At 37.6% G+C, this 72,089-nt stretch overlaps 3 protein-coding genes and 2 pseudogenes across 3 annotated transcripts; 2 read left to right on the plus strand and 3 right to left on the minus strand.

The window, feature by feature from the left end:
- Nucleotides 1-26,516: 26,516 nt before the first annotated feature.
- Nucleotides 26,517-27,733, minus strand: LOC143594604 (metal tolerance protein A1-like; annotated as a pseudogene).
- An 11,465-nt stretch (nucleotides 27,734-39,198) lies between these two features.
- On the minus strand, nucleotides 39,199-44,832 carry LOC143594605 (ubiquitin carboxyl-terminal hydrolase 9-like). The gene is made up of 14 exons (XM_077073869.1): nucleotides 44,748-44,832; nucleotides 44,454-44,611; nucleotides 42,817-43,068; nucleotides 42,506-42,647; nucleotides 42,359-42,418; nucleotides 42,178-42,273; nucleotides 41,721-42,116; nucleotides 41,513-41,653; nucleotides 41,254-41,424; nucleotides 40,893-41,150; nucleotides 40,655-40,800; nucleotides 40,064-40,579; nucleotides 39,718-39,994; nucleotides 39,199-39,628 (listed from the first exon to the last, which is right to left on the minus strand). Exons 2-14 carry the CDS (start codon nucleotides 44,603-44,605, stop codon nucleotides 39,467-39,469), a joined length of 2,769 nt encoding a protein of 922 aa, XP_076929984.1. The 5' UTR covers nucleotides 44,606-44,611; nucleotides 44,748-44,832; the 3' UTR covers nucleotides 39,199-39,466.
- A 1,211-nt stretch (nucleotides 44,833-46,043) lies between these two features.
- Nucleotides 46,044-49,569, minus strand: LOC143594601 (T-complex protein 1 subunit beta-like; annotated as a pseudogene).
- Nucleotides 49,570-59,192: 9,623 nt separating this feature from the next.
- Nucleotides 59,193-59,537, plus strand: LOC143594602 (uncharacterized). The gene has a single exon (XM_077073867.1). It carries the CDS (start codon nucleotides 59,193-59,195, stop codon nucleotides 59,535-59,537), a length of 345 nt encoding a protein of 114 aa, XP_076929982.1.
- A 2,271-nt stretch (nucleotides 59,538-61,808) lies between these two features.
- On the plus strand, nucleotides 61,809-62,879 carry LOC143594603 (uncharacterized). Its single transcript, XM_077073868.1, has one exon. It carries the CDS (start codon nucleotides 61,809-61,811, stop codon nucleotides 62,877-62,879), a length of 1,071 nt encoding a protein of 356 aa, XP_076929983.1.
- The last annotated feature ends 9,210 nt before the right edge of the window (nucleotides 62,880-72,089 follow it).

A 72,089-nucleotide genomic window follows, 5' to 3' on the forward strand; every position in this document is an offset into this window, starting at 1 on the left:
ATAAAGGAGCCATCAATACCGTAAGGTGGCTTGAAGAGATGGAAACGATAGTGATTACGAGCAAATGTACGAATGAAGAAAAGATTCAATACTCCGCCTTAATGTTTAAAGGCGAAGTGCTAGAATGGTGGAACACGTTGATCATGAGTAGAGGAAGGGAGGTGATGTATAGTCTGACTTGGAACGAGTTCAAGGAATTGTTAATGTCAAAGTTCTGTCTGATGCATGAGACATATCAGATTCAAACCAAGTTCTTAGCTCACAAGGTTGTCGGAACAAACCTTCGTGAGTATAACATGAAATTTCACGAGTATTGTCGCCTGGTACCCCAGCTGGTGACTCCCGAATCCAGCAAAGTCACTCGTTATATTTGGGGACTACCACGTGAGATCCGTGATTTGGTAAGGTCACACTTGCCACAAACCGCTGACTCCGCAATGGAGTTGGCTGGATATCTGATGGGCAGAATGATCCGCAATAAAGAGGAAGACTAGAGGGTCGTACCAACTCAAGACCCGAAGAAGGAAGAAAATACCCGATTCAAGGGTAAATGAGTCGATCAACGACGATCTGGCTTTAACCCCGGCATTCCACAATGCAAAATTTGCAAGAAATACCATAGGGGTAGATGCCATATGACTCCACGACTTTGTGAATCGTGTCACAAGCCCGGCCACCACACCGTTGATTGTTGGAAGAAGAAAATGACTTGCTACAACTGCAAGGGAATGGGATATCTCAGCTTTGAATGCCCCAAAATAAGCCCGCAACTGGTGGTGCGGGTGGTAGCGGTCAGAAGAATGAGCCCAAAAAGGGGAATGCAAGAGTCTTCGTCCTTGACACCAAGAAAGTGGCTGACACACCGGAAACCATTACCGGTACGTTCCTTGTTAACAATGCCTATGCTAGAGTCTTGTTTGATTCAGGAGCCAATTTAAGTTTTATAGATTATAAGTTTTGTAGTCTATTAAACGAACCTTTAACCAAACTTAATAAAACTCTAAGCGTCGAAACCGCTAATTGCGACATTGTTAAAATCTCCGAAGCTTTAGAAAACGGAAAAATCTTGTTAGCCGGTTATGTTTTGCCTATTCAATTATTACCCATGACTCTTGCTGGTTTTGATGTTGTATTGGGTATGGATTGGTTATCCGACAATCATGCACGTATCCTTTGCAATACCAAGACTATTGAACTTCAAGCCCCCGATAAATGTACCATACGAATTGAAGGGGATAAAGACGCTGGCCAAGTTAGCCTAATCTCTATGTAAGAGCTAACAAATGTTTGAATCAAGGATGCTTAGCATTCATGGCCTACGTCACCTAAGAATCAAAACCTAAAGAACTTCAAGACGTTCCCATTTTTTCCGAATATGCCGATGTCTTTCCTAACGAACTCCCCGGCATTCCTTCCGATCGTGAAGTAGAATTTAGAATCGATCTCATTCCCGGCACTGCTCCGATCGCCAAAGCTCCATATCGCCTCCCGCCAACCGAGATGAAAGAACTAAAGAAGCAATTGGACGAACTTCTCGAGAAAGGTTTCATAAGACCTAGTTCATCACCATGGGGAGCACCGATACTATTTGTCAAAGAAGAAGGATGGATCTATGCGAATGTGCATCGACTATCGAGCTCTCAACAAAGTTACAATCAAGAATCGTTACCCACTCCCGCGTATCGATGATCTGTTCGATCAACTTCAAGGTGCTAGCTATTTTTCAAAAATCGATCTTCGTTCCGGCTATCACCAACTTAAGGTTCAATCCGAAGACATTCCGAAAACTGCATTCCGAACGAGGTATGGCCATTATGAGTTTACCGTTATGCCATTCGGACTCACTAAAGCGCCAGCCGCATTTATGGATATGATGAACCGAATTTGTAAACCTTACTTAGATAAATTTGTGATCGTTTTCATCAACGACATACTCATTTACTCTAAGTCAAAGGATGATCATGAAAATCATCTTCGAACGTTGCTTGAAATTCTAAGAACCGAGAAGTTGTACACCAAGTTCTCGAAATGCGAATTCTTGTTGCATGAAGTGCAATTTCTTGGTTATGTCATTAATGTAAATGGAATTCAAGTGGATCCCACTAAGATTGAAGCTATCTCTAAGTGGGAAATCCCAAAGTCGCCAACCGAGATTCGAAGTTTCTTGGGATTGGCCGGCTACTATCGAAGATTCATTGAAACCTTCTCTCGAATCAATGTTCCCTTAACTTCTTTGACTCATAAAAACATTAAATATGAATGGGGAACAAAGCAACAAGAGGCGTTCGATATACTTAAACAAAAGCTTACCCAAGCTCCTATACTGGCCTTGCCAGAAGGAATTGAAGACTTCGTGGTCTTTTGCGACGCATCTCATTCCGGCTTGGGATGTGTATTGATGCAACGCAAGAAAGTTATCGCTTACGCCTCTCGTCAACTCAAGGTGCACGAGAAGAACTATACAACTCACGATCTAGAGTTAGGCGCCATAATCTTCGCACTTAAGATATGGAGGCACTATCTCTATGGAGTAAGATTTGTCGTGTACACCGATCACAAGAGTTTAAAACACATCTTTGATCAAAAAGAACTTATTATGCGCCAACGACGCTGGATAGAAACTCTAAACGACTATGACTGCGAAATTGTCTATCACGAAGGTAAGGCCAACGTTGTGGCCGATGCCTTAAGTCGTAAAGTGCATGAAAAGCCAAAAAGAGTCCGAGCATTAAGGCTAGAACTTCAAATCGATCTTATTGATCAAATCAAATCCGCGCAAACCCAAGCGATCAACGAAAATCAAATCTCCGATGAGAAACGTAAAGGCACTATCAACTCATTGGTCAAAGGTGACGATTGTATCCTTAGACTCGGAAATAAAATTTGGGTACAAATCGTTGGAGGATTGCGTGAGAAAATCTTAAATGAAGCCCATAAGTCTAAATATACGATGCATCCCGGAAGAGACAAAATGTACCAAAATCTTAAAACAAATTATTGGTGGAACGGAATGAAAAAGGATGTCGCTTCGCATGTTGCGAAATGTCTAACTTGTTTGAAAGTTAAGGCTGAACACCAAAAGCCTTCAGGATTGCTTCAGCAGCCCGAACTTCCCGTATGGAAGTGGGAGTTGATTACTATGGATTTTATTACCAAACTCCCGAAAACGACTTGACAACACAATGCAATATGGGTGATTGTAGACCGTCTAACTAAGTCCGCACATTTCATACCAATTAACAAGTCATATCCAATGGATAGATTAGCGCGTATATATGTAAACAACATCGTTGCTTTGCATGGAGTACCGCTATCTATAATCTCCGATAGAGACAGTCGTTTTACGTCTCACTTTTGGAAAAGCTTCCAACAAGCACTCGGCACAAAGCTAAACCTTAGCACTACCTATCATCCACAAACCGATGGGCAAAGTGAAAGGACAATCCAAACGTTGGAAGACATGCTCCATGCTTGTGTAATAGACTTAGGTGGAAGTTGGGATGACCACGTATCCCTAATGGAATTTTCGTACAGCAATAGTTATCACACGAGCATTCAAACCGCACCATTCGAGGCGTTGTATGGTCGAAAGTGTAGAACTCCCGTATGCTGGTCTAAAACCGGAGATAATCAATTATCTGGACCCGAAATAGTCCAAGAACCCACCGACAAAGTTATTCAAATCCGTGAAAGAAATAAGACGGCACGTGATCGCCAAAATAGTTACGCCGATGTTCGTCGTAAGCCGTTAGAGTTTAATGTTGGTGACAAAGTACTTTTGAAAGTCTCGCCATGGAAAGGAGTAGTTCGCTTCGGGAAGAAAGGCAAACTAAGTCCTCGATTCGTTGGAACCTTCAAGGTACTCGAACGAATTGGAACCGTCGCATACCGTTTGCGGCTACCCGAGGAAATGCAAGGTATACACGATGTATTCCATGTTTCGAATCTACAAAAGTGTTTACCTGACGAATCTCTTTCGATGCCACTAAAAGATGTAAAATTAATGAGAACATAAAATTCATTGAAAGACCAATCCAAATTGAAGATTCGAAAACAAAGAAATGTAAAAGACGAACTTTGAAAATCGTGAAAGTGAAATGGTATTCCCGACGAGGACCTGAGTATACTTGGGAACTCGAATCTTAAATGAGAAAGAAATACCCTCATTTATTCTCGTAAGCAATCTCGAGGAGGAGATTTATTTCAAGGTGGGGAGGATGTAACATTACGTAAAATTCGGGCCAAAAATGTCAAGTTTCCATAGTCAAGGGACCATTTCTACCAATTATCAAACTCTAGGGACTAAAATGAAAAATCTGTTTTCTTGTCCCCTCGCGCTACGCGACAGGTCAAGAGAGACACCCATCGCGTACCGCGATGGGGTGTCTGACAGATTGTGACACGTGTTACACGTGGCACACGGTGGCAATGGTTGCCGCCACGTGTCACCACGTGGCAACACGTCCGCCACGTATCGCCACTTGGACTCGGCGCCTGCCACGTGTCAACACGTGGCAGGTTTATTATCTGACACAACAGGCCTATATCGTGGTACGCGATAGGCCTGCCAAGTGACCCAACGCGTACCGCGATGGGGTTCAAAAGTGGCTATAAATAGGAAGGATGCGAGTTCATTCCAAATCACACCAAATCTCACATAGTTACTCTCTCACTACACCTCGTAAAACGTGCCCTCGATCCATCTCGATAAACGTATCCCGAAACCTCGTTTTCCGTGCCTAGTATCTCGATATTCGTGCCACAACCCGACAATATCCCAAAGAAGGTGTTGTCCCGACGTCCTGACGATTACCTCGAAGTGCGTGCCAAAGAGTGTTGGTATCTCGAAAAGCGTGCCAAGTGAGAAGCAAGAGTTTACAAAGAAAGAGTGTTGATTGAGCGGTGTTGAATTGTTTCCCAAGTGAGAAGGATATTTTAAGGCAATCAAGGTAGGCATAATGCCCGACCAAAATAATAATAAAATATTGAAAGGGCTTAGTACCTGTTAGGGCACGGAAATTTGACACTGTGGATACGTTATCCTGACATATGTTCTAGGATTAGTTATCCTAAGACAGATCCTGTCAGGATCAAGGACCCTCAGTAGTTGGTATAACTAACGATTGTTTCTCATGTGTAGGTTAATATTTGATAGGTACAACGACTATAGGATGTGGTCTACCTAATATTTCGCTACAAGGCCCCTGCAGCACGTGGTCAAATGGCTGTAACACGTTTAGTGGGGATAATGGCGGATTTATAGGACTTCTTGTTTTGTCACAAATAACTTAGTACTGAGAATATGTTATTCTTGAAGACGTGGCTGGATCCATTATTCTTCTGAAGAGTTCCAGAGCTATGTCAGGATCATGGATCCTCAGTATTTGGTTCTATTAACGGTTATTTCTTATATGAAGGCTGATATTTATCAAGTGTAACGGCTCCAAGACCTGGTCTTCCCCTTATTTCGCAACCTAAGTGATGGAGCACGTGGTCAAAGAGGCAGTTACGATTATATTGAAGGAATGACGGATTTTTAGGGAGTATTAGTTAATAATCTTTATTATTCATAACTCCATAGAATTATTATCTTTTATGTATAAATAGAGGTTATGATCAGCTAGGAAACACACAACAACACACCCAATACACTCTGCTCACTATGAGTTCAGCAGCATACACACACACAAGCATAGCTTTCGTTGTAACACTGATCATAATCTCCAACCTTGTAACCACCTTTTATTATCAATATACTTGACGGTGATAGTTTTCACCTTCCGGGGGTTTTTTGTGCCGGAGACCACGATAACCATATACTAATCGACCAAAGGTTAACTTGTTGATCCTTGATTGGAGTGATTCGACCAAAAGATTAGCTTATTAATCCTTGACCGACATCATTTCTTCAAAGATTACCTTGATAAATTTTGACCGAAGTAAGACTATCTTGGTTAAGGGCTTTTTCCCTCTTAATCAAACCTTTGTGTTCACCGATATCACACTCATACACTTGTCATTATCCAGTTAGCACCTTACCTCACTTAACAGATTTGGATACTTGATCCTTAGTCGATTTTTATCCAAAACAATTTGGCGCCCACCGTGGGGCAATTGGTGCTATAATCCATATTTTTCTTATCATTCTTAACTTTTTCATACCCATATCACTATCAATGTCCTCTCAACCAACCTCTACTTCATCAACCATGCCGGCTACGGTTCCTCTCTCATCAAGGACTTTGCCACCGATGCCTCCGCCAATCACTGGAACGCAACGGCCTGCTGCTGCTGGGAGCAAGACGCAACTACCAGTCTTCCAGAGCTCAAGGACCGCTGCTGCTGCCCCGGTGGTTAATACTAACAGTGATGTTTCATCTATGTTTTCGCATGTTAAAGCATACATGGAGCAGCAGAACAAGACTAATCAGAGGATCCTCCGTGAGATAGAGGATCTCAAGAAGAACAAAAGGCCAGCAGAGGATCTCACCCCCCTGATGCCAAGGATTCTGGATTTCACCAGTCCAGAATCCATGGCTCAGTTCTCTCAAGGATCATCTATCCTTAAACAGAGGTCCATGGGTCAACAGACTCAAGGATCCTCGCTATTTCAGCCAGGATCATCTATCCTTCAACAGGGATCCATGGGTCAGCAGAATCAAGGATCCTCATATTATCGGCAAGGATCGGTCATCCTTCCACAAGGATCCTATGGTACCCAACCTCATGGATCCTTCATCCCGAATCAAGGATCCTTCTTTCCGAATCAAGGATCCTCGGGCGTCCGACATCAACGATCCTCCGAAGTCCATGAAGGGGACATAATCCCCATGCAGACTATAGCCTCTGGAGAACCAACTCTTATCGCAGACTCCTCATATCCCATATACTCATCCGAGATGCCAACCTTCACTCAGCAAAGAGGTAACTTGTACGATCCTTTATCCTTAGATGCTAACCGTGGTTCCATGCAGGATGCAGGTATCAACCAAGCTATGGCCAAGGAGCTGCAGAAGCTCAAGGATATGATATCCAGTGTTCCCGGGGTCATAAGACCAATTCCTGAGATACCTGAGGGAAGCCACAGAGTATCCAGATTCTCTCCGCCTATCTATGATACTGAAATCCCAAAGCGGTTCCAGACTCCGAATATGAAGACTTACGACGGGACCACTGATCCTGAAGAACATGTTGCACAATATAGGGAGCGTATAGAAATCAACCCTATCCCGGAGAGACTCAAGGAAGCTTGCTTGTGCAAAGGCTTCGGATCCACACTCACAGGATCCGCCTTAAAGTGGCTGCTAAGTCTTCCTTCCTTTTCAGTTACTTCTTTTTCACATTTAGTTAACTTGTTCAACAGCCAAGTTTCCTGTTGTAGGAAATTTGAGAAGTTAACTAGTGATTTATACCGAGTTATCCAACATAGTGATGAATCCCTTAGGTATTTTGTTATGAGGTTCGGCAGGGAAGCTCTAGAAATCCCTAATCTTGACATGCCTACTGCTGTTAAAGCATTCAAGATGGGACTTCAGAGGGGCTCCCCCTTTTATGATGATCTTGTGATGACTTCTTGCAGGTCTCTAGATGAAGTAAGAAACAGGGCACTCCGGTTCATACGATTGGAAGACGAAAAGAGGATCCACGATCGTCTGGGGGCTCAAGCAAAACAGGAATCCCCTGACAAGAATAAAGGATCCTCATACAGGAAAAACAACTCAAAGTCGTACCCAAGTTCAACAATCAAAATGTACGAGCATTCGAAGAATGAGATGATGATGAAGACTATCCTTGCATCTCCGATTATTGTTTCTCTGTGGATACTCATGGCTTGATCTGTGCCATGAAGGATCTGGGAGAAAAAGCAAGGTGGCCCAGAAAAAATGAGAAGGTTGTCGGCTTCCAGGACAAGTCTAAGTGGTGCGCTTTCTACGAAGATTTTGGCCACGCAACAGACGAATGCATCGGCTTAAGGAGGGAAATTGGTTACCTCCTGAGCAAGGGTCACTTTAAATAACACTTGGGAAGGAAGAAATCCAAGATCCAAGATCCTAAAGACCATCCACAGAAAGCAACACCGCCACCAACAGATGCTCATGTGATCAACTTTGTCTCCAGAGACTACGAATTATTTCAAGATTCTTGTGCCATAAGAGAAGATCCCGTAGTAGAATTCGAACTGGACAACGAGAGAAGACCGCTCATCCCCACTACTCAAATGACTGATCAGAGAATCTTCTTCAATTCAAGGATCCAGGATCCTCACCAGGACAAGCTGGATGTGCGAATGGTCAATTTCATTTCAGGAGGTTCAGACATATGTGGAACTTCTTTCTCTGCAGCAAAAAGACTCTCCAAAGAGATCAAGTTGGACAACGGAGACCGACCAATAGTATCCACCACTTTAACGACAGATAAAAGGATCTTCTTCGATGAGGAAGACAAACTAAACATCCAGGATCCTCACCATGATGGTTTAATTATTACTTTATTTATTGCTAACCACTATGTACGCAGGATCCTAGTGGACGGTGGAAGCTCGGTCAACATCATCTAGCATGATGTCCTTAAAAAGATGAACATTCCAGATTCTGAGAGCGTCCCTTGAACATCAGTGCTAGTCGGTTTCAGCGGAGAAACCAAGAAGACATTGGGGGACATCAACCTTTCAATTTATATTGAAGGGTTAAATTCATATCAAAAATTCTGTGTTATTGAAAACCTTTCTTGTTGAAATGTTATTTTAAGCAGGCCTTGGTTACATGGGATGAAGGCAGTGGCCTCTACTTACCATCAATGCATCAAACTACCAACTCCTTGGGGAGTAGTAAGGATAGATGGTGACCAAGTCGAAGCCAAGAACTACTACTCTTCATCCATGAAGCCGACAGCTAAACAAACGATAGCATAGCAATTACAGCAACATCCAAGGGACGTGCTGGAAGCTCGTGAAAAGGACTTAAAGGAAGTATCCTTGGACCACGAGGATCCAAATGTGAAAGTGTTCCTAGGATCCTGTATCCCTGACGAGATCAAGGAGGATATAATATCCTTCCTAACGCAACGAAAATCCACGTTTGCCTTCAGACATTCAGACATGACAGGTATTTCAAAGGAGGTAATTACTCATAAATTGGGCCTTGATCATTCTATTAAACCCGTCCATCAGAAGCGAAGGAAATTCGCTCCTGAGAGGAAGGCGATCATACAAGAAGAAGTTGAAAAACTTCTTAAGGCTAGTATGATCAGAGAGGTTAAGTATCCTCGATGGTTAGCTAATTTGGTTGTAGTTTCAAAAAAGAATGGAAAGTGGAGGGTATGCGTTGATTTTACAGATTTAAAAAAAGCATGTCCCAAGGATCCTTTCCCGTTACCACATATAGACTCCATGGTGGATGCAACGGCAGGACATGAAATGCTTACCTTTATGGATGCTTCCTCTGGATTTCAACAAATTCAGATGGAACCATATGATCAAGAGGATACCGCATTCATGACTCCTACCGACATATATTGTTATATTGCTATGCCATTTGGACTAAGAAATGCAGGGGCAACATATCAAAGACTGGTCAACATGATGTTCAAGGATCAGTTAGGCAAAACCATGGAAGTCTATATAGATGACATGGTGGTGAAATCAAAGAAGGCCAAGGATCACCTCAGGGATCTCGAAGAAGCTTTCAATATCCTTGACCAGTACAATATGAAACTGAATCCATCAAAATGCCACTTTGGTGTTAAGGCTGGAAAGTTTCTGGGATATATGGTGACTAAAAGAGGAATTGAAGCAAGCCCAGAGCAGACTGAAGCCATCATCAACCTAAAGTCGCCTGCAAATGCCAAGGATGTCCAAAGGCTCAAGGGAAGAATAGCCGCTCTCAACAGATTCATCTCAAGATCCTCCGAGAAATGCAAAGACTTTTACGACATTCTTAGAAAGAATAAGAAGTTTGAATGGACAGAAAAGCATGAGGCTACTCTCAAAGCCTTGAAGGATTACTTATCCTCAGCTCCAGCTCTGATGAAGCCTGTGGATGGAGAATCCTTATATCTGTATCTAGCAGTTTCAGATAATGCAATAAGTGTCATCCTCGTCAAGGATCATGAAGGTGAACAACACCCGGTATATTATGTAAGTAAAAGTCTATTAGATACAGAAGCCAGGTATTCTCACCTTGAAAAATTAATCCTTACTTTGATTATGGCTTCCCTAAATTAAGACATTATTTTGAAACTCATCCTATTATTTTAAGAACTAATTATCCTGTGAAGAATGTTCTTAGAAAACCAGAGTTATCAAGTAGAATGGCCAAGTGGGCTGTAAAATTAAGTGCATATGATATCCAATATGAGCCAAGAACAGCAATCAAGTCTCAAGCACTGGCGGACTTTGTGGCTGATGTCACTAGTGATCTACAAAAAGAAGTTGACTTGGAGGTCCAACAACTAGAAAAGACCAGGGATCCTTGGATACTCTTCACCGATGGTGCTTCCAATGTAAGAGGAACAGGATTGGGGATCCTACTGAAATCGCCACAGGGGGGCATATTACCCCAGTCCATAGCTTGTGAATTCCAAGCAACAAACAATGAAGCAGAGTACGAGGCTTTAATCGCAGGTTTGCAATTAGCCAAAAGCATGAGGATCAGGTATCTTCAGGTTTATGTAGATTCTTTACTTATAACTAACCACTTTAACGGTTCTTATGCCGTGAAAGGTGAGAAAATGATCAAATATTTAGAAGTTGTGAAGGAATTAGCAAAATCCTTCGAGTTGTTTAGTATTATTCATGTACCAAGAGAGGAAAATGCCGGGGCGGATGCCTTAGCAAATTTAGCCCCGTCCTTGAAAATTCCAGATGATACAAAGATCCCAATTATCCACATACTCTCGCCAGCAATAGGAGAGCAAGAAGTTGGGGAGATAACAAGTGACAAACAGATTGTACTTTTGGATCCATTATCCTCGGCCAGCCAAGGATCCTGGATCCTCCCAATCAAAAAATACATCCAAGATGGAGAAATTCCAGCCACAGAGAATCCCAAATCTTTCAAACTCAAGGTATCACAATATATTTTATTAGATGATATGCTATACAGAAAATATCTTGAAGGTCCATACTTAAGGTGCATAGAGGATCCTGAAGTCCAAGAGGTACTCAAGGACTTTCATAAAGGTGATTGCGGCAACCACACAGGGGGGAGAGCATTATTCTCCAGGATACTTAGGACTGGGTACTTCTGGCCGACGATGAAGAAGGATGCAATGGAGTACTCAAAAGAGTGTGATGCCTGTCAAAGGCATCAAAACATCCTTCACCAGCCAGCATAACCAATGTATCCTATATCCTCTTCATGGCCTTTCATGAAGTGGGGAATGGACATTGTTGGTAAGCTTCCAAAGGCTCCAGGTGGAAAGGTCTTTATGCTAGCCATGACAGACTACTTCTCCAAATGGATTGAAGCAGAAGCATTCGTGCAAGTCCGAGAAAGGGAAGTTATATCCTTTATTAAACGAAATATTATAACTAGATTTGGTATCCCTTCTGAAATTGTTTGTGACAATGGTTCCCAGTTTATCGGGAAAAGAACCACTAACTTTTGTGACAGTTGGGGCATCAAGATGATTACCTCTACTCCAGTGCATCCTCAAGCTAATGGTCAAGCAGAGTCTAGCAACAAGATCATCATCAACAATCTAATGAAGAAGCTAGGATCCACGAATGGGAAAATGGACGGAAGAACTTCCTTATGTTCTTTGGCTGACAGGACTACGCCTAAAAATGCAACAGGCCAAACACCCTTCTCATTGGTGTTTGAATCAGAAGCAGTAATTCCCACATAAATGGTGGTTCCTACGGCAAGAACGAGCATCTGTGATCCTGAAGCCAATAAAGAAATCATTCTTGAAGATTAGGATACTATAGAGGAACTCAGAGACCTAGCCAAGATCAGGATGGCAGCATATCAACAAAGGGTAGCTGGGGCATACAACAAAAATATCAGAATCGGAAGATTTCAAGAAGGAGATCTAGTATTAAGGAAAGCCTTCCAAAACACAACAAATCCAGCTGATGGGAAGCTAGCGCCCAAATGGGAAGGACCTTATCAGATTGAGTTGGAAGCAGGAAGGGGGCATATCATTTGCTCACAATGGAAGGCAATAGACTATCAAGAGCATGGAATGCAATCCACCTAAAGAAGTACTTTTTCTAATCAGGATCCAGTATCTTGAAAGGATATATTGTCCTTAAAGAATCAAGGATCCTAAAATCGGTAATATCTATCTGATTACTTATCTATTTTTTATTCTTGTTATTCTAAGGATATTTTATTCTTAACATATATCTTTTCCAAGTTTTTAAGTAACAATGCAGATTTCAATAAGAGATTCAATGTCTAAGAGGTTGGCCACCTCTCCTTTACATATAAGGTACTTTACTATTTCCCTTGGCCTTGCCCACGATTGGGTATGACCCCCGATGGTCATATCCCCTAAGGTTTAAAGTTTTTCACCTTTCTCACGATCTCCAGTTGCGCACGCTATCCGATGTATAGTTCGGGGCGGCGGGACCAGTACACGCTTAGTGGCTGACAATTTCGTTGTCTCCGGCTATATGGAGGATCCTACGAATAATGGTAGACGTACCATTTCCTAAGGTTTAAGAGGTTTTCACCTCTTCTCAATGGCCAAGTCGCCAGTTAACATCCGTATCTTTGGGCCAGTCCCCAGTTTGGGCTTGTCCCCAGTATTTGGGCTTGTCCCCAGTTTAACACCAATTGCACGGGCTTGTCCCCAGTTTACACGAACTTGTCCCCAGTTACACGAGCTTGTCCCCAGTTACACGAGCTTGTCCCCAGATTACATGGGCTTGTCCCCAGTTTATTATTTGGGCTTGTCCCCAGCTTAATGGGTTTGGTCCCAGTTGATATTATGAATTATTTGCAACAGATTTTCTAAGTTCCTTCTGAAGATCAAGAAACTGAGGATCCCGGATCCTAAAGCTATTCCTTTAAGGATCATTAAGAGCTCAATACTTATGGTAACTTAGGTCTAACTAGACCTTACGGTATGATTTCTGTTTATCGGTTTACACTTATTTGATTTCAGTTTATATCTTCATAGATGTAAGGATTCATTATTTTCAATCTATTTTTATAAGGATTTAAGATCCTGGTTTATTTTTGTAAGGATATTTTATTCTAAAATTTTTACTCAAGATTATTTCTTAAAACTTTCATTGAGACTAAAGCTATATCAAACAAACTTTCAAAATAACAAGTAACAAGCGAATAGTCAAAAGTTTTTATACATAAGTCACCTGGACTTATCCAAAATCCTTAACCCGGATTTCACCATACGAAAAGATGGACCATCTATCCTGGTTAAACATGTGTTACTAGCTGTTCATGATGTGCAGGGAGAATAAGAGAAGTTGGATATATAGCCGGAAGGGAAATTCCCAAGGAATTCTATAGATATTTGATAATTATATCCAGCTTGTCAAATCTCATCTGTTTTTGCAGGAAGTCTAAATTCAAAGACAAAATGACAGCTGTGATCTTATCACAACCGCCATTTTGGGGGCAATTGTTAGGGCACGGAAATTTGACACTGTGGATACGTTATCCTGACATATGTTCTAGGATCAATTATCCTTAGACAGATCCTGTCAGGATCAAGGACCCTCAGTAGTTGGTATTACTAACGATTTTTTCTCATGTGTAGGTTAATATTTGATAGGTATAACGGCAATAGGACGTGGTCTACCTAATATTTCGCTACAAGGCACCTGCAGCACGTGGTCAAATGGCTGTAACACGTTTAGTGGGGAAAATGGCGGATTTATAGGACTTCTTGTTGTGTCACAAATAACTTAGTACTGAGGATATGTTATTCTTGAAGACGTGGCTGGATCCATTATTCTTCTGAAGAGTTCCAGAGCTATGTCAGGATCATGGATCCTCAGTATTTGGTGCTATTAACGGTTATTTCTTATATGAAGGCTGATATTTATCAAGTGTAACGGCTCCAAGACCTGGTCTTCCCCTTATTTCGCAGCCTGAGTGATGGAGCACGTGGTCAAAGAGGCAGTTACGATTATATTGAAGGAATGACGGATTTTTAGGGATTATTAGTTAATAATCTTTATTATTCATAACTCCATAGAATTATTATCTTTTATGTATAAATAGAGGTTATGATCAGCTAGGAAACACAAAACAACACACCCAATACACTCTGCTCACTACGAGTTCAGCAGCATACACACACACGCATAGCTTTTGTTGTAACACTGATCATAATCTCCAACCTTGTAACCACCTTTTATTATCAATATACTTGACGGTGATAATTTTCACCGTCCGGGGGTTTTTTGTGCCGGAGACCACGATAACCATATACTAATCGACCAAAGGTTAACTTGTTGATCCTTTATTGGAGTGATTCGACCAAATATTAGCTTATTAATCCTTGACCGACATCATTTCTTCAAAGATTACCTTGATAAGTTTTGACCGAAGTAAGACTATCTTGGTTAAGGGTTTTTTCCCTCGTAATCAAACATTTGTGTTCACCGATATCACGCTCATACACTTGTCATTATCGAGTTAGCACCTTACCTCACTTAACAGATTTGGATACTTGATCCTTAGTCGATTTTTATCCAAAACAATACCCTAAGTCGAAATTATTCTCGATAAACAAAGAAATATATAACAAAGAAAAGAAAGAAAAGAAAGATAAAATATATATATATATATATATATATATATAATATTATTCTTTGTTATGAAATATATTATTTAAGTATAATGAGTATACTTAAATAATAAATAAAAGAATACGTTTCATAAAGAAGAAGAAACGTCGGGTTTTATGAATAACCTAAAGGTTTATGAATTACTATTAAAACTAAAGGTTTTAAAGTAAAAAGAGATTACGAACTAAAGGTTCATCGAGATAAATAAGACTAAAGGTCTTAAGCCGGATCGTGTATCCGACTAACAAAAGTTATACTCGTACTATAGGTGCGAGATAGCGAGAGAAGAACACATGGACGGTGTTGGAAACCGATCTCTATCAAAAGGTGAATACGCCCCACTTTTACAAACTTGTTTTCAAATAAACAAACGTGTTATGTGTAAAACTTTACATGAGGCTACGTGTCTCTAAAAACATTGTAAATAAGAGTATAAGCCTAGCCCTCAGGCTGTGGTATACGTTTGTCTGGATCCTTACATATGTGGTATGCGGTGGGCACATCGCACCACGCCTGGTCACGACCTCCAACCACGATGGGCCGAACCAAAGTATGTTCGAGTGATAATGACCTTGTGTATATTTATGGTACCTAAGTTATGTTGAGACGTTGCGGTGTCTTGCTGAGGTGACCTAGTGTAGAGACTCGAATTTATGATGATTGTTTAACTTGATTATTCCTAAGCCAAGATGGGCCGGGGCTTACGTGGTCTCGAGGGGTAATTAAGTAAAGAAAGTATTTTTAGCGTCAGCATATTCACCAGCATTCGTTGCTGACGTATTTTAATAACATTTTGCAGGTAACCAAGACTAGAGCTTGAAGGACGAAGAAGCTCAAGAATTCGAGGGCTCGGATAATTTTGTGTAAATATAAAACATGGTGGTTTTGTAAAACTTATAAAACAAGTAAAAACTAAACGAGACTTCCGTCTCGTCTTTTGTATTGTAAATAATTATAAATATGATCCTTATGTTTTTATAAAGACTTCCGCTTTAATCCGCTATTCTGATTTATTTACAAATGTGGTACCAACTATGGTTCATACTCCTAGGCCTAGATTGGGGGTGTGACAAACCAACAGTTCAGGCCCTGAGATATTCCGCCGTAGGTTGGGGTGTGACAATACTTGAGGCGGTGGCCTCCTAAGATCTTTGGTTTTGGCATGCGTTTTTTGGTGTTGTCGGGTCAAATAACGATATAAATGTTATCGAAGAGTCACCGATATTCGATGACATTATTGGGGGGTTGAGCCAGTTCAATCGTTATATGTGAATGGTGTGCAATTCAAGCATGGCTACTTCCTGGTTGATATCATATACAACGAATGGTCAACTCTTGTTCAAGCTTATGCATATCCAGTTGAAAGAGTGTTTGGAGTTCTGAAGAAAAATTTTCATTTGATTTCGAGGCCATTACAGATTTGGTCGAGGGAGAAAATAATAGATGCTTCTACACTTGTGTAATTCCTCATAACATGGTTCTTGAGAACAAAGGTATGGCTAGTTGTCAATACTACCAAGGTAATGTCCCACGACCCGAATCGATAATCACTGATAATGAAAAACTTTAAAACATCATATATATTAAGAACCGCGAGGTCCACGGAAACCTTCGTTATGAGTTGGTTGAGCATTTGTGGGCTAACATCTTGATGATCTTGTACTAGACTAGTGTTTCTTGTTACTTTTAATATTTTTATTTTAATGTAATATTAGTTAGTTTCCAAATTTAGAAAAAAATATTAAATAAATAAATTAGAAAATTCACTGAAGCCACTATTCGCCTGAACCACAGCAGGCTCAGGTGGCTTCAACCGTGATTTCAATGAGTGTCCATTCGGCACTGCATGACAAAATATTATTGTATAAATATGATGATGAATTCAACAACACATAGACTTAAGCATTCATACCCCTTCTTTTTTTTTAACATTGGTATATTAAAAACAAGGCTCGAAAGATGTGTTTGTGGGTTAACCTCTTTAACCCGTTTAATTTTACACTTATTTCTTTAAAAAAATGTTTTTTGTGTTATAACTTAAACCGATTGAATATTTAATGTCAAATTTTGAAATATAAATGATCAATGGACAATCAAATTTTGTATTTTAAACGTCATTACTTTATATAAATTTGTAGTTTTGGAGTAATTTATAGTTTTAGAGTATTATCTACAAAACGTAGATGGCATAAATGAGTCGTATTTGTGTCAACTAGGGGCAGATCTAAATAGTAAACGTGTGGTTCCTCGGAACCACCCTAGTGTTGAAATAATAGTGTATTTATATATAGAAAATATTAGAGGAACCACCTTATAAAATAGAAAGGAACCACCACGATTACATTACAAGCGTTGGTCTAGCAGGTAAGTTGATGGTTTTGTAAGCTGAAGGTCGCGAGTTTGATTCCGTGTACCAGCAAATTTTTAAACTTTTTTTTCTAATTTAGCCTTATATCAATTTAGGGTTTTATAAAACACATAGTACACAACGCCTGCCTCTCTCCCCTCTTCAAACTCAGACACACGCTACAAGACCACCACCGTTCGCCGACCACCGCTGCCGCATGTTGCTTTTTCGGCCGACCACACACCACCGTTGGTCCGTTGCTACTTCCTCCTGGCTTGCCACTCTTCCTCGAATCCTCCCATTTTGAAAGTAAGTTTACATTCATTTGTTAAATGCTAATTGTTCTTGATATTGTTATTTATTAAGTTATTTGTTAAATTTTAGTTTTAAGTTATTAGTTTTAAATTTGTTAGTTTTTAATTTGTTAGTTAGTAGTTGTTGATTTGTAGGTATTATGAATATCAAGAGATATTTCCAAAGAGAACCATCGAACCTTGGATCATCATCTTCAAGTAGTAAACCGCCAAAATAAATTTGGATGATCTTCCATGGGATCCTTCCGAAAGGAAACCTTGGATAAGCAGTTTGCCAACTTGAGTGGGTTAGGTGATCTTGCCAAAAGGATTGTGAAAACAAGATTACACATTGATTATCCGTTAGTCTATCATTTAATAAAGTTATCATTAGTTTTACCGGTTGTAATGGCAAGTGTTGTAAGATGTTTTTCTTCAATAAGAATGTGAAAACGGATTTGCGTAATAGTATGGATGATGGATACATGAACGATTTTTGCATTTGTTACATTGAAAGAGAATTCCTCCAACAGGTTTCAGTTGAAGATGTAATAAAACGACTTCAAAAGATGAAGACTCATGGGGAACAATTATAAGTATTTTATTAATTCGTAAAGACTATTGTATTTATATTATTTGTTTTTTGTAATTTCTATTGAATGTGTCTCTTTTATCATTTTATCGTATTTTTATTGAGTAATGAACTTTGCCCAAACCATCAAGCCAACCCGAACATCGAACTGACCTGGAATTTTTATACCCTGAAATTGAAGCATCTAAAAGTAGTGCATCACCTGAAAAAATTCATGGATACTGATGTCAACCTATGAAGATTCGTATGAAATTAGAGTTTATGTTGATATAAATTTCGGTATCATGTTTAGTTTTATACGCCAACCTCAAACACTGACCCGTTTAAGTATTAACACTACACACACCTACCATTCAAGCTTTTGAGTCTTTTACTAATGGTCAAGTTATTCTACAAAGGGTAATAAAAATGAGAAGTGTGAGAAACCATAAATAATTGACATGTGTCAAGTGGGGACCAAAGGAAAAATGGTATAAAGGTAATTGTACACATTTTCTCTCACCGCATGCAAGGCACATGTTAATACCCCCATCATTTTAGAACGTTTATTACATTTCCGTATGATATTTAAAAAAAATCATCATAATAACAAGCGTGTTTTTATCTTTAATATAAGTATGATTTTTGATATATAAAATTTAAAACAAAAATCACAAGTCATTGTGTCTTTTCACACACCATTGTGTCATTTCGCTTATAATTGTGTCTTTTTTTGTCATTGTGTCTTTTCGCACACCATTGTGTCTTTTCGCTTATCATTGTGTCTTTTTTTCGTCATCGTATCTTTTTTCGTCATTGTGTCTTTTTGCACATCCATTGTGTCTTTTCGCTTATAATTGTGTCATTGTGTTTTTTCGCACACCATTGTGTCTTTTTTCATCATTTTGTCTTTTTTCGTCATTGTGTCTTTCACACACCATTGTGTCTTTTCGCTTATCATTGTGTCTTTTTTCGCCATTGTGTATTTTCGCACACCATTTTGTCTTTTCTCACACCAGTGTGTCTTTTCGCTTATCATTGTGTCTTTTTTCGTCATTGTGTCTTTTCGCACACCATTGTGTCTTGTTTCGTCATTGTGTCTTTTTTCGTCATTGTGTCATTTCAGACACCATTGTGTCTTTTCTCACACCATTGTGTCTTTTCGCTTATAATTGTGTCTTTTTTCGTCATTGTGTCTTTTCACACACCATTGTGTCTTTTCCCACACCATTGTGTCTTTTTTCTTCATTGTCTTTTTTCATCATTGTGTCTTTTCGCACATCATTGTGTCTTTTTTCGTCATTGTGTCTTTTCGCACACCATTGTGTCTTTTTTCGCACACCATTGTCTTTTCGCATACCATTGTGTCTTTTCGCCTATCATTGTTTTTTTTTCGTCATTGTGTCTTTCAACTCATCATTATGTTTTTTTAAATACTAATAACACCATTGTGTAATAATAATATATAAAACTAATGATAAAATAACAACAAATTATCTAATACATAAAACACAATGATTAATACATGTTATACAATAACTTGAAACGTAAAACACAATGGTGAATACGTATAACACAATTACCTAAAACGTAAGACACAATGGTGAATACGTATAACACAATGGCCTAAAACATAAGACACAATGGTGAATATATATAACACAATGACTTGAAACGTAAAACACAATGGAAACAACATATTACACAATGACAGAATGAACAACAAAAATCACAATTAAAAAACCCATTATTTTTTTATATAACAATATGATACTCATATTAAAGATAAAAAAACGATTATTATTATGGTGAAATTTTTTAAAAAAAAAATAATGTCGTATGAAAAATGTTATAGACATTTTAAAATGATGGAGGAATTGGCATGTGCCTTGCATGTGGAGAGAGAAAGTCAACAAAGGTGGTTATTACCTTCATGCCCTTTTCATCAATTTTTATTTATTAAATTAATCTTAGTCATTCAAATCTAAGATCAATAGACTAGATTCTTTCTCCCCCTTCTTATTTTTGTTATCCTTTGTATTTTAACTTTACCCCTTTTACTAATTGTTGGATTTGACCCAAGGAAGAAAGCACGATGGTGATTACAATTTAATAATAAGAGACCATAAGTAGTATTTGAATTAGCATGTAGCCCAACAAGTGTTTTGGACTTGTTTTTTTTCAATTATATATATATATTTGAATTAGCATGTTTTTTTTCAATTTTATATATATATATATATATATATATATATATATATATATATATATATGTGTGTGTGGATTCTTAATTAAGTAAAGTTTGCATATGTTAGAGCATTCATATTCTATCCATCAGTTTTTATCTTATAATTTAACTAAAATTCATACTTTTCAAAATGTAGAACTCATTTTTTAAAATCTCCCATAACTCATCCTGGGTGTTAACATTTCAGCATTCGCTACTTTATCCCGTGTTTAAGCCTCCGCAACAAAACGTGGGTAAAAAACTAGTTACTACTATTAAAAAAATAAGTAAATGAGCATCATCTAATGATCAACAAAAATTATCAGCTTTAATGAGTTGTTTAAAGCCTTTTGTTATTTTTTTCGTTGATCTAAAGACCATCTTTAACGTTTTAACACAAGGGTGTTAACATTTCAACATTCGCTACTTTCTCCCAAGTGTAAGCCTCCGCGACAAAGCGCGGGTAAAAAACTAGTTACTTTTAAAAAAATAAGTAAAATAAGCATCATCTAACGATCAACAAAAATTATCATAAAATGGGCTAGAGAAATAGTACGTAGATCCAGATAATTAAGATACAGATAGCAAACCATCAATATATATATATATAAATAAATAAATAAATAACTTAATTATCTATGCAACTTATATTGAAACTCCTCCAATCTTCCATATTTCCCAACCAAGCGAATCAAACATTGAGCAATTCTGAACCCAAAGAAAACCAATGACTTTAAGAGCATCATCAGTATAATACACTCGTCCTTGTTTTAAACCGCCAATTCAGCGTCCAACATCATATTACTAAGAGCATCACAAGTGCAATTCACTCGTTCTTGTTTAAAACCCAACTCAGCATCCAACATCATATTTCAAACGAACATACAAAAACTTTTATTTTCTCCTTAAGTGGTTATTACTCTTCTTTGTTATAAACTGCCATATCATCACTTAGTTTTCTATTTATTTAATTATTGTTATTTTTTAATTGTGTGTTGTTGAATAATACAAATGTGAGTTGTGGGCTTCTTCCAGGTTTTTGTCGCAAACAATTATTGTCAAATGCTATCGATCCAACGGGACGAAAAGTTTATTTTTATGTTTTTAATTTCAAACAGTCCCAACAAAGAACCATTGAAGATGCTATAACTTCTTAAAAACATAATGATCATAAAAAATATTGTAAAAAATTGAGTCTCTCCCGGTGGCGGAGCCACACTATCACCACTGGGTTCGGCCGAACCCGGTCCTTTTTCGGTTTTATATATAACCTATAGTGTTGAATTAACAAGCGAACCCATTCTTTTCGGCGATCGAACCCATTATCGTTTAAAAAAAAGTATATTTGAACCCATTGATTATTAAAAGTTTAGTTAATAAACAAATAAAAACATTAGTCATCGACTCAGCAACCGATCAACTTTTTGCTTCGTCGTTCGCCTCAAGGTTTCAACCATCACCAACAAACAATACATGTGAAGTCGCGATCGAAGATACTTTTCAAACGATGAAAACACATCGGAAAAATTATAATATGCAATGTCTTTATATTTAAAGACTTTGTATTTATTGGATTTTAACGATATATTTTTGTTATGATTGTTATGATAGTGATATTGCATTTTATTTATCTAACCGAATGATCAACCCAACCCGACCCAACCCATTCTGGCGCAAAAACTTTGACACCGGAAAAAAAAATCAAACATCGAAAATTCCGAACCCATTGGGAAAAGTTTCTGGCTCCGCCACTAGTCTCTCCTCATAGGTAAAAATAAATTTATTTACATCTATGTTGTCATGTGTGTTGATGTGATGTTTAACTTTTAGGTGTTGGACGGTTAAAACATCAAGTGATCAAGATGCGGCCCAAACAATGAAATAAATGGCCCAAATTTGTACATAAAGTAAAGAACTTGTACTGCATACATGGACCAGGCAAGTGGACACTCCTTCCGAATATATGTAGATGAAAATGATGTTTTCTCAAATTCAGCATGAGCTTAACTATAAAAACATGATATATTCATGTGACATCAAGGACATAAAGCGATAGATTGTCGAATAATATGCCACTTTTCATGATAAGTTCATGAACCCCTATTTTCAAATTTTCTATGTATATCCTTTGTATAGTTTAGATTAGTTACTTTACCTATTTTTCTTTCAAAAAGGTAACAAAAGCCTATTTTATTCAACCATGACCAACAACACTTAATGTATAGTATACAACTTTGTACTTATACACGAATGTTTCACGAAATGTATGTTCCTCTGGAAAGTGGTCACATAAAATGCTCATTACATTCTTCCAAACAAAGCATCTAAACAAATATAAAAGGTGGGCAGGTAATAATATATTATGATGGTTTTATATTAAACAATATAATCGAGAAAATTAAGGTGTGTATGGGATCAATGATTTTCAAACAATATACTATAAGACTAGCACAATCCGAAACATTTGTGTGTTAGATAATAAAATGGTATTCATCATGTATGTGATTAGTTTCTAGAGATCTCTTGGATTTACTACGTGTGAGAAGCTAGATGATACTAATATGATTATTTAAATCTGTTTATCCGCAACAGGCCCGGCTCCGAAAACGGCTAAAAACTTTTGGGCCGAAGGCAAAAAAAATTTGGGGCCTTAATAAAAAGAGGTATATTGTTGGGTTTAAACAATTTATTTTTTAAATAATCTTTAATTTTTTCGACCTTATGATTTGGTTGTGTCAAAAACCTTTTTCTTATAAAAATAGATTAAAATGTCTCAAGTGAGGTTAGAACTCACAACCTCTTGGTTAAAAGTCACACGTATTTGCCACTAAACCAATCTAGTGGTTGTGTAATTAAGTTTAAACATTATATATACATATTGTTTTTCATAAAAATATATAAATATTTATTTTATAAAAAAATCCGGGCCTATCGGGATGTCAGGCCGAGGTCCGTCGACCACTCGGCCCTCCCTTATAGCCGGGCCTGATCCGCAAGAAAATAATATATATTACTCATATGATCTTTAAAAACATAATAAATAGTATGATGAAAATAAGACTTGAAATTAGGGGTGAGCAAGAAACGGTTCAGAACCGTTAGAAGCAAGAAACCGAACTGAATCGGTGCCTTAGAACCATTAACGTGTGTTAGCTTACGGTTCTCAGTTCTCAGTATTTGCATAAAACGGTTTCCGGTTAATTTTCGGGTAAAACCGAAGGTTCTGGACGCGGAACCGAATAACCGAAATATTTAAAACTTTTAAGATAAAATTACCAATCCCCATCTTTATAGGGTAACTTGTTAGCGAACATCTACCTAGCAACCAAGATCAATTTTGATTCAAGATTTCAATGTAATATAATATATAGTGATTAATATGATCTTCATTTAATCTATCACTATTGATGATTTATTTAACTTCAACAATTAGTTTCTAATCAAAAATATAATGGATGTTAATGTTGTAATATAAATTAATTTTATCGTGAAAAAGACATACAATTATATAAACTTGTTTTGCAATTTGCAAAGTTTTCGCCACCCATTTGATAAATAAACAACCGAACTAGTTCTAGCACGATTCCGATTAGCAAGAACTGACTTTAACGTTTCTAGAACCAAACCAGTTTACTGTAATAGGTTTCGGTTCGATTTTTCAACCATTTTCGGTTCTGGTTCGTTTCCGTTCTCATGGTTCCGAACTGTTGCACATCCCTACTTGAAATTATTAAAATTATAGAATTATTAGTATGTGTCATGTATGGGCAAATATCATAAAAAACCAACATATTTTTTGTGTTTTCTCACAAAAGTCTTTTAACAATATTCCGCATAGTAAAGTCATTAAACATCTGAACAAAACTGTGAAATTCTATTTTAGAACTAACTTAGAACCAGGCCATCGTTTTAAGAAACAACCTGGATAAGAAATTATAAGGCACGTAAGGAAAAAAATGACGCGTAAGAAACACGATCATAATTACTTGGTTTTAAGTTGTTAAAAGAAAACTTATTTTCACAATTGTGCTCAAACTTAACATGTGGGACTTTAATGTGCATAAAATTGTTAAGAGATTTTTGAAAGAAACAACAAAAAGTATGTTGGTTTTGTTTTATGGTATTTGCCCTTTACATATTTGATATTTCAAGTCGGCTTTAAGGTAAGCTTAAGATCGGGTTTTGGGTAATGGACAATTCTACGAGTAAATGTTAACCATGCAATATCATAAAAGGGTATACCGGCACCTATGGATAGGGGTGTGAATTCTTGTCAAGATAAAAACGTAACACAAAATTCACGACGATTGATTTGGTCATTAAATGTCACAAGAGAGAAAATATTCTCGGGCCATTAAAGCAATATTCTGTTTTCTCCCTAAGGAAAAAATATATTAATTGCATTTATAGCCAATATCTTAACTAAAATGTCATCCACTAAACTTTGTGAGCGTAAAGACACAAACCAAGTGGAGTCAGACGTGTTTTTTTTCTCTCTTCCATTTCTTATGCCCTAAGCGAATCACACGTCGGTCATGTACAAGAGAGATGTCCCACACATAAATGCTCTACCTTAATTGTCATCGTCACGTTTTAAAAACGTCCTAGTCATGAATAAGAAAAAGAACTCCACAGATAAACGGGTTTGGTGGGAGTAATCAAAACAAATTTATTACCATGTGAGACTATACAATGGTTGATGCAATGGGACAGACATTACAAATAGAATCAAGGCCACTCATTCTCAAATATGTTTATAGTAAGAGAGCAAATCTTATCAAAAGCGAGACCCTGAGTCCCGAGGGTGCTAGGAACACGTTAGGCCCTTGATTGTTATGGCGAGACAAACATCATCAAGGACGATGAGTCCATAGAAGCAAAAATTGTAACATCCTACAGTCACCCCTGATTGCCATGATGCATTCCACCCACGTCAAGTACGAAAAATTAAGGAATATCCCACCTCAAGCACGCCGTTGTGAGTAATTCTAGTATTGTTTACCTTCTAGAAATTCTCCACTTGGGCAAATTAAAACAATTCTATTAGGTTATGTGTATTGGAGGGGTTACAAAATGGGACGTTTTGTACCATGTGACGCCCAGTCAGCAAATAAGTGGTTTTCTTTTAGTGGTGTGGTAGCCAAATATATATAAAACTAGGTTATGTACCCGTGTCTTATACGAGATGAACAACTTAGATTTTGTAAGTAATAACTTTTGATAAATAAAGTTAAGTAATACACTAAGTAAGTCCGAAATTTAATTATAACTACTATCACAAACTTAAAAATAAATCATAAATCTCTAAATACTTCTTTCGATACAACATTAGATAATACACTAAAAATATGGAAGCAACTAAAGTAAAATAGTATTATGAGAACATAAATAGTACAATCGAAACAATACGAACCAATCATCAATAGAAGAAAATGTTCGATTAGTTGAAGAATGTACAATGAAGGAGAATCAAATAAGGTTTTGATCGACAAAATAGGGATAGAAAGAAAGATATTACAGTTACAGGTGAGAAGAAAGTGGGTAGGTTCAATTAAAAATCCACGTGTTTTTAACAATGACCCGTTGAATAATTAAAATGTTCAGTTTATAAAAATGTTTGATAAATAAATCTAACGTTTTTTTTAAATATAAAATATGTTTTGTAAAAGCAATTAGAAAAATCATTAAACAAAAAATTTATAAAATAACTTTTAAAGGTATGTATAATTAATAGGAGAAAGTGGCGGGAAAACAAGAATAATAACGCATAAGAGAATGACACGTGGCATGAGAAAACTTTTATTTATTATATATATATATATATATATATCACACAAAAACATATAATAATAAAAAACAATCACACACCGGCGACAACTGCATGCCCCCCCCCCTCCCCCCAAACCGCCCATTTGTCGCATGGGGGCGGTGTTCTCGCCCCAAAACCACATTTCTCGCCCAGTACATATACCCTTAACATCTTGCGGTAAGTTAGACGATATTGAACGATAGGTGTCGATGGTACAAATGTTCAAAAATATGCATTCATAGAAAGCTAATGAACTGCTAATAAACTATTGCCCAAAGACAATACCTAAAAGTAATGTATCTACAATATGCAAATCAATTGATAAGAAAAAGGCATAAAATAAACAAGAATTTGGATAATAAGTTCATAACTACCAACTACCATATCAATTATTATCAACAATTACCTCTGCAAGAACCAAGTTTTCATCACTTCATGCAGAGTAAAAACTCATGGGATTTGCTTCCTTCGTCTTTCGGACACGTTCAAAGATTGCCATTCATGAACTGCATACATCAAGCACAAACCTCATAAACCTATTCGCGCTCTATTTGAATCGTAACATGACTAATATTATACTCCCTTTTAATATAATCCACCACTTTATCCAACACCAAATCAGCATCCGCTTCAGGTTGAATTCTCACATGACAAGCTAACAACACCTTCCCAACCGTTATCGCCCAAATATGCAACTCGTGAATAGCAACCACTTCATCTATCTCACAAAGACCTCTTTCGAGACTCGTTGCATCAATCTCCCGTGGCGTACTCTCCATCAAAACCTCCAAAATGTCACGCAACATATTGATCTTGTATACAACACGATAACAGAAAACAACAATGTGCAAATGGGATCGATTATCTTCAAATCAGGATTGTACCATATGATTGCAGCCCCAATCATTACACCGATACTTTGGATCGAATCGCCTAACACGTGAAGATACGCGCCTTGAACATTAATATTCCCTCTCTTCTTCTCTTTAACTTGATCTCCGAAATAAGTCTTCAGCAAAGGCTTATGTTCATCATGCTCATGATGATCATGATCATGATCATGGCCGTGATCGTGATGATGACGGTGTGTTGTCACGCTAACTCCATGGACGTTTACGTCTTCAACATCCTCATCATGACCATGACCATGACCATGATCATGCCCATGGTGTCCGTGACCATGATGTCCGTGACCATGACCGTGATCATGGCCAAGAATAAACATCATGAGAATATTAACAACCAAACCAAAAGCGGAGATCCCAAACATAAGACCACCAGCAACCTCAACCGTACCGTGAACAATCCGCTCAATCGCCTCATACACCAAAATCCCAGTAAGCAACCAAATAATCTGAATCGAGACCAACGTCCCAAGTATCTCAATCCTAAAAAACCCGTAAGACTGGCGAGGCGTGGCCTCCCAACCCGAAGCCCAAACCGAAAACAACGAAATCGCAAACGCAGCAACGTCAGACAACAAATGAGCCGCGTCAGTTAATATCGCAAGACTGTTGGCTTTAATCCCACCAAAAACCTCAACTCCCATAAAAATAAAACATAATATTACCCCGCCCCAAAGCTTCCACATCGAATCGGACCGCTCTTTCGCCTCCCGTGAACTCGTTTTAGCATCCGAGAACCCGCAAGGTGACCGCCGCAAACTTTCGTTCCGGCGGACCGGTTCTCTTCGGTTATGTCAACAGGGTGTGCATCCATCTGTGATTAATTAATTACATAAAGTATTGAAAGTAAACATAAGGCAATGGATCTGATAACTCTAGGGCTCAATTAACAATAATAATAATAACTGTGCAAACATATATTAACAGAGGAGAATAATAATATTGTTTTAAAAAAATGAAGGAATAATAGATTCCGAAACTTGTGAATCTGAAGAGCATATTCGAATCAGTAGCATAGAGATATGGAGAATCGGAAGGTATTCCTGAGAAATAAAGAGGCTATGGGGTTATGATGATATTGAACAAGAACAGGGTATGATGATAATGGTGATTACTAGAAGAAGATGACACCGTCTTATATAGAGAATAATATATTGGCGAATGAAGGTAGTATGGTTTTAGAGTTTTATAAGTGGATAACTAGTTATTTATTTATGGCAAATTTAAGTTTAATCATTAATAATTTCAACTTTGAAAATAGCTATCGCGTGTCTCAATTTTTAAAATGATATTTTAGGGCTTTTGATCGGAATAACGATACAAGTTGATTGATTTAAAACTTACATCCAGACGATGGTCCAAACGACTAAATGATGCTTCAATTCTGATATTTAAACTTTTAATTAACAGAAATCAAGTTGTTTGAAGCGTTGTTTCGAGTTAAATTTTACATCAACCAATTCATATTCTCAGTCCGATCAAAAGCCCTAAAACATCCATTTGAAATTTGAAAAAAAATAACGTCGTAATTTTTTTAACGGAGGTCCAATGAAAACTTATTGTGAAAGTTGGGACCAATGACAGCTATTTTCAAATTTGGGATTATTATCGGCTAACTGCATTAAATTGGGATTATTAAAATCCAATTTTCCTTCAATTAATAATAGTAACATGAACTTAAAATTGTGTTGTAAAAATAGCTAGTAGTTATTCAGGCGGCAGGGTGGAGACTATCGACTAATCATGATTAATCGAGATTAATCAGAATTAAACAATCGGACTTTAATGTATAATTTTCAGTTCTATATATACGTGCACACATTTTTATATGTAATTTTCGTCTTCATACATACACAAAACACATTTTAGTCAGAAATTGGCTAGAATCTCGCTGGAAATCACTGTTAGGGATGAGCATGGTACCGTACCGGTACCGAAAATCCCAATCCCGAAAATCACTAATTCTTGGTACCGGTACCGAAATATTCGGTTCGATACCGGTACCGGGACGGGATTATACCGGTACCGAGGGTAAAAGATCGGGAAATACCAGTACCGTACCGATCCCGAAACTTAAAACTTTGGTACCGATTCGGTATCGACGGTACCGATTTCAATACCGGTACCAATTTTGCTCATCTCGAAAAAAATCAAGCAAAAGTGGGTTTCTTACTTATGTGCGGCCATTTTCTTTTTGTTAGTGCATTTTCTTTTTGTTAGTGCATAATATTGGGCCTTTACAAAATATATATGAAAGAGAGAGAGAGAGGGTAATGAACGAAGATTAAGATTTTTGTGACTATAGATATTGGATGGTCCAATGATAATCAACAAAGAAAGACATGGATCTTTGTGATCTTTAGTTTGGTCTGAGGGTGTCCGGGTTTTACCATCAGTGGGCCTTCGGGTGAGTGGGTTTTCTCTATAACTGAAAATAACTTGAAGGCTCTTAAGGGTTCCATACAGCTGGGTTGAGCCAGCTAGCGGTGGCTTTTTACCATTAGGTCATCCCGTACGGAATACCTAGACATTTTATGTTTGTTAGCCGTTTAAAAAAAATGTGTTAGTGTGGCCCTATATTTAAACTTTTTTTTTTGTTCATAATAGAGTATGTAGGTGTTTTGTGTGTTTAAGCATTAGAGTTTAAACTTTAAAAAAAATGTTAGCTACCTACCTATAAATCTTAACGTGTGCTATTTATAAAGTCTATAATATAGTGGGTTGCCTTCAATCGCTCTCTAGGAAGATATTGGATGGTCCTATGATAATCAACGAGATTTTCTTGCGACTCTAGTTCATTAAAAAGCCGGTGATTTTTCTGGAATTGGTTTTGAAAAGGTTTCGATGATTAAGCTAAAATTTGAGAGACTTGATTCAATAACAAATCGGTCCATCTTACGCGGACGATGTCGTCTTTAGAGGGAATAGTCGTCATCTAATTTTCTCAACTTAGCTAGAATATTGGATGCTTCTTATTCTCATTTGGACTTAAAAGTTAAATTTTGACAACAGCAAGGTATATGGGGTGGGTTTAGATTTGAACCACATCGAAAGCATGGATCAAATATGTATTTCATTGTCAACCGGGTTTCTTTCCATTTATTTATTTGAGCCTTTTAGGTGGGGCCAATGAAACTTGGCTTTATGTCAAGTCTTTGGGTTGAAATTATCAATTGTATTAATTTTAGTACCACAATAAAGAAAAACATCTTGGTTAAACAAAACAATACGTGTATTTGGAAAAGCATATCAAAAGTTCATGATGATTTTGAAGCACCCGACTTATTGAAGTGGATCACCACAAAGATAATCTTCTTTGGTTAGAAATCCGCTTTAAGCATGCTTCTAAATATGAGCCTTCAACGAATCAAAATGTAAGCATCTCTTCATTAGTTTGCATTTGTTGTGCGTTGTCCAGAGAGATTTTGGATTCACTGCTAGTCCTTTGGCTTCTTGCGAGCTCGATATGGAACCAAACGGGATTATGATGCAATTTGAACTTCTCAACTGCTAAATTTTGGTGGAGTATTTATTGAATTTCCCGGAGTTTACGCAAAAGAAGTTGGTCCAAGCAAATAAGCAATCATGTTGGCAAGCTAGAGATTTTATAATTTGGAGACCGAGAAATGATAAGATGTTCAACAACACATGGTACTTATAATAAAATAGTAGAGGAGATTAAGGAACACGTTTTATGGATAACAAATAGGTCTAAAAACCAACCTTTTGATAAACTTTAATATTTAACTTCACTTTTTCTTTTAAAATCTCGTTTTTTTTTAAATAACTTGGTACTCCATGTCTCATATTTTATAAAAATTACAAACTCACATGAAAACATAAATTTTTTTCATATCTTGTTTTAAACTTTATATGATTAAATTTTTTTTGTATTATTTAGAAAAACAATCGGTTAAATATACGGTCCAAATAGTACGAAGACAAGATCGGCTCAAATCAAACCGTTTAATCATTCTTGTGGGTCATAGGCGTCGATGAGTGCATTTAGTATTAGAATTTGTGGTACCATTAAATGTATGCAATCCAAATATCCAATCAGTTAGGCTATGCGTAGTGGAGAGGCTACAAATTAGGGCGAACTGCGACATGTGGCGTTCAGTCAGCAAGCGGTGAGAATTTGTTTTTAAGGAGTAATGGTGTTATGGTTTAATATATTTATACATATATATATATATATATATATATATATATATATATATATATATACAGCACACACAAACAATATAATAATAATAATAATAAAAGGAAAGAAAGAACGGCGAGAAGGAGATGTCGCCCCGCCCCTTTTCGCACAAAAATCGGCCGGGAGGGGTGTTCCACCACCTTGTCGCCCCTTTTCGCCCCAACCTTCGCCCCACTATGCTTGGCCTTGTAATATAACTAGTTTACATTTTACAATACTTTATATTTAGATTATATTAGATACACTATAAAAGGAAGTAAATTATCTTTTAAGTGGGAATCAAGAGTGATGATGTTGGTGGGTTAAATTTGTTGGTTTATGTTATTTGTTTGTTAGTCACATGTCCATGTTTTTTTATTTTTTTAATAGCGTTTAGAACCACCTATAATACCCGAATAAATTTTTCTCAGACAGGAGGATGTTTCAGGCATGACTCACCCGAGAACACCATCAAGAAAAAAAAACTCATCACTAGAAGAAAACCTCTTAAGTCAAGTTTCGAATCTAAGACTTCAACATCTCAAGCCTTAACAATCATTCACGTGATATTGAGTCAGAAAGCGAATTGTCACATGTAGTTCGTACAATTAGTTTTCTTCGGTTTTCATGTTTTTTTACCTCTTTATTAAAGGAAAATATAAAGCATTATGTTGGTATAGAATCTAAAGCAAAATCAAAAATCAACACAATCACTAATATCAAACTCGCTCACCCACGCATAAAATAATTATATTACTGTATATTTAAAAGATAATATATAGTTTTAATTTAAAAACATACTTTTTGTCACCCTTGTGAGGTGTGACTTGTGACTTCGGCTCTGTCACACTGTCATTTTACGATAATGATAAGTGTATGCATGTGATAATGTATTTTGACCTTGTTAAGTTATTTAAGACCTAAAATTGTTAATTGGATTACTTTGAACTTGTTAAGTTATTAAAGACCTAAAATTTTTAAGTAATTGGATTTGATAAAATCAAACTTGAACATTTGGATATCTCAAGTCGTCTCTTATTACAATAGTAGATTGAGGCCCGTGTATTACATGGGTAATTGATGAAAATTTTAAACTTTAACCATTAAGTGAAGTAACAAAATGATCATATATTGTTAACACAATTACAATTTATATGAAAATTACATTAATTAAATAACTAAGATAACACAAATATGTTACAAATAAGTGGTCCCTCCATCCCATTAGAAGTGTCATGGTTTGAAAACACAAAGTTTAAGGTAGATTGAATGATTACTCTTCTTGCTTACCAAATGAATAATGCCTTGGAAATTGGGTCCATCAATATTGGTTATTAATGTTAATTGTGTGTGTTTAATGGTAAATTTGAAAATTGACTAATAAATTTTGAAAGTGAACATTTGTAATGGGACAAACAAAAAAAGAAACATTGACACTTTTAATATAACAAATGGAGTAAAACCTTCCTTATACACTACATTTGTGATTGTATTGGTTAGTATACATTGTTTATCAAAAATCAAAATTTTTAGTCCATGTCTGCTTGTAACTCTTATAAGTCTGCTTATAACTCTTGATATAGTCATGTATAGTTGTTTGTGTGACAAATAAGGTTATTCAAGTACATAACACGACCCTAGATAAATTATAATATATATCCATGAAACTAACAAAAAAAATGTTGATACACATAAAATAGCATACCTTTTGATCAATTAATATATATGATGTTATTTGAGATCATTTGTCAATGTTTATAAAAAAACATTATTATCCCAAAAAACAGATTACCTGAACTTTGACTATATAATCATCATTAGAATCTTTAGAATCTGAAATTGATTGATCATAATAGATTATTAGTTGTTATTAATATTCTGCATATGACAAATTTTAATTAATTTTATATATTAAAATTAAAAGTTGTATAATCAAGAAACATATAACCCAAAATTTAAATATAACAAAATGATTTGTTTTATTTAGGGGTGTTCTCCGGGTTTGTTTTTCGGGTTTCATGTTTTTCGGGTCGGGTTATTCGAGTTTCAAAGTTTTAAATCTTAACCCGAAACCCAACCCAAATCTCTGATGGGTTTTTCGGGTTCGAGTATTTTCGGGTTGAGTTAATTGGGTTTCGAGTATCCTAGAAAAAAATAACACAAAACCAAAAAAAATAAAAACTAAAATACTAAAATTAAAACAACATATTCTTCTTTGCTTATAACACATAAAATCAAATAATAAACAAACCTGACTTGATAAAACAGTTCAAAAGAAGAGTAAATCTAACTTGAAACATAATCGTATTTAATCGGGCGTGATTTGGTTGTTTGATTATGGTTGCTATAAGTAATAAACGGAATTCATAAATTAATAATAAGAAATCGATCCATAATAGTTAGAATGACAACAGTCGATTAGAACCAGATTATGATAACTTTAGTGACTAAGACTTAGCCTCTTATACATAAAAATATATTTAATTTCAAAACTAAAAGTTTATTCGGGTTTTTCGGGTTGGCCCAAATCTTCTAAATCAAACCCGATAACCAATATAATATTATATTACTAAGTAATATAATATTGAAATGATTTGAATGAATAACTGATGAAAACGATATTTTAGATTTTAATATCCTAAATGATTTTTGGAAAGCGAAAATTAGTGGAAATGGATTTAAACATATTTTTTTGTTTAAAAAATTAAATGCTTTTAATTAAATAATTTGTCTTATAAGGCATATTAAATTTAATATATTTGAATGTATAAAAAAATATAAATCAAGTAATAAAATATATGTTTCTGGAGCATTTTTGTTTTGAGTTATAAAAGAAAATATTGAAAACTAAATATTATCTTCTTGTTGCTTATCTTTTAGACTGCACAAAAAAGTCATATATATAAATGATAGATAGTTCATATAGTAAATCGTGATTCATATGGATTATAATTATAATATTCAACCTCAATGATTTAATGCTAAAACCGAAAAATATATATAATGTATTCTTCATGTTTGCAATATTTATATAAAATGGTTGGAGAAAATTAAGAAAATACACATTTTCTTAAGTTCAAATACATATGAGAAAAATTTAAATCCAAATTTGAAACTAATCTTATATAAAAAATTATGCATTGTTGCCTTGATTTTAATTACCTATGATTTTAAAAATTTTATTCTAATAGGTCTGCAGCTTCAATTTTGATATTTCCTTATTTTATTATCTTTCACCATTAATGTTAATGAATAAATTAAATAAGATTTACATTCAAGAAAAATAAATTTTAATTCATATATTGAATTGACTTAAAATATAAGGGTCTGTTTGGTATGGGGTAATGGAATGGACGACGGAATGGAATGGGCATGGTAATGGAATGGATAAAGGAATGGAATGGGTTATTACCATTCCAATAAAATGTTTGGTTACCACATGGGAATGAAATGAATCATTACTTTGTATTGTTGGTAGGTAAGAAAAAAATAAAAAAATTAAATTAAAATGGTAGTGAGTGGTGGTGGTGGGAGCGGTGGCGGTAACGGCGAAGGTGTTGGTGGGAAGTGGTGACGGCGGGCGGTGTGTGGTATGGTGGGGCGATGATTGATGGATGCGGCGGGCGGCTAGAGGTGGTGGTTGGCTGGCACTGATGGCGATGGTTTGTGGAGGTGGGTGGTGGCGGCGGTGGACGCCGATGGTGGTGATTGGTGGTAGTGGCAGCGGTGGTGGGCAGCGTCATGTGTGATGGTGGGGAGATGGTTGATATATGCGACGAGCGGCTGGCGGTGCTGGGTGGCTGGCACCGATGGCAATGGTTGGTGAAGGTGGTGGTGGCGGCGGCGGTGGGCGGAGGTGGACGACGATGGTGGTGGCTGGTGGTAGTGGTGGTTGGTGGTGGTGGTGGGTGTTGATGTTGGGTGGTGGTGGTGTTGGGAGGGTGGTGGAGGTGATGTAGGGTGAAGGAGGGAATGAAATGAAAAAAAAACATGGCGTATGGATGGAATGAAATTGAGGTATTTTAGAGGGAATGAAATGGACTAGGTAATGAGTCATTCCATTCATTTGGTCAACCAAACACACTATTTTTCATTCCCTCGCAACGGGTCATTCCATTCCGTCCTCCATTACCGCATACCAAACGCTACATAAGGATTAATATTGAAATGTTGAAAAAAAGAGTAAGAGAGCTAAGAGAGTGACAAGTGACAAAAATGAGTAGTTATTTATTAAAATAGATAGATTTGAGATCATGTTTCAAGTAATAGGAACTCGGCAGACAACAGGTAAAGTCGAATAGTTTAAATTCTTAAGCATGTCCGAAAACTCATGTACGTTATAATTAATGAATAATTTCATACTTGATGAAAATAAGACCATATTTACAATACATCTTTCTAGCTATAAGCATAACTACAAATACCGAAAGTAAAACCATCCCAAATTAAAAATATTTAATCATTTGCTAGAACGTGCTTAGAGTGGGAAAGTGGATCCGGTTCAACTTCGTGAATTTTCCAATTTAATAAGTTGTATGTTTTGTTTTTGTTTTTTGTTTTTGTTTGTTTTTAGACTACTTTTATCTTGTAAGTGGTCCCTCTTTTAGTTTAAATAAAATTGGCCATTCAAAAAAACCTTAATCTTTTGCTAGCTTGTGTATGTTCGGTGTTCCAAATGGTGCTATAGAAATAAACTATAGACAAAACAAAAGTATGATATTCCTCTATGTTTATCAAAAATCACACATGATTTCGATGATTACATTGATCATCGTTCTTTCTCCTAACTAACAGTAAAATTTATCTTGTTAACTTTGTGTAAATTCACCATTCTTTGCTTCTTTTTTTCTTTACTTTTCCTTTTCTTGTATTTTGTTCATCACTTATATTTTATAATCTCATCTGGAATTTTATTAATTATTAATCGAATTAATTATCTTATAAAATAAAAAAAATATAATGTTCTTTATAAATTACTATTTGATATTTGAGTGTATATTTTGATTTCGCTTTCTCAATATATTATTTACTTTTCTAACTTTTTAGTTTTATATATTTCACACAAATCAATTTGGTGAATCAAATGTCTTGCATAAAAACACTTTATTGCTACATTAAAAAAAAATAACACCACATACAAGAGTGTTATTATTTGGACTAAAAAATGTAAGTTGTCTTACCTTCTAAAAGTTAATAATAAACATGTGTATGGAAAACCACCTAGCCTTTTCTTACTATTATTTTTATGCAAACAATAATCAGTATAATTGTGAAAGTTGGATGAAAGTTGTAATCATAAATATACATAAAGGACAAAAATTATAATTTTATCCAAGATATATATATCTTTGAAAATTTAATTCTGTGTTCATGCCATATTGTCATTTACAACATTTGGCTGTCACCCATGTGAAATAATCTGTCACGAGGAGTAATGTATGTTTTGATCATGACCAGCCAAAAAGAAACACGTTGCAACAGATCGATACTCGGACACATTTACTTCTGTATATTAACGTGTTCGTGGTTAGACGGTTCTCTACAGTGGGGGCATTAAAGCCCCCTTTCACAGTGTCATGTTATCGTCACGTAGAAAAAGATGCCCCGTTGTGATTTAAAGCCACTTGGGCGCCCCAATACACACACACATGTATATATGTGTGTGAGAGAGAGAGAGAGAAATGAGGGCCCACAAATTTGGTACAAAGGCGCATGTCGTTGTGAAGCCGGGCACCCCTTGAGCGCCCTCTGGACCGCGCCCCTCGGCGGTGTGCTTGGCTTTCGGCGCCCACAAGGCAGCCCCTTCCTCGCCCCATAGCCCCTTCCAACAATGTATCAGATGACGGTTAGTTTAAAAAGAAAAAAAAAGTCACGTCACATCACATCAGTGTCACATAATCAAAAGGAATTCATTAACTTCATCCTCAAACACTTGTAATAGTTTAACAAAAAGAATTAACTATTTTTATCTTCTTTTAATAAAAATATGAGTAAGGTATTTTGATTGGTTGGAATTGTATTTGGCCCCACCATTTCAAGCCCTTCAAGTGTTACTACATTGGCGTCCAAAGAGGCTCATCACCCTTTACGCCCTCTCCTCTCTAGAAGAAGTGTAATGATTTGGCGTTAAAGTGATGATGATGATGTGGAAGGGATTGCCTTGGTCTAAACTCATATGTCACAACACCATATGCATATTCACGTATGACATGAAATGACACGTTTAATTGAATTTTTCGTTGTTTACATATAATTATTTTAAATTACATGTGTACAATTGAAATTACAAATAGATGTATTACAATTACATTTCATAAAATTGGATACGACTCAATGGTAGAGCATTCACTTTATTAATGAGAGGTGAGGGTTCAAACCTCACTATCACCAACTTATATGGGAGATATGAGGGATGACCCTGGTTTGCCTGGGTTCGAGTCCTGATCTCACCCGGTTTTACCGGCTCCTCGCTGTCGTGCCGTTTGGCGGGCATGTGGGTCGGGTTTTATCCGGGGAATCCCTCAATAGGTGGACCGCCAGGGGCTCCGTCCGTCCGGACTCGTGGCCGGCTCGGACTACCTTTTGCCAATGGGGATCGCGTACGGAGTACCCGGCGTTACTTAGTTGGTCGTTCAAAAAAAATATAATTACATTTCAACTATAATAATAATAATACTTGTGTCTATCAACCGTTTTAATAACTTATGACAAAAAAAAAATCATTTCTTAAATAAAGAAAAAAAGAGAGTGAAGGAGTTGACATGAACATAGCAAGTTTACAAAACAAAATCTTTCAGATTGAATGATAACAATTGAAACAATAATACTGGCCGAATTGTTTTGTTTTTTTATCTCTCTTTTAGGTTCTATGGTTTTATTAGAAAATGCAACTCGATGATAGTAATCAAGTTAGTTATAATTTATTTTTAAGATATTTTAGATTTTATATTGTTTTGTTCTTAGAATTATATTTAGAACTTGGGTTTTTTCAATAGATTCGTCTATGGTTGTGCCAATACGATCGATTTGATCAAATTTGAAAAGGTCTCTCTTTAGTCCTTCGCTTGTTGTGGGTTGGGCCTCACCACAGGCGCCAAATGAATGAAATGAGTGTGACCTATGGTCTGTTTGATAATTCGACGATCACTAACGCTATCATTTTATCAGTTCTAAATTGAATATAAACGAACTTGTTTACATAAAAAGTGTCATCTTTTTAGCTTTTCTTTTATCGCTTTTCTTCAGTCATTTTCGGCCACCATTATTAATCGTATTTTTTATTTTACGTTTAGAACCGTAAAAGAATTTAAATTTAATTTAATGAAATTCAATTCTAATGAAGCAAGGTCATAAGAACAACTTATATAACTTTTTTTTGAACTATGAGAACATGTTACCAGATAATTCACGGGACTCGTCAACACTCTATTAACCGATAGGCCCAGACAAATTGAAGCTTGCGCGGGACAGATGATCTTAAAAAAATATACAATGTCACATTACAAAAAACAGTATAATTTTTTGATAAGCAAATCATGTTAATCAAGTCATTTTCATCATGTTTCAGTAACTTTTTTGGACAGTTACAACTTTTGCAATAAAATTTTAAACTCACATTGTGTAGCTTATCAGTATGGTAGCAGGGTTACCCCTTCAAAAATAAACTTCGAAAAGTACCGAATACCTTATCAAATTTATCTGAATGGTACTAATACCTGTTACAAAAATCTGATATTTTATGCAATTTGTTTTGTACCGGTACCAAAATCGATACCAGCCACCAGGTTAATACCCATCCCTAGCTCAACTTGATTCAGGCTTTTAACGTGTAAAACCTGAATTTTGATTGTTACCCTTGCACCCTCTAACACACATTGACAGATCAAAAGCTTGAGACCTTTTTTTTATCTATTTTGCAGCTGATGCATATAATAAAAATATTGTAATGTTAATGCATGCATACAACCCAGTTTCATGGTCCACATATGTGAATCAAAATAACAAGAAACAACATAACAAAAACACCAGAAAACAAGTCATAGTGCAAATTGCAAAATCATCTTTCAATAGAAATCTTTCAATAGAATATAAAGTATGCTGGAAAATTAGTAAGCTTTTAAAACCAACAATGTACCAAGTGAGACCATATAACTACACCATCGTGGCTTTCTAATTATATATAATCCCTTCCCCACCATCAAAAACTCGTTTTTTTTCCTTCCAGCAACACCATCAATCTAATCAAAATATCAAATCCCAAAATTTTATCAACCATGTCCAGGATATGACACTAATACCGACGTCGATACTGATATTGACATTGGCGTGCTTGCTTCTTTAATCTTATTATCATTAATTCAGTATTCAAAAATCCTCATGAACTCCAGATGACTCGCCCATTGGAGTGTTGTTAGTTTTCACTCTTTGATAAAACAATAAGTACGCTGCGGATGTCCTGATGTCACCTTCACTGACAGGTGTCACATGAGAATCATCAAAATGATACCACCTATCTTCTTCAACCAGCTACACACAACAAAAATAAACATTTATTTATTTATTTCCATCAAACAATTGCAAATACAAAAAAAAAAAAAAATTAATATAAACTTTACCTTTGCATATGCAGAATAATGGCCGCCACCAAGTCCACCATAATGATTGCTAATGGCATACAGTTCATAAACACTAGATCCGCCAGACGGATCTATACTTTTAACATATTTGCTTAAATCAAGATTATGAATTGGGAAATTCACAAAGGTGTCGATTTTGTTCTTCAAAAACCGACTGTACGAGAATCGTTTAAGGTGGAAAACTATAATATCTGGAAGCTTCCACAAGTCGAGTTTCTTAGTTGCTTGCCTGTGCTCCTTGCAACCAGGACAGTACCTGCATTAATTGCCCAACATTAATAACTAACAAAATGCTAGAAAACATTAATTATTTAAATAAACATACCACATATCATCAGGTCCTAAAGGTTCCTCCTTTAAGAATGCATCCAAACAAGAAAACAAAGAGATCGATTCTTGTTTGGTTTTTTTAACGGTAAGACCAGGTTTATGCACCATTGGAAGATCTTTCAGGTAGCTTGCATCATATGACTCATGATCCTTGTCAGTCCAATCGAGTATAACCTTAACGATTTTACCAGGTTTTATAACCGAATCTTTTGAAATCGGTTTGCAACTCATGCCACGATCGTCTGTTATGCATAAATGAAACGATAATTCGGTTTCGTCTGAATCCTTATCCCCAGATCGGTCACCAACTTCCATCTGACAATCACTGGTTGATTCTTCTAAAACAGAGCCATTTACTTTAATACTCTCACTTTTTGATGATGAAAAGGTTTTTCTTTTCAGTGGGCCCAGAACTCTGGTGACTGCTAACTCAATACCGGCCCCGGTTTTTGCATCTTCTAAATAGGTGACCAATGGAGTCAAAAATCTCTTTCTTTCACTTAGCTTCACACTGTCGAAAACCGTTAATATTATTAATCTATCACTCATTACAAAAAGTAGAAAGATTAAAACCGAAATAACTTACTTTTCTAGATATCGGTGGCATATTTCTAGCAAGGGTAATTCAGCTTGTTTTTTTGAAAGTCTATAGGCTACAATGCATTCATCATCTTTGATTGAGTGTAATAATTCCCCGTTATCGAAGTAACGATATATCTTGTAGTCATATACCTTGACAGTTAACGACCAGTGAAAACGATTAAGATGACGAACAAATGAGTAAGGGTAAATAATATTAAAAAATAAAATAGAATTACAATTACCTCTGCAAGGATCAAGGTTTCATCACTTTCTAAGCAGCATGCAGTAGCCAAAGCCTGAAAAAGGTCTTTATAGTAACCATATTTCGACACGTTAACGGTAAATGGCATCGGTAAGCTACTTCCATCTCCATAAAATACAGTTATTGTCATTGAGCGTGTGGTAGTTGAAGGTAGTGGTAGAGACAGATACATGAACGGATCAAATGTGATCGACACTTTGCTACAATCTGGGCAAACCAGTGTTGACTTATATTGGCCCTGAAGATTTATAACAATCACATTCAGTTCGTAACTAAAAAACAGTAATAGATATGAGATTACCAACAGTTAAAAGTTATAAGCGAAAAAACAAGCATGTCACCTGGCAGACATCCACTACAATCGAATCGTTTCTAGCTTTATGGTAACTCCAAAACTCATTTGCAACTTCCTCATCAGGGCGACCATCAGAATCCTTTGTTTCAATGTAAGGCTTCTGTTTAACTCGATTAAGATCTTCATGCAAACCGTCCAACAAGAAGGCCAAGAGTTCCTACAAAAAAAATGTCCATCTTATAAAAAAAACTCAAAATAAAAAAGAACTTTCAATGGAACACTTTAAATGCTTAAGCAGTAATTACTTGAGAATCATGCTGATTATAACCACTAAACTGAGGAGCAAAACGAGCAAGTTTTCCTTTAAACGCACGAGGGGCAACAGCGGTTCGACCGGAAGACCAAAGTTTCCTCAACAGCTCACCAAATGCAATCGCAAGTTCACCCTGAAGAAAACAGATATCAAAAACTCTACTCTATAATGCATTTTAAAAAGTATAGTCTTGCATATACATGCATTCCTAACGGATTCTGTTTGTTAATCTCATCAGTATAGTCCTGCAAAAAGTAATCCACAAGAGGTGGTGTATGAACAAGACATTGAAGTGCACTATTCATGAAACACGTGTTTCCCAAATTCTGCAATCCAGCTAACCCTCTATCTCTATGAGAAGCAGTTCTCACAGAATCACGTGCATCTTCCATATCAATAGACACTGAGCCAAAAGTGGATCCTTGATACAAACTAGAACTATAATCCGGTCCATAACCGTTTGACACACTTGGACCACCGGCTATTGTGATAGTTGATCTTGGTGGTTCCATAGAAATCAAAGCTAACTGATTTCCTGTTGAATCCATGCCCGATCTAGAGGGTATAGATCCATCAAGTTGGAATTCTATAAAAATCTGCAAAAAGAAACGAATCAGCACATCTCATAAAAGGAATAAGTAGAAGTACAAAACTCACAGATTGATCCATCTGCAGGTTGGATTCCTCTAAGGGTTGATTTGAATTAGCCAAAGCTGTTTGCTTGCGATCGTTAAAATAATCCCAGATGTGTAACTGTACACATGCAAGATGCCAATATGAAAATAATGAGCAAGAAAAGCGAGATATGATATCAGAAAATAAGATTTAACCAACCAACCTTCTCAATGTCTACCCTTTTGAGTGCTGCTACTTGCTCATAGAGTTTCGTTAATGAGGCCTACAATACATTACATTAATGATTAGAAACAATACATAGATTAATTTCACAAACAGGAAATTTTGATGAAAGATACAAAAATGACACCTTTCTACTAATATGTATAACTATTTCACTTTTGTCTCTTGAATCAATCAATTTCAAAGCTAGCGGGTACACCTCAACCGACAATGCTTTCTGGATACCAACTGATATCATCTGCCTTGGTAAAGCAGGTCCTCCTTTGTACCTGAAGGGTAAATTTAGCATGAACAGAGTACCCACATTTAACTAAATATCCATTAAATAAACAACATTATCTGTGAACACTTAATTTCACAATATGATGTCTGCAACTAATATCTTAAATAACAAATACAAGACTGAACACAAGTTTTAAGTATAAAAACTATAAGTACCATCCATGAAGCTTCTCCCAAACAACTTGGGGAACTAAAACATAATCACTTCTTTCAGTTAGTGTTCTACGAAGCTGTAAGTCACCACCATCACGACCATCTTCATTTATAATTATATCTGTGTTATCAATTGGTCCGGGTCGCTCCCCTGTTGCTTTTGTCAACGTAAAAGCATTTTTATCAAGAGGAACCTCTTGCAACTCATATTCACCGGTTTCCTCACCAACATATTTCTGCCATTTTTTAAACCACCTGCTTGACACAGAACAAGCACCTAATTAGACCATGTTTATGTAAGAGCTTAAAAGTAGATCACTACATGTTCCAGTTTAAAAAAAACAAAATCAGAATCTAGAATAATGAAATTTTGATAAAATAATATTATATCCACTGGATGCCAGAAACCCTGACAGTTATGATAAACAAACTGCTGACATAAGTTGATTCCATGAGCTCTGATTAAAAGACATATGATCTACTTTGAATTGAAGTAACTTGGTTTTTTGGTAGCTCCTCTCGTTATTAATAGAAAACTCAATAACTTATTGAAGATTCATGCACTCTAACAAATGAATGTAACTCTAATAATTAAAATACGAATATTACATTACTTATTCCTCAGTTTTTCGTTAACATGGTGCATTTTGTAAAGCAATATTTTATATTATTATTGCATATAGTATCAAACATCATTGAAAACCAATAATATAAACCCATAAAGTCTTGATTAGAAGTTATTCATAAACAGCAATAATAATTTAATGGATCCAGACAGTATTAAACTATTATCAACCATAGTTATCAAAGGCGCACTTAAGGCGCATAGGCCTCGCCTGAGGCCTAGGCGTGAGGCGCAAAAAAAGTGAGGGCTTAAAATAAAAAAAGCGCACTTTTATAAAAATATATAAATAAATTATGTATTAGAAAAATAATACTATTCTTCATATATAATAAACAAAGGCTATTAGTACCAAAAGCTCTAAAAGAGTCGAGATTCAAATGTAATTCCAAAACTTGAATAACAAAATAGTCAAAGTAAAGTACCAAAATGTCCAAAATATAAAAACCAAAAGGTCAAAAAGTAATAACTAGCAAACGTTCAAATGACTATTGTTCTTGATCCGTCATCAATGCCAGTAGAGGTGTTGTCACCTTAAAGAAGCGAGAGCCTAGGAACTAGAAGCGCAGATATTGGACCTGGCCTGGAAAATGGGCCTAAGCGCAAGAAGCGAGGGCTTTTAATAACTATGTTATCAACATCCGAACAATAAAATTAAAAAATAACTTTCAACAAATACCAAACCTTACATCCCAAAAACAAAACAACACCAAACCTTAAAACTAAGCAATTAGATAACCTTCCGAATACAAGTTAATTCCAGAAGCACTAATTTCAAGACATATAATCTACTTGATTTAAAATAACTTGGTGGTTTGGTAGTACCTCTAACATAAGTTACATAACATACTCATTAATAATATTATTATTATTATTGCATATAGGCATTGATGGTTGTGAATTGTAATAAAACCACAAAAGTCATATGCAAACAATATAATAAATCCATACAATATCATCAATGAGCACATATAAAGTAAACAAGCAAAACATCATACAATCAAAGTAAAAGCGATACCTTGCGGATACAACGAAGAACAAATCGCCTTCTTTGAAAGTGGATTCAGCCTTGTCCATCAAGTCCTTAACAACCCTAGCCTCTTGTTGCGGAGTGCACGGCAAGCAAAGTGATTCGTTGTCCATCATAGAGCCAGAATCCGGAATCGTCATCAAAACCTAACAAAATCATAATAATAATAATAATAATAATAATAATAATAATAAACAAACAGACAGAGATCAAATCAAATCAGATGACAAATAATCGGATTGGATTGGATTGAATGAAATTGAATTGAAATGAATTGCGTACTGTTGTGATTATTATTATGTGGTGGAAGCAGATCGTGGAACCCTAGATTGCAGGGGTCTGGTGATTCGATCTGAAGGAAAGAAAATAATAATAATAATAATAATAATAATAATAATAATAATAATAAAAAGTTAACCCGTCCGTCAGGTCTCTCTAGACGTTGTTAATGTGTTGTGTTATTATTTAGCCACCAAACCAAACCAAACCCTTAGAAGAGTTGTTATTTATAACGAATGAATGTTACTTATTATTATTGCTTTGCTTGTTACTTTTGTATTTCCTCTATTCCTAAGGCTTCGATTTGCCTCGACTCTTTCGAAAACGTATGTATGTTTTCTAACTTATTAATTCTTTATTGTTGTTGATTATATAAGAGGAGGATTCACATTTGGTTTTGTGTTTATCTTTATTTACTTATTTGTTTATTTATTTTTAAGTCAGACCACAAACCAATTGTTTGGAGCTAAGTTTTATATCATTCGACTCGTATCTTCCTTCCAATTTATAGCCCTAAAAAGTTAGTCTGAAATTCAGAAAAAAAGTATAACGTCGTTAAGTCTTTTTTAACGAGGATCATTGGGGGCCAACTTTTTTGAATTTGGCACCGCCGGTGGCGATAAAATGAATATGGATTATTATCGGCCAATACCATTCAATAGGGATTATTATAATCCAATATTCCTAAAATCTAAGGGTGTGTTTGGGATTGCTTATTTAAATGAAAATAGATTTTTTGTTAAAACGACTTATCATTAAGTTAATAAGTTACGTGTTCCTAACTTTTCAAAACTCCTTTGTTTTGTCTTTCCCGTAAGTTAAAATACATAAGGCCATATGATTTGTCAAACATCTTATTAACTCTTTAAAAAATTTATAAGTTATAAATTGATAAAATAAGGAATCCCAAACACCTCTAAATATAAGAAGGAAATTATGAAGACATTTTATTATTTGCTTTATTAATTATCAATCCTAGTTGTTATTTATTGGTCGTTGTTCAATTAATGAATTGGTTGATAATGATCCTATCTATTTTTATATTTGTTCTCAACGGTCTGTGACTAACAGAACTTTAACGTCGTTAGTTGCAGGTCTTCAGAAACTTTTTTGACCCAAAAACTCATTTATTTTTCCTGGAAGCTCAACATTTTCATCTCAAACATCTTTTTAACTTTAGGTCCGATCTTTATGAATCTTTTTCTAGTAAAAGTCTCAATTATTGAGTTGTCGGAACCCTATAACCATCTTCAGAATCGGTTGGTGGTGCTCAAGTGGTGGTGGTTGGTTGGTGGTGAGTCAGTTGGTGGTGGTGTTCAGGTTTAGTTTTTCAGCAAAAAACTTTTCCGGACAAAAGCGTTTTTCCGGCGACCTGCAAGTAACATCGTTAGGATTTTATTAGTCGCGGACTGTTGGGATCAAATACATTAAAAGACGGACTGTCAGCAGCAAACTCGTTAGTTGAGGCCGACATCGACAAAAAACTGATACTCTGTACTTGAGATTAATAAAAGCCAATACACATTTTTTATAAGTTAAATTTAAAAAGATAAGAATATTTTTTAATCTTTTTACCTTCACGTTTCATTTATGATGTCTCGTATATTATTTTTTATAGATTATTTAGAGTGGTTGTGAATGAAGAATAAGAAAAAATATTATATAATTGAATATGGAGAGACACGAGGGAATAAGATGTGAAGGATTTTTAAGTTTTAAGAATAAATGCAGGTTTTTCCCCTATTTCCTTTTTATACTTATAGGGATGAGGATGAGTAAACTCGTTAGTTGAGACCGTCTATTTTGCCACTCATAGCAGTGAATATTCGGTTAGTTGATAACAAGATGTTTGCACCTAAACAGTTTCAGAAAAGAAACACAAACAGGATATATGTTTTGAGAACTATTTGAAAATTGAGAACCATGAGAACCACTTTAGACCACAAAAAACCCAAAAAAGTAAAAAATTCATAAAACAAAAACAAACGCAAAAATGAAAAAAGTAAAAAACCAAAATTCTTATTTATCACCCCGGTTTCATATAAAAAACGTCTTGGTTTAGCTAAATTATACGTATATGTACATGCATGTTTTTTTATACACATATGTACAATTTAAGGTAAATGATAATGTACATATGTGTACGTTACGTAACTAGAGATTAAATAAAATTATGCACGTGTATAATACAAAGTTTTTTTTTAATATAAAAATTTTGGTTTTTTTTACTTTATTAAAAATTTTGTTTTTTTTTTGTTATATATATTTTTTAAATATTGTTTAGAGGTTTTTTTAGTGGTCCAAAATGGTTCTCAAAGTTCTTAATTTTCAAATGGTTCTCTTAGGATCCTTACCCTGTATATATATATATATAGATACGTGTTTGTGTGTGTGTATGTGTCTGTATACCTTGCTCCTCTCAAAACAATAGTGCATGCTTGTCCCATTTCAACACCAGAAAAGTGGATCAATTTATCTTCACCGAACATAATTTCCTCAATGAGTTTGCAGTGTCCAAGTTTAACAGACTCGGAATTATCAAAAGTTGATGCAATTTCACCACCAGTAACTTAAAGCGAGGCGCTCAATTCCATCAAAATCAGCATGCTCAATTGCAAGAATGCCAGCATCAGCAAACAGTTCCTCAGGGAAATTGTAGATTAGCTGTCGGTTCACAAAGCAGTTAATCCCATGACCGATGATCTTTTCCACTTTTTCTCTCATTTTTTCCTTTTCTGCCCCTTCAATCTGAGCAACTTTGGCCATTGAGTCCACACGAACTCGTGCACCATAGATTTTTACTTTGTCTGTGTCCATTGCTGTGTTTGCTACCAAAATGCTTGCGTTTTCTATGCGTTTTGGTTGACCGAGGCCAATCTTTTTGTCTAAAATAAATCTGCATAAAGATGTAAACTTTGTGACATATTGTTAAATAATCGTAACATAAGAGGCTGCAAATATTTTTGGATGACCTACCCTTCATCCAAAAATGAATCTTTTAGTGACCCTCCGGCTTTCTTGATGATTTGGATGGATTCCAAGTTTGTGCTTCCCTAACATATTCAAAGAAATTATCACAAAATAACAATAAAACATTTGTCCACTTATTTTAGTCGATTAATAAAGCCAAAAAAAAAAACAAAAACAAAAACAAAAACAAAAAACTCACTTTTAGCCTCATACAGCATCAACAGCCAATTTCGCAAAATGCTCCTTGTCCTGTGAGAGAATTTTTGAACTCAAAGTGGTCATAGCAATCCTCATCAAATCTTCCCTGAATTTCTCAGCATGAATAAAAAAATATCAATAAGTTTAAATTGATAATTTAATATGTGCGTGAAATGCAGGAACGGTACAGAATCTCTGCTTTAATGAGCCGTTAACCTTAAAGTGAAAATAAACGTGTTCACAGTTGACAATAATTATAGTATGGGTGCGCATGAAACCAAAACAACCGATCCGTAACTGAATTAGCCAACATAACCATACCATACTAACCAAACCCATCCCTAAACCGACAATTCGGTTTTATGTATTCTCAAAAACCGATTTCCAGTTAGGTTTAGGTCTTGCATTTAAAAATTGAAGCAAACTCAAAATAACCAAAAATTAGTGCAACCCAAAAAAATTCAGGCCCGAATGTATGATAATCAAGTAATCATTATTTAACAAAAAAAAAGGTACACAGTCTCAGGCCCGTTTTCATTATTTTGGGTATCTTTTTCGGCCCACAAATTTCAAGCCCAAATAAATAAAAGGAGAAAACCGAAACTAAACCCATCGTGAAAACCTAAAACCAACAACCAAAAAGGCCAAAAACCAAATTTCTAGTATTTGGTTCGATTTTGAGCGCAAAACCAAACCCATCCACACTCCTAATTTAAAGTGACTAAAATAGAACTAAATGCATAATCACAAAATGCAATGGTGAACGAGTTGGTAAACTGATGTCATCAATAACAACCTGGATCATCTTTATTATCCTTGGCGCTGTCCTGCAATTCTGCAAGAGCACAGGCAGCAGCCATTCGAAAACCTGAAACACGAACAAGCAATTTGTCATATTTACACACATTATACTAAAATTAATACAAAAAACACACGCAGCACAAAAATAAAAGAAAATAAAGGAAAAAAAACCTTGAATTATTATACTTGGGTGAATTTTTGAAGCCACTAACTTTTCGGCCTCCCTCAAAAGTTCACCACCCAAAGTCACCAACTTCATCGTCTTGCACTTTCGAGATGTCTAATTTTTAAATCAAGAAACTTGACAAACTTCATTGACAATACGCGGTGGAATAAGTAAATATTATAATTATGAAACACTAAACGCTGTACAATTCAAAGGATACCGATAAGGACTTTAGCTGCAGCGTTGTCAATAACTAGCGACTTTAAGATAGTAGCACCATCATTAGTGACAGTGACACTGTGTCCCCTACCCGTAGACTGCAATATTTTATCCTACAAAAAAAAAGCTTAATTAACTTATATGCAGACCAAAATCAGAAAGCTGAATTACGAGCGTTACAAAGAAAATAACATACCATTCCTTTAGGCCCTAATGTTGTTTTGATCAAGTCAGTTATCGCCATTGCTCCAACAAACGATGCCTGAACCGTATAATATGTAAGTGCAACTGAGCAAACACAAATACAACACTTATCATAAATATATATTATAAGGCTTACCATACGGGCTCGTTCGCCCTTCTCTTCACTAGCTTCATCTTTAAACAGTTTTTCAACCTAAAACACACATCAAAATTATTAAACTTATTGTAAATTTGTAACTCCAAAAGTTACGATAAACATACCGCCATTATACATTAGCGGGTAGATAAAATCATAAAAAGCAACAGCCTTGAAGATTACTGTGATCTGAACAAGAAACAGGTCAAGTATCTAGTCAGATGCATGGGAAAGTTAATGTACAAATTACACTATGATATGATGTAATTACCCTACACTATACACTAATTAATTCTAGCACGTTTGTGTTGTGGAAACAGTTTTTAATTTTAAAATCAGGTGCTAGCAGTATTACTGTATTAGGTTTGAATATTAAGCTAGTTGGGCCATTATCCATCACATGTTTGGTTCGTTATTTTCATATAATTGGGCCTTTAGTCCATTACCTATCACAAGTTTCGGTATGGGTTGCTCGATACTCATAGGTAGAGACCAGAAAGGTGTATAAACCGGTTTTTTAACAAACCGAACCGGTTTGGTTTTTGCATATTTTAAACCTGTTTGGGTCAAACTGGACCGGTTTAGAAACTGGTTTAACCATAGAATTGGCCAGCTTGACCCAGACCGGTTCGGGTCGGTTTTAAACATGTTTGATTGAAAATAACCCAAGCCTCTATACGAACCGACGGTTTGTTTCGGTTTGATGGAATGAGAATCGAACCGGTTTGTTTTCGGTTTAACCGGTTCCGAACCAGGTTTTTTTAACACCTCTACTCATAAGCGGCTTGACTAGTTTGGATTCTTTGTTACACTTTGATTGATTCATATCTAGGGGTGAAAAGGAACCAGGCCGAACCCGAGCTTGATTAGGCCTGAGTTTGCCTCGTTTAATTTACACAGGACTTAATCACGAGATTGACTCGTTTTGTTCTTTAATTCTAAAGCTCGAGCTTGGCTTATGAGTAATTTTTCAAGCTCAAGCTGGTTCTTTACTGTTTATTAATTAATTTTTGTATCTTTAATTCTTTATAATTATTTTCTTATATTTTTTACAATTATAATTTTATATATAACATAATATATATTATTTAGTTATTTATATATTATAAACTATATAAATGACAGACTCGTTTAGGCTCACGAGCCGACTCGAGCTCAATAAGTGAAGCTCGGGCTCGTTTATTAAACGAGCTTACTTTTAGGCTCGAGCTCGGGCTCGTTTAAGCTTAGCTCAATCAAGCTTTTTGACGAGCTGGTCTCAAATAGCTTAGGAGCAGCTCGGCTCGTTTACATCCCTATTTATATCATAGCTTAGCATTGTTGATGCTAATTTCTTTTGAGTGAGACTAAATGTACCCTCACATGTCATTTATGAGTGAAAATAGAAAGATAATGTGACGAGTTTAATAGTAGAACTGTAGAAGGGTTACATTCAGTAAAATTTTGTAAAAGCAATAGGAGAAAGTGTGTTTAACACAACTCTATTTTTTAAATTGTCTAGTAGCATGTGTCCATTATTCATCATAACCGGCTGATGTGTTATGTATCGTGTAATAAACATGAAATGTGCATTGGTACATTTACCAATTACCGTCACAAATTCTTATTAAATTCCATTACAATTGTTGATGTACATAATTCCAACAATGGTTCGCTACTACACTTTTTAAGCAATGTTATCATGGTCAATCCCCTGTTTAGTGAAGTCTTGAAATTTAAATGAAGTCTTGGAAGAAGGGAATGTACAAGGATTTTGGTTTAATAAACTAAAAATCTAACAATCCATTTTAACATGTCAAAGGCTAGGCCTTTAGACATGTTGTGGCATGAAAAACATTCATAAATAAAGTGATAAAAGTGAACAATAACATCTCACAAGTAACGTTCAAAACACAAGTCACAAAGTTGTGTAAGTTGAGCATCGACGGTCATTGGGATCGACCATGTGAATCGACCGTCAGGTCACCATTTTGGACATGCTTTGTTTTGTGTTATGGGCTAGAAAATGATGTCTTATGTATCTTTTATTATCGCCCCTTTCAATCTAACTAATACACAATCTTATCAAATAGACATCTCACTCGATTCTAACATTAGCTAAGCATCAAATTGAATAAGAGATCAAGATCAAAATAAGAGAAAAAAAAAGTAGAAGTTCTACAACATCTTTCATACATTTTTATGATATTGACTAGATATCCCTAGAGTTTGTTCAAGTGATATGTTTTTGTTCATCATTTCTTGATATAGTGTTGTTTTGTTGATCTGTTTTTAGAGCAATGTCTTGATATAATGTTGTTTAAGTGTTGAGAGACTGAACACCATTTGATATAGCGTTTTGAAGAATATGATCATTACCTTTGCTTGGTGGGACGCTGTATTAGTGATCTGTACCGTTTAGCGAAATGATTGGTTAAGAAAGCTCTCGATCGGAAGAACATGAAGATAACGTAAGTGGATTAGTTAACATTCATTTGAAAATTTATAACCCAGTCAACCTACAACGGTGCAATAGCCCAATAGGTGCGTGGAGCCCAACTTAAACATAAACCTGAGATTCGCATTCGCAGGGCTGCTCAGAAGTGAACCCAATGCATATGTAGAAGGCCCATACGTGCATGAACCCATGATCTAAATTTCAAAGCGTCGTCAAATTTCTTCTAAATAGGCGAAGACGGAGACTTCCAACATAAACTCAAACGAACCAAATCATTAAAAATATATATAAAACATAAAAAAACATATTAGTATAAGATTAGTTTTAATATTGAATTGAAGACTAAAGAAGCTAATGTATCAAATGTGGTTCTTTAGTTATGCATTCTTTGACAAAGATGGAAATCAAGTTTCTCAATAACAAGTCTCACCACTCATGGGTCAGGGAGACACTTGAGAGCACATTAGAAGAGGTATTATTTCGTACTCGTGGCCTATATGTAGTAACTTTCATTTCACATTAGGTCAGACCTCTTAATTTTAAAAAAACATGATGTTTTATAAAATTCCAAATCTTAGTTGTGACACGTTTATTTTAACCTACGGTTTGGTGTAAATTTCGTTCAGAATTGAGTTTTTGTGATAAGTAGTAGTACTCGAAGCATGAACGTAGAAGCCCTCAAAAGGTGTTGTAAGATTTCAATCTTTTTAAAAGTGTATTTCTTCTCTCACAACCCTTTTGTTTTATAAAATCAAGAATCCTTCGTTTCTACGTATTTTTGTGTGTGTTTTGACGTAAATTTTTTTCCACGATATGAATACTAACATAGCAAGTAGTCAAAACCAAGGTTTACAAATTTCAAAATTTCGATATCCCGCCGTAGCACGAGAGTTTAAGCCACCAACATATTAAGAAAACAAGTATAACCGTGTAAATGTGTCATACTAACAAAACTGAAGTTGGATATTAAATGGTACTACGCGTAAAAAAAAACAGATTGAATCATTTTAACTCGAATTAAGATTATCACTTTAAAACGACATATGCTTACCGAACTTGTTACCCGACTCGCTTGTGTTTCCAGACTTACCAATAACCATTAAAGTATTTTTTTTCAAATTAAAAATATATTTATGACCGTCATGTTAAACTGGTAAGAGATAATGCGATTAACACAAGTATCAAACATGAATACGACTCGTTTAAAGCTACTTTAGTCTACAACACTATTGTAGGTTTCATGTACCGATAATGAGAAATTATAGAAATATTTAAGAAAGTATATAAAAGAGAAATATGCAATTTGCCACCCTGGTTTATATCGTCGCTGGATGGGTTAACCACTGAAAAAGATTTTGCGAACTTTGGACCACTGTGAAATTTGGGTGGGTCAGTCTGTACCCAACCGTTAAATATTTTCGTTAAAGACTGTTGAGATGGAGGGTGTCTTGGTCTTTTTACAAATGAAAATTTGGCGATAAAAATGTGCCATTATGTTTATTATCTTTTTTAAAAGCTTGGAAAACCAGGTTGACGCTAAAAATGGCAATCCGACCACCGGGTATTTTTTTCTTCCTTGCTTCCCCCGTAAGAAATCTCCTTACTTCCTCTTCTTTTCCTTTCACCTCTCTTTCTTATCCATATCAACTTCTCCTTCTTCCTCAGCACTCCTTCATATATATATATATATATATATATATATATATATATATATATATATATACCCACCACCACCGTCGCCATCTTCCATCTTCCTCAACACAACACTTCATCCTTCATCTTCATCCAAGACCCGAACCCGTAGCCCCCTCCACCGTGTCTCCGCCTCCCGTGTCTCCGCCTCCCGTGTCTTCGGCTCCCGTGTCTCCGGCTCCCACCGTCTCCGGCTCCCGCTCCCCATCTCCGACTCTGTCAAGATGGTTCTAATAATCAACGTGAACTTCAATCGGGCTCTATTAGGAGTCCCGATTGATATTAATCTCCGGATAGAGCTCCGGATCCAAGAGATTACGGGTTGGTTTTTGGTTAACTTAGCCGGCCATAACCAAATCAACTTCCACCGTATGTGGAATCTTGGGATGTAACAACGTGAAAATTTCGAGTTCAAAGTATCAACTTTTCAAAGTCTAGGGACTAAAATTGCCAAATTTCAAACTTGAGGGTTAAAAATGAAAATCTGGTTTTCCTGACCCATCGCGCTACGCGATGAGTCAGAAGAGACTCCCATCGCGTATCGCGATGGGGTGTCTGACAACGTGTGACACGTGTGCCACGTGGCACACGGTGGCATCGGTTGTGGCCACGTGTCACCACGTGGCCACACTGCCGCCACGTGTCGCCACGTGGAGCGGTGTCTGCCACGTGTCGATACATGGCAGGCCTACGCTGTGAGTCAGCAGACCTATATCGCGATACGCGATAGGTCTGCTGAGGCACCCATCGCGTAGCGCGATAGGAGTCAATTTTTCGTCTATAAATAACGACCTTGGGCACTTCATTCTGCACACCAAACACAGCTCTCAACTCTCTCTCTAGCCTCTCACTAGAATTCCAAGTTTGTATAAACGATTTGCCTCGATAAGTGTGCCTCGATCTCTTGTTTGTGTACACCGTTTCCTCGAATTTTGTGCCACCCTCCACCCTCATTCATCAAGAAGGCGTTGTTATGGCAAAGAGTCCCGAAAGACGTGCCGACGAGCGTTGAAGTTGGCATATCAAAGTTGATCGAGAAAAGTAAAGCGGCGTCTGATTGCTGCCCAATTCTCTAGAGTTTCTATACGCCACTTAAGGTTAGGCGTAATAATGAATACAATATAATTCGAATATTATATTAAAGACTTAAGTCTTAAGTCGGGGATATACTCGATACCTCGATAAAAGAAAAGAAAAGAAAACATAACAAAGAAACGAATGAAAGTATGATTATGAATATTGATGAATACATATATATGTGTGTAAGTATATATGTAAATATTCTTTGTTACGAAATATTATTTATTGAATAAAGAGTATTCTTAAATAATAAAATAAAAATATTACGTTTCTTGGAGAAGAAGAAACGTCGGGTTTCTATATAAACTAAGGGTTTATAACTTACTTTTAAACTAAAGGTTTTCAAGTAAATATGAATTGAACTAAAGGTTTAATCGAGGATTGAGATATAAGACTAAAGGTCTTAAGCCGGATCGTGTACCCGACTAACAAATATTTATACTCGTACTATAGGTGCGAGATAAAGAAAGGGAAAGACCCATTGGACGGTGAGTGAAGCTGATCCTAAAGAGACAAGGTGAATACGCCCCTAAACTTTTATTTATTTAAAATGAGTCAAACTTGTTATTTGAAATTGTTTACAAGGAACTATGTGTTCCTAAAACCGTTATGAATAAGGGTATAAACCTAGCCCTCAGGTTGTGGTATACGTATGTCTGGATCCTTACATAGGTGTTACTATGCGATGTATGGGCATGATCGCACCACCCTTGGTCGTAGGACGCTCTCCTGCAGGGAGTATGACCTTATGTGTATATTTACGGGTACTTAACTGAGTCGACCACTGCGGTGTTTACTGAGGTGACCTAGAGTAGAGGCTCATATTTATAATGTGTTATTTGACTTTGTTATTCCTAAGCCATGTTGGGTCGAGGCAGGCGTAGTCTCGAGGGGTAATAAAGTAAAAGAAATATTTTTGCGTCATCGTGTTCACCAGCATTCGTTGCTGACGTATTTTATTACATTTTGCAGGTGAACAAGATTAGCGCTTGGAAGTATCGAAGTGCTATGTTTAAATCCGATGGCTCGGATCTTTTGTTCAAACCTTAATATATAATGATGGTGGTTTTTGTAATGTAAAAACAAGTTATCTTTTGTACTTAAGTTTGGGAATCTTTTAAAATCCCAACTTTTGTTTAATGTAAATATTTACAAATTAAACCCACAAGTTTTATAAGACTTCCGCTAAATTAACGTAACTCTGATTTATTTACACTTGTAGTACCAACTATTAATCATACTCCTAGGCCTAAAATGGGGGTGTGACATGGGCCGCGTCTCCGGATGCTACCTTAGTGTTCGGGGTCGGGGTCGGCGCGTAAAATCCCGAAGATTATAATTCGGGTGTTTTGATATATGTGTTTATGTATTGTGTTCATTGTGTGTTCGGGCTTGGGTTTGGGGTTAACTAAAAAACGAGTCGGTTCGTTGTTTTCGGGCGTATAGTTTACTAGAAAACGACCCGTTTCGTCGTTTTTGAGCTAAAATTACAATAAAAAACGGCCCGTTTCGTCGTTTTCGGACGAAAAGTTTACTAAAAAACGGGCCGTTTCGTCGTTTTCGGACGAAAAGTTTACTAAAAACGACACTTTTCGTCGTTTTCGGACGAAAGTTTACTAAAAAAACGGCCTGTTTCGTCGTTTTCGGACGAAAAGTTTACTAAAAAACGACACTTTTCGTCGTTTTCGGACGAAAAGTTTACTAAAAAACGGCCCGTTCGTCGTTTTCGGACAAAAAGTTTTCTAAAAATACAGCCGTTTCGTCGTTTTTGGACGAAAATTTTACTAAAAACGAGTCGTTACATTTTTTACAAAAAGATGGTTTAAAAAAAACGTTTAAAAAAACGATGAATATATATATATATAATATATACAATATATATTACATAATTAAAGTTTCAATTATTAGATATATTAATTATAAGTGAATATATATTACATATTATATAGATTTATAAAATGTTAGTTCAGTTTAACTGGTTGGTGTTGTGTGTTATCAAACTGGGGTCAGGGGTTCGAACCCCACCCTTTACACGAAATTTGAATATTTAGTTTTAGGATTAATTATAGGCTCAGGGGTAAAATGGTCATTTCAGCGTTTTTTGTCAGTCAACTCACAGTCAACTGACGGCAGGGAGACAGACTGACCCGCCCAAATTTCACAGTGGTCCAAAGTTCGCAAAATCTTTTTCAGTGGTTAACCCATCCAGCGACGATATAAACCAGGGAGGCAAATTGCAGATTTCTATATATAAAATCACATAGTGTACTTTTATCGAATAAGTTTAATCGTGTATTAAACAAGTCATGCTCATGTATCCAGGATGTGCCATTTCTTTACTGCTTTTTATGTCCAAATGCCTTTTCTTTCTTTTATATACTCATTACTGTTTTTTTTTTCATGCTCTGCCTTCTCAATTATTTAATTTTGCCATGTTATGTGGAGGGTGAATTTTAGTGAATAGAACAGTGGTTTGACCACTAATCAAGATACATAGAGCTAGCCACGATTTACGGCACTTTGCAACTCATAAATCATGATCAAGATTCCTTTATTCCCACTAGTATTTAATACTTGTGAGTTTAAGATTTAATGCCTTTTGCTTTCATAAGAGAAACAAGTGCATATGTTGTTGAATAATTATAAGCCAGCCAAGAAAAGTCATTGCAATATAAACATTAAAAAATAATTTTCATAATGTATATTAAAGACGATGTGTCCTATAACCATAAATCTCCCATCTTCAAACCTAAATTTTTATCCTTAATAAAGAAGGCTTCATAAGAGCTGGACCACCTTGGAAGCAGAAGGTGTCAATCAGGACCTAATAATTGACTAGTCAGAATGCCATGGATCCTATGTGGGGTTGTCATAATTAGCTACTGTCGATGTTTTCATGTGTTACTCGAACCGAAATCATGTTTTGGCAGACAAGTCGAATAAATGGTTTCAACCATAGGCGTGAACGAATGATTTGCTCTTTAGCTATCAGACAGATTTGTAGTTTGCTTAAAGCTTGAATCGAACAACCTTAAATGACCTTGATCTCGAGTTCAATTGAAAGCCAATTTAGTGAACAAGTTCGTATCCAAGTTTCACTTATCAAGCTCGACTAGACTTGTGTATTTCCGTATGTGTAGAGGTAGGGTATGAAACCCGCCATTTGGCTAAGTATGACACTAAGTGCATACGCCGGGCGGAACACTAGGCGCCAGGAAGCCACTAACGCAAGGCGTAGTGCATGGCGCGAAGAATGGAGTCCAATATAGCTTTTCCTGACGCCTCGGGAATGGTAATGCAAAGGTCCCACCAGCATGGGACAAAAAGATGGTAACCCACATAGGGATAAACACCAAACCAGTGGGGATTGGACAACACATAAAGGATGGTACAAACAGTACAATCAAATCCTTGTCAAAAGACCATGATGCCCACCAACTTCCACCAACCACCACGACCGCACGAGTGGGGAATATTATTGGTGGAGAACCTGACAACGTGGTTGGTCACACTCTCTCTCCTCCGGCTATAAATACCAGTAAACCTCCAAATGGTAAAGGATATACTCACTCTAACTATCACTATCAAATTATACGCTCTCGTATTATCAAATACTGATTCTCACGCCGGAGGGTGGTTACGAGAGAATCCCCCCCCATTCCTCGTAACGAGCTCACGGTGTTCTATTTTGCAGGATACACTTGTCTGCGCCAAGAAGGTTTTATAACCCATCGTGTAGAATACTTAACCAGTACCCTCGGACTAACGTGTTAGACCTTGAGGGGTGGATTTGTGTTTATTCATTGGCGCCATCTGTGCATATAGCTAGAACAGTAACTCACTCCGTTCTTGGCTCAGATGAGTGGCAAGACTACATCTAAGGAGGTTGGTCAAAAAACCAACCTCGAAGGAAACATCGAAAACCTGGACGTAGAAAATACGAACGGAGGTCTCCTTAACGCCTCCACCGTTCACCCTACAATGACAGATAAAAAGCAAACAAAAGCGCGTTCAAAAACAGCTATGCCGCCAGACATCATGGCATGGCTCGAGGCTGAGCAACAAAAGTTGAGAGACAAAGTACAAGAAAAAATGAAGTCCGTTGTAAAACCTAGATCACTGTTTGATATAGATTCTAGTAGCAACGAGGAAGAAGAATCTGAAGAAAAATCAACACCGGCTCGGGCAAAAACACCATTCGCTAAAATGTCTCCTGCTAAGCAGAACTGCAAAGCAGGAGAGAAATCTCAGAGGTCGAACCAAAAGGCAGACTCACGCCTAGACGACCCTGACTATGAAGAGAGCTGGAAAGGACCAGAGGCCAGAAAATTAGTAAAGTACCACCCAGAAGCGGCGGTAGATTTTTCCAAACCATACCGGCCAACAACATCGGCGGGAAAATAAAAGTTCGTGGCAAGAATATCCGAAGCTGAACTACCAGAAAATCCCAAAATCCCGCCAACGGTGGGTTAATATGATGGTATCTCAGATCCAGATGATCACTTACAAACCTTCACGGCGGCGGGGTTAGTATCAGGATGGACCATGCCGTTATGGTGCCATATCTTCACGCTAACCCTAGTAGGAGCCGCTAGAGCATGGTTCGAAAGATTACCGGATAATCAAATCACAAGCTGGGAAGACCTAGCGAAAAAGTTTACTCAACAGTTTAGCCAGCAACGGCGACATATCAGTGACCCAACAGATATTCTGAACGTCATCAGAAAAGATAATGAAACGCTTGAAGACTTCATCACTAGATTCAACCAAGAAGGCCTGAACATCGGTGGCGTAAGCGAAGAACTTATGCGGGCAGCCTTTCGCCAAAACGTAAAATGCGACGACCTCATACGGAACCTTACGGGTAGAGATGGCATGCCGCAGAGATAGGACGATGTTACGACCGCGGCCAAGAGATACGCGCGAATGGAAAAAAGTTTGGGAAAAGAACTGGTGAAGAACGATACCAGGAACGACATTGATAGGGCCCGGCAGGGCAAAAGAATGTCCTCCGTATGGTCAAGGTTGAACAGCGAAAGAGAGTCCACATTCGATCCATCCAAAGCAAGACAAAAAGGTCAATCAAGTACGCCCCAAACGAACGGATCTAGATGGACCCCGCTGACAAGAAGCCCAGCCCATATAATGTACAACGAAGGGATCCAACAGAAGAAGCCGACACCAGTTAAACAGGGGCCGGGCACAGACATGAAAAGTTATTGCGACTTTCATGAGCAACATGGCCACACGACAAATCAGTGTATCAACTTGAAGGACGCGATCGAAGAATGTGTCAAAAATGGCAAACTGGATCACCTTGTGAGAAACATACGAGGGAAGTACAGACGCCCACCTCCAAAAGATGGCGGAAGACCAGAAAAGAAGATCAAATACCTACACGCTAACATGATCTCGAGCAACGTTCAGAACAAGAAAAGGGGACATAATGGGCGCCATGGAAGGAAGAACAAGTTATCTTTCCAAGAGTCAGAGGAGGGGCGAACAAAAGGGCACCTTTTGTAATTACAGCCGTTTTTGGAAATTACAGAACGTCGCGTTTCTTTATCGACACAGGGGCAACGTCCAATATCATGTACCGCCAGTGTTTCGACCTGGTAGACAAAGGAGACAAACGTCGGTTAACAGCAGTTAACGCCCCAATCACGGGATTCAACCAGAGTATCGCATACCCGCTAGGACAGCTGACATTCCCAGTCGAGCTAAGCGATGGGCTCCACTCCCAAACAGAAGAGGTGGATTTCCTAGTAATGGAAACTTCTCACCCACAATACGATATAATCTTGGGAAGAGAAGCCATTGGGGACTTCAACGCAACCCCATCAACAGCACATGGGATAGTCGGAGTACCAACCCCGACCGAGATAGCGATGATCCACGCCAACAAAGAATGCAACATGGCGGAAAGAAAAACACCAAAAGTGCAAAAAACGAACAAGATCAAAGAAGCGGAAAAGTGGGTGCTCAACAAGAGATTCCCAGAGCAAAGCATAACAATTGGCCCAAACATCTCAGAAGAAGCACGCGCGGCACTCAAAACCTTATTACTCAAAAACATCGATGTCTTCGCCTGGACGCCAGCAGATATGACGGGAGTCCCAAGAAGCAAGGCGGAACATGAGTTAAAAGTTAACCCAAATTTCGTCCCGGTCGTACAAAAGCAAAGAAAGATGGGGCCAGAACAGGCAAAAGCCTGTGATGAGCAGGTCCAGCAACTGATCGATGCAGGTATAATCAGAGTAATTCAGTACCAAACTTGGGTAGCGAACCCGGTAATGGTACCCAAGGCGAATGGCCAATGGCGCATGTGTATCGATTTCAAGGACCTGAATAAGGCGTGCCCGAAAGATTGCTACCCTTTGCCAGAAATCGACCTTAAAGTTGACGCACTGGTACCCTTTCAGTTCAAGTGCTTTTTATATGCCTACAAGGGGTACCATCAAATCCACATGGCGACAAAAGACCAAGACAAAACAGCGTTCAGAACAAACAGCGGAACATATTGTTACAAAATGATGCCATTTGGCCTCAAGAATGCCGGGTCTACGTACCAAAGGTTGATGGACAAAGAGTTTAAACATCAAATTGGGAGGAATTTGGAAGTTTACATGGACGATCTCGTCATTAAAAGCAAGACAGAAGAAACCATGTTAAAAGATATAGAGGAAACCTTCAACACTCTAAGGTCAATAAGCATGAAGCTAAACCCAGGGAAATGTTCCTTCGGCATGGAAGAGGGAAATTCCTAGGAGTAATCGTGACGAATGGTGGCTTCAAAGCCAATCCAGAAAAATTGGAGGCCGTGCGAAAAATGCCGTCGCCAAAATCAGTTAAACAAGTGCAAACACTCAATGGCCGGTTAGTCGCATTGAATAGGTTTTTGTCTAGTCATGCTGAAAAGTCATTCCCATTCGTCTCAACCTTGAGAAATTGCCTCAACAAGTCTCACTTCCGATGGACGGAAGAAGCGGAAAAAGAGTTCCAAGAAATCAAGTCACGCCTGGAAGTGCTGCCAACGCTCACAGCGCCCAAAGCTGGAGAACCTTAGTAGTATATTTAGCATCATCAGAAAAAACAGTCAGCACAGTCTTAATGGTGGAAAGGAATGGCATTCAAACGCCCATTTATTACATAAGCTGAACTATGGCAGATGCAGAAACAAGATACTCCACCTTGGAAAAGTTAGTCTTATCCTTGGTCCAGACAGCGCGACGTTTAAGAAGATACTTCCAAGGCCAACCAATACATGTTCTCACCAACTTTCGATTGCAAAATGTACTGAGCAAGCCAGGATTGTCTGGGAGGCTCGCTAAATGGGCGATAGAATTGGGAGAATATGCCATTGAGTTCAAACCAAGGCCAGCAATAAGAGGCCAGCTTTTGGCTGATTTCATCGCAGAAATCCCTCAAGAAAAAGAAGAAGAATGTAAAAAAGAAATCGAAGCCCTCGTGGATCAAAAGCAAGACAAAGTCTGGAAGATGTTCACAGATGGAGCCTCCAACGACGAAGGCGCGGGAGCAGGCCTAAAAATAACCAACCCAGAAGGGAAACATTTTACGTATGCATTACGCCTAGAATTCAAAAGCACAAACAATGAGGCGGAGTACGAAGCATTGTTGGCAGGGTTGAGAATCGCTAAAAAACTAGGGGCCCGCCACTTGGAAGCACATGTGGATTCCATGTTAGTGGCAAACCAAATTGAAGGATCATATGACGCGAAGGACAACAAGATGGCATCATACCTGGCGCAGGCTAAGGCGCTAATGGCAACTTTCGCCACATGTAAGGTGAAACACATTAATAGAAGCGAGAACAAACAAGCTGACGCCCTAAGCAAACTCGCATCCGTTGGATTTGAACACCTTGCAAAAGATGTCCGCAGCGAAGTCCTGGCAACACCTTCAATAATGAACAGAGAAATTCTCGTCTGCTCAGAAACAGAAAACAGTTGGATGACACCAATCATCAACTACCTCATGAGAGGTATCTTGCCAGAAAAGAAAGCAGATGCGTGGAAGATCCGCCATAAAGCGTTGAATTACACAATCCAAGGAGATATCCTGTATAGACGATCATACTTGGGTCCACTTCTCAGATGCGTAGACCCGCAAGACGCAAATTATCTGCTCAGAGAAATCCATGAAGGAATATGTGGCATACACGCAGGTCCGAGAATGGTGGTGGCAAAAATCATGAACACGGGATATTATTAGCCAGGCATGCATGTTGACGCCGGGAAAGAATTGAGAAAATGCAGTGCTTGTCAACGCCATGCACCAAACACCCTGCGTCCGAAAAACTCCATGATACCGGTAACAACTTTTTGGCCATTTCAGAAATGGGCAATTGATATAACTAGACCATTTCCAGAGGCGCCAGGCCGCATGAAATTTTTGATCGTAGCGATCGATTACTTCACAAAGTGGGTCGAAGCAAAGCCGGTGGCAACAATCAATGCAACGAGCATCAAGAAGTTTATCTGGGAGTTTATAATTTGTTGGTTTGGATTACCCATGAGCTTAGTCAATGACAACGGAACATAATTCGCTGACCAACATATCCAAAAATGGTTGAAAGAGCTCACTGTCATGCAGACATTCACTTCTGTTGCTCATCCACAAGGGAATGGCGAAGTAGAACACGCCAACAGAACAATCGTTGGCAGAATCAAGAAAAGATTAGCAAACCACAAATCCGGATGGGTCGATCAGCTACCTCACGCACTATGGGCCATAAGAACACACAAAAACACAAGCAACGCGGAAACGTCGTTCAGCCTAACTTATGATACCGAAGCAATGATCCCCGCCGAAGTTGGCGTCCCATCGCCAAGAATCACAATACCGAAAGACAACGACGCAGAAAGGAAGTTAGACCTAATGCTTCTTGAGGAGCGTCGAGAGTTGGCGGCAATAAGAGAACAAAATTACAAACGCCAACTACGAAAGTATTACAACACTAAAGTGAAAATATGTGAGTTCAACATCGGAGATTACATCCTTCGCAACAACGAGGCATCAAGAGCACAACCGCAAGGCAAGCTAGCGCCATCTTGGGAAGGCCCATACCATATCAAGAAAGTATTGGGAAAAGGCGCCTACACTTTGATGCACCTCGATGGCTCAGCGATTCCTACATGGAACGCAGCACAATTACGAAGATGTTATATGTAAATCGATTCCAATTGTAAAAACAGGCCAAGGGTCAAATATGAATGGAAACGATACTCCGCATTTCACAAAACAAACCTTCTCATTTATAAGCAAAAATTTACAAGCGAGCGCTTACGCCCACACACAAAAAACAACGAGAAATACAGAAAAAGAACACAAAAGAAAAGGCCTAATCTACATCGTTGACACTCCTTCCAGAGTCAGCGACCGAAATATCGTCTTGATCACCAGCAGGAGCGGTGGAAGGACCAGCCTGCGAAGGCTCAAGCAAATTCCTCAACAGCTGCACGCCATTCTCTTCCTTGGCATACTGAGCAGCTTCAGAAAGAATAGGAAACGTGAGAGAATCATAGTCCGTCTCAGCAGCAGCATACTCCTTTTCCACGTCAATGGCGTGAAGGGCATAGGCCTCAAGTGGAAGGTTGTTGCGCAAATGCGCAATACCATCATGAAAACCAGCCTTATGACCAAGATGTTGAGAAGCATTAACAAGGGCTCCAATGCAGCACGTTAAATCATCATCACTAATGATGCGTTGAGCAACCTAAACAAAGGAAAAAATCATCAGAGTAAATAAAAAAATATATAATAATAAGGGGGGAAGAGAAACGAAAGAAGATAATACCTTGCAAATAGCATGCTTCAGCAACCAATCACGGTCGGCAGCGGTGGCAGCTGTCACACCCCCATCTTAGTCCTAGGCGTGTGACTCGATAGTTGGTACCATATTTGTAAATATATCAGAGTTACGGTTAATTAGCGGAAGACTTTATAAAACATAGGGATCAAAGTTATATAATATTTACATTACAAAAGATGGAAACGAGTTCCATTTGTGTTTACTTGTTTTAGGTTTACAAAACCACCATTTAGTTATATTAACATTTAAAATTTATCCGAGCCATTGGAATATTGAGCCTTCGTCCTTTATCTCTAATCTTGATTACCAGCAAAATGTTATAAAAATACGTCAGCAACGAATGCTGGTGAATATGCTGACGCGAAAACATTTTCTTTTACTTTGTTACCCCTTGAGGGTTACGCGTGCCTCGGCCCATCTTGGCTTAGGAATAACAAAGTTAAAACAATATCATTATAAATTCGAGCCTCTACCTGGGTCACCCCAGCAAGACACCGCAGCGTCCCGACGTACTTAGGTACCATAAATATACACAAGGTCATTCTCACTCGAACATACTTTGGTTCGGCCCATCGTGGTTGGAGGTCGTGACCAGGCGTGGTGCGATGTGCCCACCGCATTTTACCACATATGTAAGGATCCAGACAAACGTATACTACAGCTTGAGGGCTAGTCTTTTACTCTTATTCATAATGTTTTTAGAGACACTTAGTCTCATGTAAAGTTTTACACATAACACGTTTATTTATTTGAAAACAAGTTTGTAAAAGTGGGGCATATTCACCTTTGATCGGGATCGGTTTCCAACACCGCCATTGCGTAATCTTTCTTGCTATCTCACACCTATAGTACGAGTATAACTTTTATTAGTCGAATATACAATCCGACTTAAGACCTTTAGTCTTATTATCTCGATGAACCTTTAGTTCATTTCTTTTACTTTAAAACCTTTAGTTTTAAAAGCAATATTTATAAACCTTTAGTTTATTATAAAAACCCGACGTTTCTTCTTCTTTAAGAAACGAATTCTTTTCTTTATTATTTAAGAATACACATTATACTTAAATAATAATTATAACAAAGAACTATGTATATATATATATAATCATACACACACATATATATACTTACATTTTTAAATTTCCCTTTTCTTTTATTTTCTTTGTTATATAATTTCTTTTCATAAACATCGAATATAATTCCGACTTTGGGCATTAAGCCTTTTAGAATATTTTATTATTATTTTAGTCGGGTAGTAAGCCTTACCTTTCCTCGGCTTAATATTTCCTAGATACTCGAGCAGGACTTCTACGCCGCTTAGTCTTTTCAACACTCGCTTTGATCGCCATTTCACTTCGGCACGCTTCTCGAGAAACCAACTTTTCACGGCACGCACTTCGAGATGATCGTCGGGACGTCGGTACGGGATCACCTTTTTGATCGGAACGTTGTCATGGAATGGTACGAATATCGAGGTATGGCACGTTTATCGAGGAATCGGGGCACGGTTTTCGAGGTGGATCGTTGGCACGAATTTCGAGGTGTAGTGAGAGAGTAGAGAGATGATTGTATGCTGGATTTTGGTGTGAATTGTGAAGACCCCGGACCTGCTATTTATAGGCAAAATCTTGGATCCTATCGCGATACGCGATAGGCTCCTAGTCACCCATCGCGTAGAGCGATGTAGCAACGCACAGTCACAACGTAGGTCTACCACGTGTTGCTACGTGGCAGACGGTGTGCCACATGTTAACACGTGGCGGACGATGTGCCACGTGTTGCCATGTGTCGGGACACGTGGCGAGAGGTGTGCCACGTGTGGACAGGTGGCAGTCTTGTGCCAGAGGTGTCGGGACACGTCATCGCGATACCCGATGACGTAAGTCCAATCAGCGATCGCGTATCGCTGTTGACCCTTCCAGAAGGTTTGACCAAGCCCCATCGCGATATGCGATGACTTGTCCCTTGTCCCCATCGCGTAGCGCGATAGGAGAAGAAAACAGATTTTTCATTTTTAACTTTGGAGTTTGAATTTGGCATGATTAGTCCCTTAACTTTGAAGAGTTGTCATTTTTGGCCCAAAATTCCCGTGATGTTACATCCTCCCCACCTTGAAATAAATCTCGTCCTCGAGATTGCTTCACGAGAATAAGTGGGGGTATTTCTTTATCATTTCAAACTCGAGTTCCCAAGTATACTCGGTTCCTCGTCGGGAATCCCATTTTACTTTCACTATTTTCAAAGTTCGTCTTTTGAGCTTCTTAAGTTTTTAATCTTCAATTTGAATTGGGCGCTCAACTAATTTTAAGTTCTCATTAATTTCAACATCTTTTAACGGCATCGAGAGAGATTCATCGGCTAAACATTTACGCAGATTCGAGATATGGAATACATCGTGTATCCCTTGCATTTCCTCGGGCAGTCGCAATCGGTATACGACGGTACCAATTCGTTCAAGTACCTCAAAGGGTCCAACGAATCGAGGACTTAACTTTCCTTTCTGGCCGAAGAGGACTACGCCTTTCCATGGCGAGACTCTCAAAAGAACTTTATCACCGACATTGAATTCTAACGGCTTACGACGGACATCGGCGTAACTCTTTTGGCGATCACGTGCCGTCTTAAGTCGTTCGCGGATTTGGATGACTTTGTCGGTAGTTTCTTGGACTATCTCGGGTCCGGATAATTGATTATCTCCAGTTTCAGACCAACACACGGGCGTTCTACACTTTCGGCTATACAACGCTTCGAACGGTGCGGCTTGAATACTTGCATGATAAATATTGTTATATGAAAATTCCATTAGAGTTAAGTGGTCATCCCAACTTCCACCTAAGTCTATCACACAAGCTCGGAGCATGTCTTCCAACGTTTGAATTGTTCTTTCGCTTTGCCCATCGGTTTGCGGATGATAGGCAGTGCTAAGGTTTAACTTCGTACCTAGCGCTTGTTGGAAGCTTTTCCAGAAGTGAGACGTGAAACGACTGTCTCGATCAGAAATAATGGACAACGGTACCCCATGCAGGGCCACAATACTGTTAACATAGATACGAGCTAATTTGTCCATTGAATAAGACTCATTGATGGGAATGAAGTGTGCGGAATTTATTAATCAATCCACAATTACCCAAATTGCATTATGTTGTCGAGTCGTTTTAGAGAGTTTGGTAATGAAATCCATGATAATCAACTCCCACTTCCATACGGGAAGTTCGGGTTGCTGAAGCAATCCCGAAGGCTTTTGGTGCTCAGCCTTGACTTTTAAACATGTCAAACATTTCGCCACATGCCAAGCGACATCTCTCTTCATTCCATTCCACCAATAGTTCTCTTTAAGATTATGTTACATTTTGTCGCTCCCGGGATGCATCGTGTATTTAGACTTATGGGCTTCGTTTAAGATCTTCTCACGCAATCCTCCCACAGTTGGTACCCAAATCCTGTTTCCAAGTCTAAGGATACCATCGTCACCTTTGACTAGCGAGTCAATGGTGCCATTACGTTTTTCATCTGAGATTTGATTCTCGTTGATTGCTTGAGTTTGGGCGGATTTGATTTGGTCAACAAGATCGATTTGGAGTTCTAGCCTTAACGCTCGGACTCTTTTTGGCTTTTCGTGCTCTTTACGACTTAGGGCATCAGCCACAACGTTGGCTTTACCTTCATGATAAACTATTTCGCAGTCATAATCGTTAAGAGTATCCATCCAGCGTCGTTGGCGCATGTTGATCTCCTTTTGATCAAAGATATGCTTTAAGCTCTTATGATCAGTGTACATGGTAAATCTTACTCCATAGAGATAGTGCCTCCATAACTTAAGTGCGAAGATTATGGCGCCTAACTCTATATCGTGAGTCGTGTAATTCTTCTCGTGTACTTTCAATTGACGAGAGGCGTAAGCGATTACTTTCTTTCGTTGCATCAATACACATCCCAAGCCGGAATGGGACGCATCGCAAAAGACAACGAAGTCTTCAATACGTTCTGGCAAGGCCAGTATGGGAATTTGGGTAAGCTTTTGTTTGAGTATATCGAAAGCCTCTTGTTGCTTTGTTCCCCATTCATATTTGACGTTCTTTCGAGTCAAGGAGGTTAGGGGAACAGCAATTCGAGAAAAGTTCTCGATGAACCTTCGATAATAGCCAGCCAATCCCAAGAAACTTCGAATCTCGGTTGGCGACTTTGGGATCTCCCACTTCGAGATAGCTTCAATCTTAGTGGGGTCTACTTGAATACCAATAACGTTGATGATGTGACCAAGAAATTGCACCTCGTGCAACCAGAACTCGCATTTCGAGAATTTGGCGTACAGTTTCTCGGCCCTAAGAGTTTCAAGTAACGTTCGAAGGTGATTCTCATGATAGGCCTTAGACTTAGAATAAATTAATATGTCGTCGATGAACACGATCACAAACTTATCTAAGTAAGGCTTACAGATACGATTCATCATGTCCATGAACGCAGCCGGCGCATTAGTAAGTCCAAATGGCATAACGGTGAATTCATAATGGTCGTACCTTGTTCGAAACGCGGTCTTTGGAATGTCTTCAGATTGAACCTTAAATTGGTGATAGCCGGAGCGGAGATCGATCTTGGAAAAGAAGCTAGCACCTTGGAGTTGATCAAACAAATCATCAATTCGGGGAAGTGGGTATCGGTTCTTGATCGTAACTTTATTGAGGGCTAGGTAGTCTATGCACATTCGCATGGATCCATCCTTCTTCTTGACAAAAAGTATCGGCGCTCCCCATGGAGATGAACTTGGTCGTATGAATCATTTCTCGAGAAGCTCGTCAAGTTGTTTCTTCAGTTCTTACATCTCGGTTGGTGCGAGGCGATATGGAGCCTTGGCGTCGGAGCAGTTCCGGGAATGAGATCGATTCTAAATTCTACCTCGCGATCGGGGGGAATGCCGGGGAGTTCGTCGGGAAAGACATCGGCAAAATCGGAAACTACAGGAACGTCTTTGATTTCCTTGGGTTTAGGTTCTTCGGTGGCGTAGGCCATGAATGTTAAGCATCCTTGATTTAAAAATTTGTTAGCCTTTATCATAGAGATTAGGCTAACTTGGCCAGCGTCCTTATCCCCTTCGATTCGTATGGTACGTTTGTCCGGGGATTGGAGTTCAATGGTCTTGCTATTGCAAAGGATACGGGCATGGTTGTCGGATAACCAATCCATACCCAACACAACATCAAAACCAGCAAGAGTCATAGGTAGCAATTGGATGGGTAAAATGTAACCGGCTAATAAGATTTTTCCGTTTTCTAAAGCTTCGGAGATTTTAACAATTTCACCACTAGCGGTCTCGACGCTTAGAGTTTCATTAAGTTTGATTAAGGGTTCGTTTAATAGACTACAAAACTTATAATCTATAAAAATTAAATTGGCTCCTGAATCAAACAAGACTCTAGCATAGATATTGTTAACAAGAAATGTACTGGTAATGGTTTCCGGTGTGTCGGCCGCTTTCTTCGTATCAAGGACGAATACTCTTGCATTGCCCTTCTTGGGCTCATTCTTCTGACCGCTACCACCCCCACCACCAGTCGCGGGCTTATTCTTGGGGCACTCGAAGCTAAGGTGTCCTATCTCCTTGCAGTTGTAGCAAGTCATCTTCTTCTTCCAGCAATCGGCCGTGGCGTGGCCAAATTTGTGACATGACTCACAAGGACGGGGAGTTAGATGGCATCGACCCCTATGGTATTTCTTGCAAGTCTTGCATTGTGGATGCCGGAGTTGAAGCCCGACCTTCGTTGGTCGACTTCCTTACCCTTGAAACGGGTATTTCCATCCTTCCTCGTATCTTGCGTCGACACGACCTTTTTATCTTCTTCTTTATTGGGGATCATTCCGCCTATTAAGTATCCGGCCAATTCCATCGCGAAGTTGGCGGTTTGAGGCAAGTGCGACCTCACCATGTCACGAATTTCCCGCGGTAGCCCCCATATATAGCGTGTAACTTTGCTGGATTCTGGGGTAACCAGCTGGGGAACCAAGCGGCAGTACTCGTGGAATTTGGTATTATACTCACGAAGGTTCGTTCCGACGACCTTGTGAGCTAGGAACTTGGTTTGGATTTGGTCCGTTTCATGCATCGGACAGAATTTTGACATTAACAGTTCCTTAAACTCGCTCCATGACAACCCATACATTGTCTCCCTTCCTTTACTCATGATTAGTGTGTTCCACCACTCTAGCACTTCGCCTTTGAACATCAGGACGGAGTATTGAATTTTCTCCTCTTCCGAACACTTGCTCGTGATTACAATTGTTTCCATCTCTTCAAGCCACCTAACAGTCGCGATGGCACCCTTATCGCCGTGGAATTCTTTCGGCCCATAATACTTGAAGTCCTTGAACGTACACCCGCCAATCTTAAGCCTCTTAAGTTCTTGACGAACACCTCCATCGGCGTTTGATTCATGTACACTCTCATCTACGTGCGAGGGTCTAGAACGGGGTTTGGAAACAGACTTTCGGGACGGATTAACCTAGTGAGAGTGAGAATGTTTCGTTTGACGAGATTGGGACCTAGCCATGGATTCTTCCCTAACAGTGTCTTTAATCATCTTTTGAATTCGATCCATAAATTTTTTTGGGAATTGGATCTTCTTGTTCTTTTTCTGGTCCTTTTCCTTTTTCTTTTTGTTTCTCGGATTCTTTTCGGGAAACCTCAACGTTATTACTTTGTAGAGACATTTATCTTATTCTTTCTATTCTTTTATATCTGAAATTTATCTAATTTCTTTATTAAACACACATTTATTTCATCATTTGTATATACCATACACGGTATATACAAGAATTATTACAACACACACTTATATATATACATTCATATCCGATGTATATATATTTTCTTATCCATACAACACATTACAAACAAACTACATTACACACATATATTTGAGCACACACACGCTTCTTCTCTTGAAACACACCATTACCACCATCATTTCAGTGCTTCAGAAATTTCTTGACAACCCTTGTCAGTTTGTTGCATTTGTGAAGAAGCTTCTCTCCTAATCTTCTTCTTCTTTTTCCTTTCCTCAGCTATCTTCTTCTTCCAGTCATCCGTCCCGTGCAATGCGCGATCAGGGTGTTCCTCGTACGATTGTGGAATGACGTCGGGGTATCCGTATTGTGGCGGTGGGTCACAGTAACCCAGCGTCACCATCTCGAAGTGGTTTCTCGGTTCATGATACGGGACGTAAGTCTGATCAGCTGCAAGGTAGAGGTATGTCTCGGCGGCTTGATTTTGCTCACGAATCTCATTAGCTTGTTCTTGAATTGAAGGGATCCTTCCTTGAAATGGCGGGAAGCTTGATGAAGCTTGGTTCCTTAGCTGCTCAAGATACTGAACATACGGATTGACAGAACCGTAACTTGGGTTGTTGGAAGTGAGTGATCCATCAATGGATGTTGATATCTCCTTTGAGTCGTCGGGATGCTCTTCTTCCGGTTTGGTTTCTTCCATAGGATCCTCTTCTTCGGGATCCTCCTCTTCCCTATACTGAGTGGCTTCGTTGATCATCGCGGGTATCTTGAAACTCTCATAAGGCATCGTCACCCTCATTCTTGGTTTGCGGGATGATCCTTCGCCATTG

The sequence above is a fragment of the Bidens hawaiensis genome, unplaced genomic scaffold, assembly GCF_021521415.1.
Source record: "Bidens hawaiensis isolate Kalapana, Puna unplaced genomic scaffold, B.hawaiensis_p1.1 tig00044003_1, whole genome shotgun sequence".
In the NCBI taxonomy this organism is placed as follows: Eukaryota; Viridiplantae; Streptophyta; class Magnoliopsida; order Asterales; family Asteraceae; genus Bidens; species Bidens hawaiensis.

Coding starts and splice junctions, on each gene's coding strand:
- LOC143594602 (XM_077073867.1), top strand. CDS start 59,193: ATGCCGTTATGGTGCCATATCTTCACGCTAACCCTAGTAGGAGCCGCT.
- LOC143594603 (XM_077073868.1), top strand. CDS start 61,809: ATGGCAGATGCAGAAACAAGATACTCCACCTTGGAAAAGTTAGTCTTA.
- LOC143594605 (XM_077073869.1), bottom strand. CDS start 44,605: ATGACGATTCCGGATTCTGGCTCTATGATGGACAACGAATCACTTTGC. Junction 42,419..42,505: donor TTATACATATTAGTAGAAAG/GTGTCATTTTTG, acceptor AATGTATTGTAG/GCCTCATTAACGAAACTCTA. Junction 40,801..40,892: donor AAACCTTGATCCTTGCAGAG/GTAATTGTAATT, acceptor TTAACTGTCAAG/GTATATGACTACAAGATATA.